This window comes from Eriocheir sinensis, chromosome 5, assembly GCF_024679095.1.
Source record: "Eriocheir sinensis breed Jianghai 21 chromosome 5, ASM2467909v1, whole genome shotgun sequence".
Taxonomy (NCBI): domain Eukaryota; kingdom Metazoa; phylum Arthropoda; class Malacostraca; order Decapoda; family Varunidae; genus Eriocheir; species Eriocheir sinensis.
The window spans coordinates 19399378-19471466 of NC_066513.1; the positions used below are offsets into that span (position 1 = coordinate 19399378).

Genomic DNA, 72089 nt, shown 5'->3' on the forward strand with positions numbered 1-72089 from the left:
AACTGGAGGTGTTTATTCTACCCACAGTGATACACATGTCCGACAATCTTTCCCTTGTTCAATATCAGCTTTGCTTCTTCCTGTCTACACAGCCATAACATTTTGCCAGTTTGTCCAGCACTGAATAATATTTTTCTTTATCTACATGGTAATAAATGATCAGTCTCCTTGTTTACTATCCCTTCTGCATTTTCTTATTGACATCATCATAACATTTTATTAGTGTCCAGCAGTTAATTCTCCATTTTGCTTATTTCATCTACAGTATACAGTTCCAACTCTTGAGTCAGTGCAGCACTTAACATTATTGCTTTGCCTCACAGCTGCTGGCCCCTGTGCTGGTCAAGTTCCTGAGGGACAACCTGGGGTCTGCCTGGAGCCCTGTAGCAGAGGAAGCCTGGCCTCAGGCCTTAAAAGTCATCAATTCAGTCATACTCAGTGTTTACGATGCATGATGCTCCTCCCTCCGTCCCTCTCCCTCTCCCGCCCTCCTTCCTCCATGCACTGATTCCTCTTGGAGCCCACTTCATGCCTAAATGTCTCCATTTCATTACCCCTTAAACTTATGGTCTTCAAGGGCCACTTATTTTCACTTTTCAACACATCACATTGACCAGGACATCCTTACTGAGCCATGGCCTACCATTAATTTTCCTAACACACAAAATCCATCATAGATTTCTTTACACCTTTCCTTACACACAATCCAACTCACTCCCTTATACACTTTTCGTGCACCCTTTGTGCAGTACAAACAAATGCTTTTCTACACAGTATTTGCCACACACCTTACTAAACACCCTCCTATACACAACAAGCAAACACCCTGATATTACACAACACTTGCTTCCTAACACACTCTCATCACATTTACCCATCCTAACACAAGGCCCATTGCCCCCTACCTTGCATCCCCTTGATGCATCTTCCTGTCTGCCACACCTACCTCCATTCACCCTCCCTTATACATACATAGCCTCCCTCACACACACAACACATTCCGTCTAGTGACTGACCCACCCCTGATCACCCTACATCCTTCCGGCACTGTCTTCCTTTCCACCCTCAACATACTCGCACCATCACACTTAGAAGAAAACTCATGCAATGGTATATATTTTAAAGTACCAAAAAAAAAAAAAAAAAGACACTCATACATAATTTCATACATATATAATTTATAGCAAAATATAGTAACTAATATAAAAAAAAATATATATATATTTAGTGAGGTCCTTCAACCATGGGCATTATAATGGTCATTATAAGCACAACTATAAACCTATATGGCTTGCAATTTTATATAATCCCTAGTTTTCTATATTTTCCACATTGTTTTGAAGTTGCCTAAAAAATATCTTAGAGCTCTGCACCATTTTCTCGCCGTGTTATGATTGCCCATCTGTAACACACTGGACTCCAAACCACTCTTGGTGGGCAGCCATAGCAAAGCATGAGGAGGTGCAGGGCTTGATCACTTCATGGGTAACTGTACTATCAATGAGTCTAAAGTCACCAAGGGCTTAGAATGAATATGTTTGATGAAGTAGAATTCACAATGTCTGCCACACCAGCCAGATATTCTTACACTCACTATACACACAGAAAAACTGCAGTGACAAATGCCTCTTCATATTTGCAAAATAAAAAAGATCTAACATTCAAGAAAAATGGAAGGTGCCTTTTCTTCATTATCATTCACATGAGATAGCTATACATAAAAGTAATGGGTCTTGAGTTTTTTTCTTTTGCAAAAGTGCTCTTAGTGAAGTGTTCAAGCAGCTATTGCTGTGGTGGCAAGAATAGTGGCTTCATTGTATCTGGATTTGTGACAAATTGGGAACACTTATTCTTTGTGCTCACTCTGGTGACCAACGGTAAAGCAATCCCACCTCTAAAACAGCCAACACCACTGATACCTCACTCTCCTAGAATGATTTGTCTGTGAGGTGGCAAGACCAGGTTTTATGAGACACTGAGGCACTGTATAACACTTAGGCAGCTACTTTTGAGTCATTTCATATATTCTTAAGCTGTTCCCTTCTTTCTTACAATAATCCTTTTTCTACCTGCTGGAAAACAAGTTTAGTATAAGGGGTGGAGGGAGTAACACGCCTCCTGTTCTCTATTAATCTATTAAGAGTATATTTATAAAGATTAACAGGAGTCACAAATTGCAGAGTTGTATAGTATACTACTGGCTTTTACTTTGAAGTGTTTTAAGGTGTACTTGCTGAGTTTTCTGTGCTTAGAGGCACAAGAGTATATCTTGTAATGTGTTTTACAGTTTAGCTAAAGATGATATTAACATAAGGTATAAGATACAAAACATAAATCAAACATGGCATTATGCCTGTAGCTGTCCTGTTCATGTTTTGTGTAAAACAGAAATTTCTTGATTTTGTGCAACTGATTGCAAAACATTTGTCTCTATTAGGTATATATTGTGTAAAACAGGAATTTCTTGATTTTGTGCAACCGATTCAGAAGCATTTGTCTTTATTATGAATGAAAAAGAAAGGTACCTTTTTGTATGATGCATCAAATTAACTATTGAACTACACATTGTTCTTTAATACCAACTAAAGCACAGTGGCAAACAAAATCTGAAAGATGAGAATTCAAAGGTACTTGCAGTAGCTACTCCAGTTTGCAAATGTAACACGTATTCCAGCCTAAACAATGTTTCAGAGAGTTAAGCACACAAAGGTAACATATAAAACAGTGTTAATCTGAACAAACATACACTGCATCATGAGTACTAAAGCGGAGAATGAATTAGCTTCAACGTGACAGCAGGCTGGGACTTGGACTGAAAAATGCGTGACTGGACCATCCCTTCTCAGCTGGGACCATGCTGTGGTTTATTAACTGTGCAAATGCTGCTTCTTAACTCTGTGAAATGTGGTCTCCCTAACCATGTGTATGTCTATTTTGTCACTGGGTGAAACCATGAGTAGTGAATGTGGTAGAACATCAAATATACAATGTTTAAAAGGACATTGATTTTTTTGCTTCCTCATTGAGGGGGTGCCACGTCTGCACCACCTCGGTCGCACCCAAAACAAAAAGGGACTAGGGGACCTTTCTCCCTTCGTGATGCAGGGGTATACCATAGGCTTTGCTCTGCACCTGTCATAGCAGCAAGCTCACCTGATTTGCATGCACTGAGTGAGACCACCGATGGGTTGGGCTTCCCAGCAGAACCTCAACTTATTTTCTTTTTAGTTATTTTTATAGGAAAGGGAACAAGGTCCCACCCCAACCAACCCAGATCAGGAGTTGGTGTGACTGCTAGCCCGATAGGGCCACAGAACCCCTGAGAGGATCAATACCCCGGTGTCTTTACCTATTTGTATTTACCTATTTGTAGTCTGTCAGGATATAAGTGGAAGAAACTTGACAAAACTGTCCCATTAAATGCCATGATGGTGTCTGCTCAAACTACATTTTCTCTCACTGGTAAAAAAAAAAAAAACTATAGGAAGTCATATTTCTTTTGTTTATTGAAAATCTCTCTCTCTCTCTCTCTCTCTCTCTCTCTCTCTCTCTCTCTCTCTCTCTCTCTCTCTCTCTCTCTCTCTCTCTCTCTCTCTCTCTCTCTCTCTCTCTCTCTCTCTCTCTCATTTGAAACAGCAAATGAAGCAAACATAATGTTGGACCTTATTATAGGAACTTCTCATAAGAAAATAAAGATGTAATACTATCACTACGCAAGAGCTTGTTGGACTTTACTTTAAAAATGTAACAGTGATAGTCTCCCCTCCATGCAAAAAGCCAAATTAGAAGGGCACCAAAGATGATATTTTCCCTGTACAACAAACCTTAAACCTTACGAGAATAGATACCTGCATCTTCCTCACAATCTTCATTTTCCTCATCTTTTCTTAAGAGCCTAGCACTCGCTTAACTTTATGGAAGTCTAAAAAGACTAATTAAATCAACACGTCAGACATCCTTCTTCTCCTATAACTTTTAATTTCGCAGGTGAACCATTTTCTCTTAGTCCTTTCTTTTTCCTTCCTAATTGTATTCTACACCTACACCTACAGGTCAGTACTTTCCACCGTTCCAGGACGTCGCTTTACAAGCATACCAATGTGAACACCAAGAGCACTAACACAAATCTGTGGGAAAACAACCCTTGACACGCCACACCCTCTTTTAAACCTTTACGCAACCACTGTACCCATTCTAAATACTTGGTGGTTGGGATGACAAACACCGGATCCCTTATCGTTTTTTTTTTTTTTTTTTTTGATGAAATGCTCAATCAAATCTTTATCAATTACCGCGGGGTCACCTCAACATACACTTTCCTGATAGTAGGCTACACATTTCGCCACCTCATATTATATCCACACTCTGGTGTTAACACTCATCATCAACAACGGCCTTTAACATTTTTTTTATTTATTTATTATTATTATTATTTTTTTTTTAAGGGGGCTCCCGTGGTCCCGTGGTAGAGTCTCTGCCTTGCGCTTCAGCGGGGTGCTAGGGCGTGGGTTCGAGACCTATCAGTTACCATGGGGGTGGATGGCATTTCGACAGAAACAGAAAGTCTGTCTTGCGGCACCAACGCGGAACAGGTCAAACAAAGAAGCCCGATTTGTTTTGCCTCCAACTCGGTCCCGAGAGCTTGACCTTGATGATTTGTGCACGCAACCTATAGGGTTGTATTCTTAAACATTTCGGTGCTCAAGCACACATATTTGATAAGGCTTTAGTTATGCGAATTTTCAGGGGTTGTTTTATGACTGGTGGTAGTCTGACCCCTTTTCTGCACCATGAGTTAAGCTTATAAAATACCAATCATAAGAGCCCGATTCATCTCCTTTTTGGCCTTTGAAAACAGTTCAAGTGAGAGGCGAAAGCGTCTAACAGTACTGACCAACAAATGAGTCTTGTATTTAAGAATGTATGCATGTTTTATATTTAACTGTAAAATCAATTAATGCAAAGGAGAAGTGAGTATAGGCCTATCTGCCCCGCCCCGCCAAACACACATTGTAAATATATAAATTTATAGATATAAAAAATACAGCGATATATAATACATCGATACATAAATGACTTATGATACAATATTAGTTACACATATACGAGGTGCAAATATGAACAAAAGAAATCTACGTACACGACTTGTAAAAAACTAGATAAATAGACTCACAAGGCAGTGCATGGAACATCACCACCGGGGGGAATAATGTGGACATTAATTGCATGCAGAAAATAAAATTACAGCCAGCCGATCAGCTCACACGAAATAATACCTACCAACAAGATGACTAAAGGTATGGGCATTTAAAGGTAAGTAAAAGGTATGGGCATTTAAAGGTTTGAGATAAGTAAAGGTATGGGCATTTAAAGGTCTGAGATAAGTGGGTATGGGCATTTAAAGGTCTGGGGCGTGTAAAAGTCTGTGCCATTTAAAGGGTTGAGATAGTATAAGAGGGATGTAGTATACTAAGGCTTCCCTTGCAGAGATATGTTTTCTGTGAGGTGTGTATTACAGGACTAACAATGTCAATCTTCACACTGACATTGTTAGTGAATGAAAAGAGCAAACGAGTGTGTGAGTAGCAGACATGGTGTAATCGTAATCTGTAATCGTAATCGATTACAATCGATTACAGTTTTTCAAGTAATCGTAATCGATTACCCTCTTATTTTTTTTAGTAATCGTAATCGAATACATTAAAAATGTAATCGTAATCGTGGTTACTTTTGCGATTACATTATCAAAGTTTTAGTTAATAGTTTCTCGTACAGTAAGTATGTACTCTAAATATCTGTATTAATTCAACCAATTAAATATTTAGTACGGTACATGTGTATGAAATTTGCAAGTTCACCTTTCAGTCCTTAATTCATGTAATCACGATTGTAATCACGATTAATACATCATGTAATCGTAATCGTAATCGATTACACCTAATTTTATTGTAATCGTAATCGTGAAAATATGAAGTAATCGTAATCGTAATCATGTCATTTATGTATCGATGCATTATATATCATTATATATTTATATCTGTAAATTTGTATATTTACAATGTGTGTTTAGGGGGGGGATGGGGGGGGGCAGGTAGCAACTCCCTCCATTGCAGTAATTTATTATACAGTGAAAAATAAAACACAATGATGACGATAATAAGAATAAGAATAAGAATAAGAATAAGAAGAATAAGAATATAAATTATATTAATAAGAATAATAATAACAATAACTAAAACAATAACTGAAACTCCATAAAACAAAAGGACGAGTAATATGATCAACAGTAAGTTAGAAGTCACAATGAATGAAGAAACTGATAGCTATATATAAACAAATAAATCAACTGACCCACATACAGTGACGGTGTATAATGAACGTCCAAAGATAGGATGATGACCTTTGAGAGCGCCGCAGTACTCTGTCAGGAACACACGAACGCGCTACCTCCACACCACCTATTTCTCCTTCCCTTCCTGAGCTCACGCGTTATCGGAGGAGGAGGAAAAGATGCACCAATTACCTCACTATTTACCCTTCCCTGTACGCCGCCCTGCACGGGTCTTCTTCAACGACTGATAAACTTCATCGAGCGCAATATACACAGACAGTTAAAGATAGAAAAAGTATGATTTTTTCATTTGTCAATTTCTTAGAATCAGGAAATACCAAGGAGATACAAGTCTAACAAATCGCTCATTTTTCTTCTCTTATCATTCTGTCTTCATAACTTATCTAATCGACGCGCTGACGTTAAATGATTGATCGCAAGCTTTCCACCTCTCATGATCCTCGACTTCACATTCACTCTTCCTTGCTTATCTGATCTTCCACGTTCTAAGCTCCTCGACTTAATGGTATCCCTTCCCCCTCTCCCTGCTCCGGCACATTCTCGATACCCTCGTCTCTCCCCTATCATCCAGTTCAGCACTCCACGTCTCCCCTCACGTTTTAGCACCCTGTACCTCTCCCCTCACCCTCAGCACCCTACACTCTCTCCTCTCATTTCCCAGAACGCCCGTTTTTCTCCTCATTTTTAAGGTCCCCAGTTTCCCCAGTCTCTCTTCTCCTCCCCAGCCACCCACTTACCCTGTTTCCAATGCCCCATTCCATCCCAGCTTTCCCTCATATTCAAGCTGCCCTTTACTTGACCCTTTGATTCCTTACAGTCACCTTTGATTTTCTCTTTCCTCTCGTCCCTAACAGCTTCCTTCTCTTCCCTTCTCTTTCAGGCACCCTTGATGTTCTTTTCCTTCTCGTCCCTTCCAGCCTCCATTCCATTTCCTTCCCTGTCGGGCACCCTTGATTTTCCCTTCTCTCTCGCCCCTTTCATCCGCTCTTGATCGTGCTTTATGCCTGAGGCTCACACAAAAGGGTGGATCATTGTCCTTTAATATGCTAAGTACCTGTTATGTTAAGGGAAACTATTCAGGACCTCAGTATTGCGCTTCTATAAATAAAAAAAATCATCATTTACTATCAATAAAAAAATAGAAGGGTAGTTTTTGAAAAGAGGCATTAAATCTCCGTTTCCGCTAGTGCTGATAAACATAAAAAAAAGCTGCGTGTGTTGAGAAGGCTGCACAATCAACGCGTCAACCTTATCTATTATCGGGTTGAGATAACAGGAAAAGATGCTCTTGATGCCACAGTGTCACACGCGGGACCAGTTGCTCTGGCACACCTCGTGAGACACAGTGCTCATGGCTCAGCGCTCCTCCTGACCCTGACACCTGAGCTTCAGCAATGCATTCTCTCTGTGGCAACAAAGAGTCCTTCAAGGGGGGTGGGGATGAAGGGCTTTCATGGGAAAAGAAAAGGACAAAGTCGTCATATGACAAACCGAAAATGAAAACAAGAGACTACAGTGTTTGTGACCCTCTCGTCGCCCGGCCAGTTGTGTTTGTCCTCGTGCTCCTTGGCTTAGCCATGACGTGCTACGGACGTCCGGAGTCTCAGGGCGCCTTGGGGCATGGCGACCTTCTTGGGTCACACCGCGCCGCCAGGGAGGTCGGACGCATCGTTGACTCGTCTGACTCAGCCGAAGGTGAGTGACATCTTTCGCCTAGTTGAATCATTGTCTGTGTAGACAGGTCTTGCAGACACCTTGGGTGTTGGGCTCGCATAACGTCACCGCACGGTTCTCGGGTAAACTGTGGTATGACTTGTGGCGGCCGCTAAGTATTTGGCGGACAGGGACAATATTATTATAACCAGTGACATCTCAAGTAATGGACGGCGGACTCTTGATTTTGCGGCGCCCTTGTCATTAAAGCCGCGAATTTTGGAAAATCAACCGCTTTGGTGCGAATCGCCATAACTCCCTTATTTCTGGGGCTACAGAAATGTTTTTGGTATCAATCGACGGCAAAATAAAAGGGCTATATTTTTTAATTAGCGACCGGGCTCAAAAACCGACTCGAAAGGGTAAATAAATGAGTAAATTCTTAAAAAACGACTCTGAAAAAAACAATTTTTGAGTTCCCAACCTTGAAACCAACTCATTATTTGAGAATTTAAAAAAACTTATTTAACAAATAATTTAGGCCTACCAATGTGCTTTTCAATATGATGCATAACATTTCTCTACTCCCAGTAATTTCGTCGCTAGACCTCAAAACGTAAACCCTTTTCAGAGCGATTTTGACGAACTCCAGACACTTTGCCGTTTTTGTCTAGTGTGGCCTTGCTATTGCCTCTAGAAGGCTGTAATTTGGCATGTAGCCCCTCTTGGCAATGTAGTTTGACCAGCTCGAAGGATTTTATGATAGCTCGATTCCAAGTTTGTCGTTGAGCCGTCACAAAATAGCCTGTTTTTCGGCCCTTTTGCCGCGATTTGGACACGTCCTAGTGTTTTGCTTATAACTTTTTTTTGCTTATTTAGTGCTTTCCAGTTTTTTGTTTCTGATTATTAATCTGTATTAATAGAGCTTTCATTAGCCACCAATCACGCCCTCCTAGCTTCAGTAGTTTTTGCTCGAGCTTGACTAGAATTCGCGACGAAAATTCGCCGAATCTGACTCATTTCACGCGCCGAGACGAAAAACCTTCCTGACGCCAAAAAAATAATATATCTGCAAAAAAATCATGTATGAACACTTCAATATGTTGACTATCTTGTCTTCAAGCCATTTTAAGATATCTATTTAAAAAGTTACTATTTTTATATAATCATTTCACTATATAAATCAACCTATATTATCTATTACCCAAAAAGGACGAAATTAGGGCGTATATTGCAACTGAGAAACCAGATGTGGTAGCCATCACAAAAACTTGGGCCAACTCTGCACATCTAGTATCTGAGCTGTCATTTCCCGGGTACGAAAGCTTCCAAAAAAAACGAATGCACAAGAAAGGAGGAGTAATTTGCTACGTAAAAACTACGCTCCCTGCCATAAAAATAGACAAACAGGACGCAGAGAATTACGACTCCGTCTATGTGGAAATAACCGCGAATAATGAGAAACTAACACTTGCGACCGTATACAGGCCTCCAAAACAACAGGCAGCAGACGACACTGCCCTGTACGAAGAGCTTCACTCTTTAACACAAAGCAAAGAAGCAATAATAATTGGGAACTTTAATTGCCCTAACATTGACTGGGGACAATTGACTGGAGATCAAGAGGGTAACAGGCTTATAGAAATGGTGGAGGATTCGTTCCTCACTCAAGTTGTAACTCAACCGACAAGAGAAAACAATCTGCTGGATCTGGTATTAGTAAGCGACCCCGACCTCATTCGCGACTGTGAAGTTGGTGAAAAAATTAATGGTTGCGATCACCACTTAATCCGTTTCAATGTCAACATAAGTCACAAACTCGTAGAAAATCCGTCAGTGATACCAGACTACAAAAAAGCAAATTTCAACCTAGTCCGTGAGCTGCTTCCCTCTGCGACGTGGGACCAAGTTAACCTAACCGACAATACAATCGAGAACGTGTGGAACGACTTCAAAGATAAGCTTTTGGGAGTAGAAAAGGCTACAGTGCTAATTTGGACCGACTATAGTGGAGTGCCTCAAGGGTCAGTGTTGGGACCCATTCTCTTCATCATATATATCAACGACCTCGAATCAGGACTGAAATCCACAATATCGAAATTTGCTGATGACACCAAGGTGGGTGGGAAGGCCCTCACAAAGACCGACTGCGAAATCATTCAGAGAAACCTCAATCACCTTATCAAATGGTCGGAAAAATGGCAAATGTCCTTTAATGTTGACAAATGCAAAGTCATGCACATTGGGTCCAGAAATAGTAACCACACATACGTCATGAATGGGAAACCTCTGCAAGCGATGCAGGAGGAAAAGGATCTTGGAGTCACTATCAGCAGTGACCTGAAACACGCGAATCACTGTAAAAAAGCACACAACAAAGCCAACACTATGCTCGGGTTCATAGCGAGGAACTTCGAGTGTAAAACGCCAGACGTGATGCTATCCTTGTATAATTCCATGGTAAGACCGCACCTCGAGTATGCAGTACAGTTCTGGTCTCCTAATTACAGAAAGGACATTGATTTACTGGAAAGGATTCAACGACGCGCCACGAAGATGATACCAACCTTAAGGGCTCAACCGTACGAGGAACGACTCAAGCGACTCAATCTCTTTACATTGGAGAAAAGACACCTACGAGGGGATATGATTCAAGTCTTCAAGTACCTGAAAAAGTTCAGTAACGTACAGTCGCGATATGAAGTGATGTCGCCGTGTACGTTTATTTTCGATCACCCAAGTATCGTTATATATTTTCAAGAGTACCATTATTTTCCTGCATCTTCATCATAACTTAACTAAATATATTTTAGAAGCTAGAAAAAAAATAGAAAAGAAATATTCAATGATGTCTTACGAAGACTTGTCGAAATATTTTGACACAAAGTGTTTTCGTTCACCAAGGAAAGAGTCAAATGAAGTCCAATTATCGACATATTACTCAAACAGCAAGTAAAATTATCTTTTCACAATCATTGTTGACAACACTAAATCTAACATATGCGCAATATATAGGACATGCATAATTAGTCGATATCCTAAACTAGGATGACGTAATTGATTTAATTTATACTCTCGTATGATGATGACGTCATCGCCCGCGCACCATACCTATTATTCAGCCCTGACTCATTCTTTGCCTTTCGTGGTCAACATAACGATAACAAAAGCTGTCCGTGGACTTCTAATGCATGATAGTGATAAAGGGAAGATGCCCACAGCCTATAACTACTGAGGGATAGTGGGAGATGGAAAAATAAGAATAAATAGCCTCAGAATAGTCGTGTTTTGTAACTCCAAGCTCCTCACTCTTTGCCGCCGATCGCAAACATCATTGACTTTCTTGGTCAATATAACGATGACAAAAGCTTCATGTAGACTTCTAATGCTTGGAGGTGATCAGTGGAACATGTCCACAGCTTATAAGTGCCATAGAATAATCGAGGAAGGTGGGGAAATAAGAAAATATGGCTTTGAAATGGAGGTGGTGGTCGGGCGGGTAGGCTAATCGCAGCGCTGCCAAACATTAGGCTATGGTCGAGTGTTCGTAGAGGCGTCCGGAATTTTGATAGTTTAGATATGGCAACCCTACCTATGAAGGCATTCTTCATTCATCATCGTCACTGAGCAATTTTACTATATATTTCAGTGCCCATGCTTATGATAAGAAGCCACAATAGTGAATAAAAGGTGTTTAATGTGAAACCTTATTATTTGATCGTTTCTTAATCAATAAAACGTAAAGTAATGCCAGCAACTGTCCATTCGCTTCGTGTCATACTGTGCGTGTGTATTAATAACTGCAGAAGACAATTCATGGAATGACCCAGAATATATATATATATATATATATATATATATATATATATATATATATATATATATATATATATATATATATATATATATATCGCCTAAATCTGAACAACGTATAACAACTGTTTTGCAAAGATAAGCACACGACGAGAGCTAAATCATTTCAAGGTTGTCTTCAGTACTTCAGCACTGAAGACAACACATGACATTCGCAGTTGCATTTTTTAAAGCAAATGAATGTATAATTGTAATTCACGTACTACTATGTTATTTTACCGTGTTTTACATCACAACGTATTATAGATTATCATTAAAAGGGAACATTATAACATAAACAATAAATACACATCACTTCCGTTACCTTCAAATGCTCCCGTACGAAACATTTTGAGGGCGGCGACATCACTCCATATCGCGACTGTACATTACTCCAAATTCTTTGAACTGCAAACCAACCTAAAAACTAAAAATAACGGTTTACCCATTCAGTCTAGTCGATGTAACACAGACATCGGAAGGAGTTTCTTTTCAAACCGAGTCATAAGCCACTGGAACAATCTTCCTTCAGAAGTAGTAAATACGAATACCATCAACTCCTTCAAATATAGAATCGACCGTCACTTCGCTGCGTCGGGAGTAAACTGAATATCGAGGTGCTTTCATCTGCTCCTCAATAACGAGGTGCTTTCATCTGCTGTTCAATGTCGAGGTGCTTTCATCTGCTCCCCAGGCCCCATGTGGCTGTCGAGAAGATTACATTACCAAAGCGGGGAACCTCGTAATGAGCCAATAGGGTTTCTGTTCCCTGCATTTCCATGTTTCCATGTTTCCCCTTTAGATGCTTTCGCATGGGGGGGGGGGGGAAGAGAACGGAGGCAGCAGTTGAGTTTTGTGCCGACGGGGAGGGAGGAAACCGTAGATATAGATGATAACTTTATTACATGGTAGTTCTCCCTCCTCCTCCTCCTCCCTATCTCTTCTGCCACATCCACCCACCCTTTTACCACCCCTTCCTCTCGCTCCCCGCCCCTTCCTCCTGTTCCAGCTTCTCTCCCCGGTCCAGGCGCCGTTCCCAGGAAGGTCTTAGTTGTTGGGGACAGTCAAATCAAGCTCATTGACAGGTACTTATGTTCAAAGGACAAGGACAATAGACTTAGAGTTTGCTTTCCCGGGGCAGGTATACAACACATTTCTGACAGGATTGAGGATATTTTAGCGGGGGAAAGTACTCAGCCAATCGTCTTCTGCAGTTTCGGCGGCAATGATATCGGTAAAGTGGAAAGCGAAGAGATATTTAGGCGCTTTAGGGAATCGTTCGCCAAATTGAGAGACTTCGGAGGGGGGGGAGGGGGTGCCGGCCGTTTGTGGTATTTTGCCAAGGAGGGGGTTAGGTGAGGGATGGCTTTCCAGGGCCTTAGCAGTAAACAGCAGGCTGGCGGCTCACTGTAAGCGAAATGGTTGGCTCTTCATTGATAATTGGGACCTCTTTTACGAGAGGGGCACCTTGTATGCCAAGGATGGGGTGCACCTGTCACTCCAGGGGGTAGAGGTTCTCGCAGACTCCCTCGAGCGATCACTTAGCACCCTACAGGATTTTTTAGAGTAGGCAAGGGGGGAGGGCCTAACATCAGTGGCTGTGCACCGCAGACTGGGACTACAGGGCGCAGGAGTAATCGAAAGGATGTAAGAAAGAATGGGCTAACGGCTTATTACACCAACAGTAGGAGTCTCAGGAACAAGATAGATCTACTGAGGGGGAAAGCATGTGTCGAGAAATTCGACATTAGAGCTATCACGGAAACATGGGTGGATACTGCAAACAAAAACTTCATGTCTGAGTATGAAATAGATGGCTATCAGATGTTTCACATAGATAGAAAGGGAAGAAGGGGAGGGGGGGGGGGGGGGCACTTTATGTTAAAGACACACTTAAATGTTCCGCTAACAATTCTGTTCAAACAAATGGCAACTCAGAATCAGTTTGGGTGGACGTCCACAAAGGGAAAGACAAACTAATTCTAGGGGTTCTTTACAGGCCTCCCAACCTTAGCAGGCAGGACACTGATATATTACTACAAGAGGTAGGCAGGGCGAGCAGGAGCAAAAATGTCTGCATAATGGGTGATTTTAACTATAGGAATATAGACTGGGAAGGCGTGGTGGGTGATCTAGAATCTGAGGATTTTTTGAAAGTAATACAAGATAATTTTCTCAAGCAGACAGTGACGGAGCCCACCAGAGGAAATAACATTTTAGACTTAGTCCTGACTAACAACGAGAATATGATCAGCGAGCTAGATGTTGGGGGAGTATTAGGTGGCAGTGATCACAGGGAAATTAGGTTTAAATTAGACTGGGCGGTGACCCATGAACTCAACTCTGCGTTGGTGCCTGACTTTAGAAGAGCTGATTATGAGGGGCTCAGAAGACACCTTGAGGAGGTAAATTGGGGAACCTTAGGGCTAGATGAGGGCCAGATCTCAGGGCTGGAACCGGAAAGACAGGGGAATCATGTAGAAATGACCTACAATAATTTAGTGAGAGTAATTACAGAGTGTCAGAGACAGTATATCCCTTACCAAGCACGTAGGAAGGAAAATAATGACCCCAAATGGATGACCCGCAGGCTCAAACATGAGATTGGCTTGAAGAGAGGAATTTATAGGAAAATAAAGAACGGAGAAATCCACCTCAGGGGTAGGTATGTTGAGCTAGCCAGGTTGGTGAAGAGGAACACCCGCCTAGCAAAAAGAAATTATGAGATTAGGGTAGCCAACGAGGCCAAGAACGATCCCACGGGCTTCTTCAAATTGTACAGAACGAAAACAAGGGACAGAATTGGACCGTTGAAAACAAACACAGGTGAGCTCGTTGAGAATGGAAAAGATATGAGTTAAATGATGAATGACTATTTCCTCTCAGTTTTCACGCAGGAAAATCTAACAACCATTCCGGAGAGAGTTCAGGTATATGAGGGCGAAGAGAACGACAAGTTGAGGGATGTGATCATCACTAGGCAAGTAGTCCAGGATGAGATTGGTAGGCTGAAGAAAAACAAATCGCCGGGCCCGGACGAAGTATTCCCACGGATTCTGAAAGAGTGCAAGGAGGTTCTCAGTGGCCCAATTACCGATATCTTTAAGATGTCGGTAAATTCTGGGTATGTGCCCAATCAATGGAAAGTAGCTAATGTGACGCCGATTTTCAAAAAGGGAGACAAGTCAGCCACCTCAAATTATTGCCCAATTAGCTTAACATCAGTTGTAAGAAAGATGTTGAAATCAATTATAGCCGGGAGCATTAGGGACCATCTAGAGAAGCATAGTTTAATTCATGATTCACAGCATGGGTTCACAAAGGGCAGGTCTTGCCTTACTAATCTGTTGTCCTTCTACACTAAAGTGATCGAGGCGGTTGACAGAGATGAAAACTATGACATTATATTTAGATTTCAGTAAAGTGTTCGACAAAGTTCCTCATCACCAGCTATTACTAAAATTACAGGCTTACGGTGTAGATGGGAAACTGGATCAGGGCGTGGCTCAGTGGTAGGAAGCAGAGAGTGCAAATCAATGGTAGAAAATCTGAATGGGGCAGTGTTACGAGTGGAGTCCCACAGGGGTCGGTGCTGGGTCCTCTGCTTTTTATTATTTACATCAATGATTTAGACACAGGAATTAGTAGTGATGTCAGCAAATTCGCAGATGATACCAAGATCGGTAGAGTAATCCAATCAAACAGGGTAGGCGGTGGCCGAAGTGATAGCGTACTGGACCCACATTCGCCGCGTGATGGACGACGCGGGTTCGAATCCTCACGCTACCACTCGGATTTTTCAGTCACCGCCGAGTGGCTTAAAACTACCCACATGCTGTCCTGAAGACCACCCATCAACCCGGACTCTAGAGAAAGCCGTCCAAGCGAATCAAGAACGAGTTCCGGGGGGCAGCATGAGCCAATGCAAGATGGCGCCACTATAAACACTCGCCTGCGCCAGAACGGGCTGGGCCGACCATCAGGCCCCACCTGGAAGAAACCTTGGGCCGACCATCAGGCCCCACCGGGAAGATGCCTACCGGCGCAATAGGCAACAACGTAAAAAAAAAAAAAAAAAAAAAAAAAAAAAACCCAGGGACGCTAGCGTTCTCCAGGATGAGCTTGACAGACTATATGATTGGGCGGGGAAGTGGCAGATGGAATTCAATGTCGGGAAGTGTAGCATTCTGAGTGTAAGTAGGAATAATCCCTCACACAATTACTCCTTAAATGACACTCTTCTAAGCAGGTCTGGGCGTGAGAGAGACTTAGGAGTGCTAGTGAGCGCTGACCTCCGTCCTAGGGCTCAATGCATTCAGGCTAAAAATCGAGCAAACAGAGTACTTGGGTTCATCTCTAGGAGCGTAAGCAATAGGAGCGCTGAAGTCATCCTCAAACTTTACGTAGCACTAGTTAGACCTCATCTCGATTATGCAGTTCAGTTCTGGTCCCCCTACTATAGAATGAATATCAAGATGTTAGAATCTGTACAGAGGAGGATGACTAAGATGATTCAGGGGGTGAGAAACTTGCCTTATGAAGACAGGCTGAAGCATTTAAATCTACACTCTCTAGAAAGGCGAAGGTTGCGAGGAGACTTGATCGAAGTCTATAAATGGATGAAGGGCTTTAATAAAGGGGATGTCAATAAGATTTTGATAGTAAAAGAGCCAGGTAGGACGCGTAGCAATGGTTTTAAGTTAGACAAATTCAGATTCAATAAAAGACATAGGCAAGAATTGGTTCACCAGTAGAGTGGTAGATGAATGGAACAGGCTTGGGAGCCATGTTGTGGGTGCCAATACCATAGATACATTCAAGAAGAGGTTAGATAAAGCCATGGATGGTGAGGTAAGGTGGGGTTGAGTATACAGGAGCTGCCTTGTATAGGCAAGCCGGCCTCTTGCAGACTCCTTATGTTCCTATGTTCTTATGTTCTTAAGCCTATTTGAAAGGTACAGAAAAGGGTTAGAAGGGAAAAGAGGGTACAAAAGGGAAAGCCGTTGTCGTACAGTATATTACTAGTGGCAAATGATCAGGAAGATAATGATAATGATGATGAAAATAATGATGATGATGGCTAAGGCTAGTCTATTTATTCACCCAAAATGTTGTTTATTTCAACAGGCACCTTCACTGACACCTTCACTGTCACCTCCACTGTCACCTCCACTGTCACCTCCACTGACGCCTCCACTGACACCTCCACTGACACCTCCACTGACACCTCCACTAACCCCTCCACTGACACCTCCACTGACACCTCCACTGACACCTCCACTGATACTTCCACTGACACATCCACTGACACCTCCACTGACACCTCCACTGACACTTCCACTGACACCTCCACTGACACTTCCACTGACACATCCACTGACACCTCCACTGACTCCTCCACTGACACCTCCACTGTCACCTCCACTGACACCTCCACTGACACCTCCACTGTCACGTCCACTGACATCTCCACTGTCACCTCCACTGACAGCTCCACTGTTACCTCCACTGTCACCTCCACTGACACCTCCACTGACGCATTCACTGACACCTCCACTGTCACCTCCACTGACACTTCCACTGACACCTCCAGTGACACATCCACTGACACCTCCACTGACACCTCCACTGACACATCCACTGACATCTCCACTGACACATCAACTGACACCTCCACTGACACCTCCACTGACACATCCACTGACATCTCCACTGACACATCCACTGACACATCCACTGCCAGCTCCACTAACAGCTTCACTGACACCTCCACTGACACCTCCATTGACACCTCCACTGACACTTCCACTGACACATCCACTGTCACATCCACTGTCGCCTCAACTGACACCTCCACTGACACCTCCACAGACACCTCCACTGACACCTCCACTGACACCTCCACTGTCACCTCCACTGACACCTCCACAGACACCTCCACTGACACCTCCACTGACACCTCCACTGTCACATTCACTGACACCTCCACTGACACCTCCATTGACACCTCCACTGTCACCTCCACTGACACCTCCACTGACACCTCCACTGACACCTCCACTGACACCTCCACTCTCACCTCCACTGACACATCCACTGTCACCTCCACTGACACCTCCACTGACACCTCCACTGACACTTCCACTGACATATCCACTGACACCTCCACTGTCACCTCCACTGACACCTCCACTGACACTTCCACTGACACCTCCACTGACACCTCCACTGACACTTCCACTGACACCTCCACTGACACCTCCACTGATACCTCCACTGACACCTCCACTGACACCTCCACTGACACTTCCACTGACACATCCACTGACACCTCCACTGACACCTCCACTGACACTTCCACTGACACATCCACTGACACCTCCACTGACACCTCCACTGACACTTCCACTGACACATCCACTGACACCTCCACTGTCACCTCCACTGACACCTCCACTGACACTTCCACTGACACCTCCACTGACACCTCCACTGACACTTCCACTGACACATCCACTGACACCTCCACTGATACCTCCACTGACACCTCCACTGACACCTCCACTGACACTTCCACTGACACATCCACTGATACCTCCAATGACACCTCCACTGACACTTCCACTGACACCTCCACTGACACCTCCACTGACACTTCCACTGACACATCCACTGACACCGCCACTGTCACCTCCACTGACACCTCCACTGACACCTCCACTAACTCCTCCCCTGTCACCTCCACTGACACCTCCACTGACACCTCCACTGACACCTCCACTGACACATCCACTGACACCTCCACTGACAGCTCCACTGACACCTCCACTGACACATCCACTGACACATCCACTGTCACCTCCACTGACACCTCCACTGACACCTCCACAGACACCTCCACTGACACCTCCACTGACACCTCCACTCTCACCTCCACTGACACCTCCACTGACACCTCCACTGACACCTCCACTGACACATCCACTGACACACCCACTGACACCTCCACTGACAGCTCCACTGACACCTCCACTGACATATCCACTGACACATCCACTGTCACCTCCACTGACACCTCCACTGACACCTCCACAGACACTTCCACTGACACCTCCACTGTCACCTCCACTGACACCTCCACTGACACCTCCACTGACACCTCCACAGTCACTTCTACTGACACCTCCACTGTCACCTCCACTGACACTTCCACTGACACATCCACTGACACCTCCACTCTCACCTCCACTGACACCACTGACACTTCCACTGACACCTCCACTGACACCTCCACTGACACTTCCACTGACATATCCACTGACACATCCACTGACACATCCACTGTCACCTCCACTGACACCTCCACTGACACCTCCACAGACACCTCCACTGACACCTCCACTGACACCTCCACTGTCACCTCCACTGACACCTCCACTGACACCTCCACTGTCACCTCCACTGACACCTCCACTGACACTTCCACTGACACATCCACTGACACCTCCACTGACACCTCCACTGACACTTCCACTGACACCTCTACTGACACCTCCACTGTCACCTCCACTGACACCTCCACTGACACTTCCACTGACACATCCACTGACACCTCCACTGTCACCTCCACTGACACATCCACTGACACCTCCACTGATACCTCCACTGACACCTCCACTGACACTTCCACTGACACTTCCACTGATACCTCCACTGACACCTCCACTGATACCTCCACTGACACCTCCACTGACACCTCCACTCTCACTTCCACTGACACATCCACTGACACCTCCACTGACACCTCCACTGACACCTCCACTGACACCTCCACTGACACCTCCACTGACACCTCCACTGACACTTCCACTGACACCTCCACTGTCACCTCCACTGACACCTCCACTGACACCTCCACTGACACATCCACTGACACCTCCACTGGCACCTCCACTGACACCTCCACTGACACCTCCACTGACACTTCCACTGACACATCCACTGACACATCCACTGTCACCTCCACTGACACCTCCACTGACACCTCCAAAGACACCTCCACTGACACCTCCACTGACACCTCCACTGTCACCTCCACTGACACCTCCACTGACACCTCCACTGACACTTCCACTGACACCTCCACTGACACCTCCACTGACACTTCCACTGACACTTCCACTGACACTTCCACTGACACCTCCACTGACACCTCCACTGACACATCCACTGACTCCTCCACTGTCACCTCCACTGACACCTCCGCTGACACCTCCACTGACACATCCACTGACACCTCCATTGGCACCTCCACTGACAGCTCCACTGACAGCTCCACTGACACCTCCACTGACACCTCCACTGACACATCCACTGACATATCCACTGTCACCTCCACTGACACCTCCACTGACACCTCCACAGACACCTCCACAGACACCTCCACTGACACCTCCACTGTCACCTCCACTGACACCTCCACTGACACCTCCACTGACACCTCCACTGTCACCTCCACTGACACCTCCACTGACACTTCCACTGACACATCCACTGACACCTCCACTGACACCTCCACTGACACTTCCACTGACACATCCACTGACACCTCCACTGTCACCTCCACTGACACCTCCACTGACACTTCCACTGACACTTCCACTGTCACCTCCACTGACACCTCCACTGACACCTCCACTGATACCTCCACTGACACCTCCACTGACTCCTCCACTGACACTTCCACTGACACTTCCACTGATACTTCCACTGACACCTCCACTGACACCACCACTGACACCTCCACTGACACCTCCACTGACACCTCCACTGACACCTCCACTGACATCTCCACTGACACCTCCACTGACACCTCCACTGACACCTCCACTGACACCTCCACTGACACCTCCACTGACACCTCCACTGACACTTCCACTGACACCTCCACTGACACTTCCACTGACATATCCACTGACACATCCACTGACACCTCCACTGATACCTCCACTGACACCTCCACTGACACCTCCACTGACACCTCCACTGACACATCCACTGACACCTCCACTGACACCTCCACTGACACTTCCACTGACACCTCCACTGACACCTCCACTGACACCTCCACTGACACTTCCACTGACACATCCACTGACACGTCCACTGACACCTCCACTGACACCTCCACTGACTCCTCCACTGTCACCTCCACTGACACATCCACTGACACATCCACTGACACATCCACTGGCACCTCCACTGACAGCTCCACTGACACCTCCACTGACACCTCCACTGACACCTCCACTGACACTTCCACTGACACATCCACTGACACATCCACTGTCACCTCCACTGACACCTCCACTGACACCTCCACAGACACCTCCACTGACACCTCCACTGACACCTCCACTGTCACCTCCACTAACACCTCCACTGACACCTCCACTGACACCTCCACTGACACCTCCACTGACACCTCCACTGACAGCTCCACTGACACCTCCACTGACACCTCCACTGACACCTCCACTGACACATCCACTGACATATCCACTGTCACCTCCACTGACACCTCCACTGACACCTCCACAGACACCTCCACTGACACCTCCACTGTCACCTCCACTGACACCTCCACTGACACCTCCACTGACACCTCCACTGTCACCTCCACTGACACCTCCACTGACACTTCCACTGACACATCCACTGACACCTCCACTGACACCTCCACTGACACTTCCACTGACACATCCACTGACACCTCCACTGTCACCTCCACTGACACCTCCACTGACACTTCCACTGACACTTCCACTGACACCTCCACTGTCACCTCCACTGACTCCTCCACTGACTCCTCCACTGACTCCTCCACTGACTCCTCCACTGACTCCTCCACTGACTCCTCCACTGACTCCTCCACTGACTCCTCCACTGACTCCTCCACTGACTCCTCCACTGACACCTCCACTGACACCTCCACTGACACCTCCACTGACACCTCCACTGACACCTCCACTGACACCTCCACTGTCACCTCCACTGACACCTCCACTGACACCTCCACTGACACCTCCACTGACACCTCCACTGACACCTCCACTGACACCTCCACTGACACCTCCACTGACACCTCCACTGACACCTCCACTGACACTTCCACTGACACCTCCACTGACACTTCCACTGACATATCCACTGACATATCCACTGACACCTCCACTGATACCTCCACTGACACCTCCACTGACACCTCCACTGACACCTCCACTGACACATCCACTGACACCTCCACTGACACCTCCACTGACACTTCCACTGACACCTCCACTGACACCTCCACTGACACCTCCACTGACACTTCCACTGACACATCCACTGACACGTCCACTGACACCTCCACTGACACCTCCACTGACACCTCCACTGACTCCTCCACTGTCACCTCCACTGACACATCCACTGACACATCCACTGACACATCCACTGGCACCTCCACTGACAGCTCCACTGACACCTCCACTGACACCTCCACTGACAGCTCCACTGACACCTCCACTGACACCTCCACTGACACTTCCACTGACACATCCACTGACACATCCACTGTCACCTCCACTGACACCTCCACTGACACCTCCACTGACACCTCCACAGACACCTCCACTGACACCTCCACTGACACCTCCACTGTCACCTCCACTGACACCTCCACTGACACTTCCACTGACACCTCCACTGACACCTCCACTGACACCTCCACTGACACTTCCACTGACACTTCCACTGAGACATCCACTGACACCTCCACTGTCACCTCCACTGACACATCCACTGACACCTCCACTGACACCTCCACTGACATCTCCACTGATACCTCCACTGACACCTCCACTGACACTTCCACTGATACCTCCACTGACACCTCCACTGATACCTCCACTGACACCTCCACTGACACCTCCACTCTCACTTCCACTGACACATCCACTGACACCTCCACTGACACCTCCACTGACACTTCCACTGACACATCCACTGACACCTCCACTGACACCTCCACTGACACTTCCACTGACACCTCCACTGACACCTCCACTGACACCTCCACTGACTCCTCCACTGTCACCTCCACTGACACCTCCACTGACACCTCCACTGACACATCCACTGTTACCTCCACTGGCACCTCCACTGACACCTACACTGACACCTCCACTGACACCTCCACTGACACTTCCACTGACACATCCACTGACACATCCCCTGTCACCTTCACTGACACCTCCACTGACACCTCCACAGACACCTCCACTGACACCTCCACTGACACCTCCACTGTCACCTCCACTGACACCTCCACTGACACCTCCACTGACACTTCCACTGACACATCCACTGACACCTCCACTGACACCTCCACTGACACTTCCACTGACACATCCACTGACACCTCCACTGACACCTCCACTGACACTTCCACTGACACCTCCACTGATACTTCCACTGACACCTCCACTGACACTTCCACTGACACATCCACTGACACCTCCACTGTCACCTCCACTGACACCTCCACTGACACTTCCACTGACACATCCACTGACACCTCCACTGTCACCTCCACTGACACCTCCACTGACATCTCCACTGATACCTCCACTGACACCTCCACTGACACTTCCACTGATACCTCCACTGACACCTCCACTGATACCTCCACTGACACCTCCACTGACACCTCCACTCTCACTTCCACTGACACATCCACTGACACCTCCACTGACACTTCCACTGACACATCCATTGACACCTCCACTGACACCTCCACTGACACCTCCACTGACACCTCCACTGACTCCTCCACTGTCACCTCCACTGACACCTCCACTGACACCTCCACTGACACATCCACTGACACCTCCACTGACACCTCCACTGACACCTCCACTGACACCTCCACTGACACCTCCACTGACACTTCCACTGACACATCCACTGACACATCCCCTGTCACCTTCACTGACACCTCCACTGACACCTCCACAGACACCTCCACTGACACCTCCACTGACACCTCCACTGTCACCTCCACTGACACCTCCACTGACACCTCCACTGACACCTCCACTGACACCTCCACTGACACTTCCACTGACACATCCACTGACACCTCCACTGACACCTCCACTGACACTTCCACTGACACCTCCACTGACACCTCCACTGACACCTCCACTGATTCCTCCACTGTCACCTCCACTGACACCTCCACTGACACATCCACTGACACCTCCACTGGCACCTCCACTGACAGCTCCACTGACACCTCCACTGACACCTCCACTGACACTTCCACTGAATCAACTACTGACATCCCTACTGAATCAACCACTGACACCCCCACTGAATCAACAACTGACACTCCCACTGAATCAACAACTGACACTCCCACTGAATCAACCTCTGACACCCCTACTGAATCAACCACTGACACCCCCACTGAATCAACCACTGACACCCCCACTGAATCAACAACTGACACTCCCACTGACACCCCCACTGAATCAACTACTGACATCCCCACTGAATCAACAACTGACACCCCCACTGAATCAACTACTGACATCCCCACTGAATCAACAACTGACACCCCCACTGAATCAACCACTGACGTCCCCACTGAATCAACCACTGACACCCCCACTGAATCAACCACTGACACCCCCACTGAATCAAGCACTGACACCCCCACTGAATCAACCACCTACACCCCCACTGAATCAACCACAGGCATCCCCACTGAATCAACAACTAACACCCCCACTGAATCAACCACTGAGACTCCCACTGAATCAACCACTGACACTCCCACAGAATCAACCACTGACACCCCCACTGAATCAACCACTGACACCCCTACTGAATCAACCACTGACATCCCCACTGAATCAACCACTAACACCCCAACTGAATCAACAACTGATACTCCCACCGAATCAACCACTGACATCCCCACTGAATCAACTACTGACACCCCAACTGAATCAACCACTGACATCACCACCGAATCAACCACTGACACCCAAACTGAATTAACCACTGAAATCCCCACTGAATCAACCACTGACATCCCCACTGACTCAACCACTGACACCCCAACTGAATCAACCACTGACATCCCCACTGAATCAACCACTGACACTCCCACCGAATCAACCAGTGACATCCCCACTGAATCAACCACTGACGGGTCAACTGAATCAACCACTGACACCCCCACTGAATCAACAACTGACACCCCCACTGAATCAACAACTGACTCCCCCACTGAATCAACAACTGACACCCCCACTGAATCAACAAGTGACACCCCCACTGAATCAACAACTGACACTCCCACTGAATCAACAACTGACACCCCCACTGAATCAACCACTGACTCCCCCACTGAATCAACAACTGACACCCCCACTGAATCAACAAGTGACACCCCCACTGAATCAACAACTGACACTCCCACTGAATCAACAACTGACACCCCCACTGAATCAACAAGTGACAACCCCACTGAATCAACAACTGACACCCCCACTGAATCAACAACTGACACCCCCTCTGAATCAACAACTGACACCCCCACTGAATCAACCACTGACACCCCCACTGAATCAACAACTGACACCCCCACTGAATCAACCACTGACATCCCCACTGAATCAACCACTGACACCCAAACTGAATTAACCACTGAAATCCCCACTGAATCAACCACTGACATCCACACTGACTCAACCACTGACACCCCAACTGAATCAACCACTGACACTCCCACTGAATCAACCACTGACACTCCCACCGAATCAACCAGTGACATCCCCACTGAATCAACCACTGACGGGTCAACTGAATCAACCACTGACACCCCCACTGAATCAACAACTGACACCCCCACTGAATCAACAACTGACTCCCCCACTGAATCAACAACTGACACTCCCACTGAATCAACCACTGACACCCCCACTGAATCAACCACTGACACCCCCACTGAATCAACAACTGACACCCCCACTGAATCAACCACTGACACCCCCACTGAATCAACAACTGACACTCCCACTGAATCAACCACTGACACCCCCACTGAATCAACAACTGACACCCCCACTGAATCAACCACTGACACCCCCACTGAATCAACAACTGACACCCCCACTGAATCAACAACTGACTCCCCCACTGAATCAACAACTGACTCCCCCACTGAATCAACAACTGACACTCCCACTGAATCAACAACTGACACCCCCACTGAATCAACCACTGACACCCCCACTGAATCAACAACTGACACTCCCACTGAATCAACCACTGACACATCCACTGAATCAACAACTAACACTCCCACTGAATCAACAACTGACACCCACACTGAATCAACATCTGACACTCCCACTGAATCAACAACTGATACCCCCACTGAATCAACAACTGACACCCCCACTGAATCAACAACTGACACCCCCACTGAATCAACAACTGATACCCCCACTGAATCAACAACTGACACCCCCACTGAATCAACAACTGACACCCCAGCTGAATCAACAACTGACACCCCCACTGAATCAACAACTGACACCCCCACTGAATCAACAACTGACATCCCCACTGAATTAACCACTGACACTCCCACTGAATCAACAACTGACACCCCACTGAATCAACCACTGACACCCCACTGACTCAACCACTGACACCCCACTGAATCACCACTGAATCAACAACTGACACCCCCACTGAATCAACAACTGACACCCCACTGAATCAACAACTGACACAACCACTGAATCAACAACTGACATACCCACTGAATCAACAACTGACACCCCCACTGAATCAACAACGGACACCCTCACTGAATCAACCACTGAAACCCCCACTGAATCAACAACTGACACCCCCACTGAATCAACCACTGACACCCCCACTGAATCAACAACTGACACTCCCACTGAATCAACCACTGACACCCCCACTGAATCAACAACTGACACCCCCACTGAATCAACAACTGACACCCCCACTGAATCAACAACTGACACCCCCACTGAATCAACAACTGACACCCCCACTGAATCAACAACTGACACACCCACTGAATCAACAACTGACACCCCCACTGAATCAACAACTGACACCCCCACTGAATCAACAACTGACATCCCCACTGAATCAACCACTGACACCCCCACTGAATCAACAACTGACACCCCCACTGAATCAACAACTGACACCCCCACTGAATCAACAACTGACACCCCCACTGAATCAACCACTGACACATCCACTGAATCAACAACTAACACTCCCACTGAATCAACAACTGACACCCCCACTGAATCAACAACTGACACCCCCACTGAATCAACAACTGACACCCCCACTGAATCAACCACTGACACCCCCACTGAATCAACAACTGACACTCCCACTGAATCAACCACTGACACCCCCACTGAATCAACAACTGACACTCCCACTGAATCAACCACTGACACCCCCACTGAATCAACAACTGACACCTCCACTGAATCAACAACTGACACCCCCACTGAATCAACCACTGACACAACCACTGAATCAACAACTGACACTCCCACTGAATCAACAACTGACACCCCCACTGAATCAACCACTGACACCCCCACTGAATCAACAACTGACACTCCCACTGAATCAACAACTGACACTCCCACTGAATCAACAACTGACACCCCCACTGAATCAACAACTGACACCCCCACTGAATCAACAACTGACACCCCCACTGAATCAACAACTGACACCCCCACTGAATCAACAACTGACACCCCCACTGAATCAACCACTGACACCCCCACTGAATCAACAACTGACACCCCCACTGAATCAACAACTGACTCCCCCACTGAATCCACCACTGACACCCCACTGAATCAACCACTGACACCCCACTGAATCAACCACTGACACCCACTGAATCAACCACTGACACCCCACTGAATCAACCACTGACATCCACACTGACTCAACCACTGACACCCCAACTGAATCAACAACTGACACTCCCACTGAATCAACCACTGACACTCCCACCGAATCAACCAGTGACATCCCCACTGAATCAACCACTGACGGGTCAACTGAATCAACCACTGACACCCCCACTGAATCAACAACTGACACCCCCACTGAATCAACAACTGACTCCCCCACTGAATCAACAACTGACACTCCCACTGAATCAACAACTGACACCCCCACTGAATCAACAACTGACACCCCCACTGAATCAACAACTGAAACCCGCACTGAATCAACAACTGACACCCCAACTGAATCAACAACTCACACGCCCACTGAATGAACCACTGAATTCCCCACTGAATCAACCACTGACACCCCCACTGAATCAACCACTGACACCCCCACTGAATCAACAACTGACACCCCCACTGAATCAACAACTGACTCCCCCACTGAATCAACAACTGACTCCCCCACTGAATCAACAACTGACACCCACACTGAATCAACAACTGACACCCCACTGAATCAACCACTGACACCCCACTGAATCAACAACTGACACTCCCACTGAATCAACCACTGACACCCCTACTGAATCAACAACTGACACCCCTACTGAATCAACAACTGACTCCCCCACTGAATCAACAACTGACACTCCCACTGAATCAACCACTGATACCCCACTGAATCAACAACTGACACCCCACTGAATCAACAACTGACACCCCACTGAATCAACAACTGACACCCCACTGAATCAACAACTGACACCCCACTGAATCAACAACTGACACCCCACTGAATCAACAACTGACACCCCCACTGAATCAACCACTGACACATCCACTGAATCAACAACTAACACTCCCACTGAATCAACAACTGACACCCCCACTGAATCAACAACTGACACCCTCACTGAATCAACCACTGACACATCCACTGAATCAACAACTAACACTCCCACTGAATCAACAACTGACACCCCCACTGAATCAACAACTGACACCCCCACTGAATCAACAACTGACACCCCCACTGAATCAACCACTGACACAGCCACTGAATCAACAACTAACACTCCCACTGAATCAACAACTGACACGCCCACTGAATCAACAACTGACACCCTCACTGAATCAACCACTGACACATCCACTGAATCAACAACTAACACTCCCACTGAATCAACAACTGACACCCCCACTGAATCAACCACTGACACCCCCACTGAATCAACAACTGACACTCCCACTGAATCAACATCTGACACCCCCACTGAATCAACCACTGACACCCCCACTGAATCAACAACTGACACTCCCACTGAATCAACAACTGACACTCCCACTGAATCAACAACTGACACCCCCACTGAATCAACAACTGACACTTCTACTGAATCAATCACTGACACCCCCACTGAATCAACAACTGACACTCCCACTGAATCAACCACTGACACCCCCACTGAATCAACAACTGACACCTCCACTGAATCAACAACTGACACCCCCACTGAATCAACAACTGACACCCCCACTGAATCAACAACTGACACCCCCACTGAATCAACAACTGACACCCCCACTGAATCAACAACTGACATCCCCACTGAATCAACAACTGACACCCCCACTGAATCAACAACTGACACTCCCACTGAATCAACCACTGACACCCCCACTGAATCAACAACTGACACGCCCACTGAATCAACAACTGACAACCCCACTGAATCAACAACTGACACCCCTACTGAATCAACAACTGACTCCCCCACTGAATCAACAACTGACACTCCCACTGAATCAACCACTGATACCCCCACTGAATCAACCACTGACACCCCCACTGAATCAACAACTGACACTCCCACTGAATCAACCACTGACACCCCCACTGAATCAACAACTGACACCCCCACTGAATCAACCACTGACATCCCCACTGAATCAACAACTGACACCCCCACTGAATCAACCACTGATACCCCCACTGAATCAACAACTGACACCCCCACTGAATCAACAACTGACACTCCCACTGAATCAACAACTGACACCCCCACTGAATCAACAACTGACACCCCCACTGAATCAACAACTGACCCTCCCACTGCATCAACCACTGAGACCCCACTGAATCAACAACTGACACCCCCACTGAATCAACAACTGACACCCCCTCTGAATCAACAACTGACACCCCCACTGAATCAACCACTAACACCCCCACTGAATCAACAACTGACACTCCCACTGAATCAACAACTGACACCCCCACTGAATCAACAACTGACACCCCCACTGAATCAACAACTGACACCCCCACTGAATCAACAACTGACACCCCCACTGAATCAACAACTGATACCCCCACTGAATCAACAACTGACACCCCCACTGAATCAACAACTGACACTCCCACTGAATCAACAACTGAGACCCCCACTGAATCAACAACTGACACTCCCATGGAATCAACCACTGACACTTCCATGGAATCAACCACTGACACCCCAAATGAATCAACCACTGATACTCCCACTGGATCAACCACTGACACCCCCGCTGAATCAACCACTGACACCACCACTGACACCCCCACTGAATCAACCACTGACACCTCCACCGACACAAGCCCCTCTGAGTCCTCCACCCCCTCCACTGAAACAAGCCCCACTGTTTCACCCACCTCATCCACTGACACAAGCTCAAGTGTTACCTCCACTGAAAGAAGCACTGAAACACCCACCAACACCCCCACTGAAACAAGCAAAGAGACAACCACCAGTACTCCCTCCACATCAACGACTCCAACGTCACCACCCGACACTACTACGCCTACTGAAACCACCTCGACGACCTCTACAACCTCGACCTCCCCTGAAACCACCACAACGCCTTCCTGGATCATTGGCTGTAGCGATGAATATCTGGAACTTGCCGACCAAGGTCCCGTCAACCCGGCAGCATCTGGTTGTGACATTGCTAATTTTGAGCGATGTTTGAGAACAACTGATGGAGATCCTCAATGCCAGTGTATGTCGGGATATGAAAAGTCGTCCATGGCTGAGGCTTCGGTTTGCAGAGGTGAGTAAATAGTTTTTCTTTTTTTTTCATTGGTATTGTCCTCTTGAAATTGTGGTTTGTTGTTGTTTAATTATACAGTTAGTTGCTGCTGTTTATTTTGTTGTTGTTGGGTATTAAGGGAGGGATTGTTTACCTTTTTTTTCTTCATAGCTGCGCTACATTTTATTTTTCTACATATCTTATGTGCTCGTTATTAGTAATTTATGCATTGTTTTACATTATATGTGTTTTTTTTCTAAACACACACACACACACACACACACACACACACACACACACACACACACACACACACACACACACACACACACACACACACACACAGAAATTGAGAAGCACAACTCTTCCTTGGTCGTGGAGAATAAACCTTGGGAAAACGATTACTGCGATAATACATCAGATATCTACAAAGCTCTCTTGGAAAGCGTTCAACAACTGGTAAGTTATTTGTGTGTGTGTGTGTGTGTGTGTGTGTGTGTGTGTGTGTGTGTGTGTGTGTACCACCATCACAAGCAACTAACGTGAAATAAGAACAACAACTACTACTACAACAACAACAACCACAACAACAACTACTACTACTACTACTACTACTACTACTACTACTACTACTACTACTACTACTACTACTACTACTACCACCACCACCACTACTACCACCACCACCACTACCACTACTACCACCACCACTACCACCACCACCACTACCACCACCACTACCACTACTACCACCACCACTACCATCACCACCACTACCACTACTACCACCACCACCACCACCACCACTACCACCACCACCACCACCACCACCACCACCACTACCACCACCACTACCACTACCACCACCACCACCACTACTACCAACTACCACTACCACCACTATTGCTATTTCTACTACTACTACTACTACTACTACTACTACTACTACTACTACTACTACTACTACTACTATTATTATTACTACTATTGCTACTACTACTACTACTACTACTACTATTACTACTATTACTGCTATTGCTATTTCTGCTACTACTACTACTATTATTACTACTATTGCTATTTCCACTACTACTACTACTACTACTACTACTTCTACTACTACTGCTACTATTATTACTACTATTGCTATTTCTGCTACTACTACTACTACTACTACTACTCATCGCGATTCTGTACCAGTTTGAGATCGCTGCTACTGAGAGCGGGGTGACATCGTACCAGCGCTTCGAGGACATGGAAGTGTTCCCAACTGATGAACCAGAAAAGTGTGGGACCTCATCGAGGGACAATAACATGAAAGCTGACAACCCTCTCAGCCTCATGCCTAAGAATAGAGCTAAAAGGTAAGGTGGAACGCACAATTTTACGGGGCATGACTTTTTTTTAAGTGTCGCCTGTTGCGCCGGTAGGCTCTCTTGAGGGGCCTCTTGGGCGACTCCAGCCAGCGCCAGATAGAGCTACCATTGGGTCCTGGTGCTGCAGGTAATTAATATAATTGTTATAAGCACTATTAGCTATGAAAATCTTAAGTTACATACATCATGCCCGGGCGGCCGGGCCCCCTATGAGGCCAGGCCCTGGTGCTGAGATATCAGCTCCCCCCCTCTCTTGGGCCCTGACTCCAGCCCGTTAGTTGCGCAGGCCAATTTTATTTATAGTGGCTCCGTGATATGACTTTTGCTTGGCCCATGCTGACCCCCGGTGCTCCTCTTGAACGGAGTGCCTGAAGTTAGGGTTGACAAGATCTCGGCAGCATGTGAGTAATCTTCCCCCACTCGGCGAGGGTTTAAAAAAATCAGCGTATTTCGGTTGGACTCGAACCCAGGGCCACTGGCTCACCACGTCCGCACGCCGACCACTCGGCCACTGCCTAATGGCAGTGTGGCAGTGTCTAATGGCATGTTGGCAGTTTGATCCTCTAACAGCCCTCAACTTTTTCTTCTTGACTATTTATACAATATTATCACCAAGATAAAGAATTGGTATGTTGGATGCAGCTGTTAACTCGTAAAAGTGGTTCATAGGAAGCTCGCAGGGAACGGGGTCTGAAGCACTGATAAGGTTCGAAGGATCTCAAAGGATGGGACGGCTTGTAATATGGGCGACAGACCTGCACCTCTACGATTAGACTGACCAATACAATTGTTTGATATCCATTGTTGTGGAGGAGCCATTAGCGGATATGATTTTCTTAGGAGTAACCTTCCTTTTTTATCATAGAGAAATCACAGCAAACACATAACCAAAAAACACGTGCCTTTCCTTCGTCAGGCAAGCTTCTGATGATGATGAGTTGACGGTGACGGGAAAGGTAGTGATGCGTCGCACGGAGGACTACAACACTGACACGAACGAGGAGATGAAGGACGCCGTGGTGGAGGCAGCCAAGAACCCAAACGTCACGGATGCGCTCGGCCTCAAAGTGAAGCCGGACAGTGTAGCAGTAGAAGGTAAGCGTTTCCAGGGTCGTCCACTTCACCCGCTCCGCTCCCTCTGATCAGCATCTGTTCCACATATCCCGCCTACCCTGTTCCCTTATCTCCAGTTCTCCCTTCAGTCCACCACCACCACCACCTCCGCACTCATTACGGCCCATATTTTCAAACTTTTCGGGAATTTCTCAACCACATTTGGAAAGACTTTTGCAGAGGTTGTGGTTACTTCCATGGGATATTCATGAGACTAGCAATAGTTTGACAAGGGTTCTGCACCGTGAATGTGAAAAAAACACTCATGAGGAACCGACCAATCTCCTTTGTGGTCTTTGGAAATTATTGTTATAAGAGCCGAAAGCGTTCGAGATTATGGGTCTGCTCCTATTCTGTTCCCTCATCTCCAGCTAACCTCCATCCCACCACCACCACCACCACCACCCACTCCGATCCCTGACCACCATTCCACTACCATGCCACTACCACTATCACCACTAATTACAACCCCCTTCAAACTATTAATCAACACCTCTAATAATGCAGTCCACATCCTGCATCATCATCCACTATCCATCCACCATTATCTCACACCCCTTCTGGCGCCAAGGAAGGTACATAGCCCCTTCTTCCCCACAACAATCACTCACAACAACCCTAACAAACAAATTCAACACCCACGAAACATTTTGTACCATCGTTTTCTACTCTGTGTATTTTCGCCTTCCCACGATAACTTTCGAAACTACATTTGAAGCTTTTCTTTTTTTTTTTTTTGGTATTTGTCTTTATGGGATCACTGTGTTTTGAGCTTTTTATACGTCAATGTTTAGAAATAATACAAACACTCGTATTCTCGAAAGCTTCTGGTTCTCATAACGACCATTTTCAAAGGCCACGGAGAAGACTGATCAGCTTTTCGAGGGAGTTTTCCCGTTTACCTTGCAGAGTGCCACAAGGTCATGAAACCGGCCGTGAAAACCTTGCAGAAGAGCCTTCTCGAACATGTATAGTAATGAGTGGAAACGTTTGAGAATACGGACTTAAAAACACACCACTAATGTTTTTTTCTCTCTCTACAGAGGTGGAGCAGAAATTGTGTGGTGTGGACCTGACATGCACTACCAACAGAGCAGTATGTAATTACACACTAGACGCTGAGTTAGGTGTAGAAAAACCTCAGTGCCAATGTCTATCCCAGTATGACGACGTGTCCCCCAATAACAAGACGTTCCCCGGTGAGGTCTGTGCCGGTAAGTCCCTATTAACAGAGACGAGGCGTTACCTGTCTTTCTTACCTGTTCAACATCTCATCTTCCTACTCTTGAGAAGATTATTTATGTCATTCCTTCTTGGTCCTAGTTTCGTCGACTTATAAAATAACCTATACAACATATTTACTCTAGAAGGAGGAGGAGGAGGAGGATAAAAAGCAGGAGGAGGAGGAGGAGGAGGAGGAGAAGGAGGAGGAGAATAACTATGAAAATAATTTCTCATCTCACAGATCGATGTACGCAAGATTTTTGCTCCTATGCTGGCACCTGTCTTCGTAAGGAGGTAGACTACAGCCTCTACTGCAGGTGAGGAGAGAGAGAGAGAGAGAGAGAGAGAGAGAGAGAGAGAGAGAGAGAGAGAGAATAATGATGATAACAACAATAACAACAACAACAATAATAATAATAATAATAATAATAATAATAATAATAATAATAATAATAATAATAATAATAATAATAATAATAATAATAATAATAATAATAACAACAATAATAATGAATCACAAGTCAATAAATGAATGTAGACGATGATACTTTCGAAGTCTACCAGTCATAAATTTATTGAGGAGGAGACTTCAGGCAAGGTGTCCAATCAACGCGTCGTGCCCTGCTTTAGGCAATACAACAATCACACATGACCACATCTTCCCGGCAGCCTCGCTATATCCTATATCAGCACAGTTATCAGTATTTCCGCTCTTTACTCCGCCGGTTTCCAGGAACACTCAGAGACGCGACTGACAGATGATAAGCAGACAAAAGCTGATAACACTCTGATAACACAGCAATTTCTAACCCCCCTAGCCCATTGTTCACGTATCTGCCGTAATATAGGACATGAAGGAACCTATGTGTCTATGGAAAGAATATTGGGTACAGAAACGACAAAACTGATTAATGACTGTTCATGAACGTTTTTTTTTTTTTTTTTTTATCTTCCGCGCCTCGTCAATGCGAACACGCACACATTCACCCAGATGCAAACCCACGGAGGTGCAGCACGCCATAATATAACAAAGATAATGTGAATGATTGCTACATACAGGAAAAAAAAAAAACTTCTTGAAAAAGAGAGATTTCAAACACACACACACACACACACACACACACACACACACACACACACACACACACAATAAAAAGAAAACATCATGGACTGAACGTGAACAAGAATATGGTTGGTGTTTATCGCTGGCCTTGCTTTTCGCTGCGTCCCTCACATCATTGATTCAGTGCCCATAACACCTCCGTTATCGTTAGCAGCCACAAAAGTTAAGAACGTAAGAACATAAGGAGTCTGCAAGGAACCATTCGGCATACACTAAGCATCTCATGTAGCCGCGATTGTTAAGATATTAAAGAACTACAAAGTCTGTAAAGAACCAGTCGATCTTCACAAGGCAGTTCAAGTAAACCTATCCTACCCTAACCTATCCTAACCTAACCTAACCTAGCCTTACCTAATCTAACCTAGCCTTACCTAACCTAACCTATCCTAACCTTACCAATCCTAACCTAACCTAACCTAGCCTTACCTAAGCTAACCTATCCTAACCTTACCTAACGTAACCTAACCTAACCTATCCTCCCCATCTTGTCACCACACTCTTTGGCTTGTGTTCTCAAATGCTTTCGGTTCCCACAATAAATATTCCCAAAGGCCACAAAGGAGATTACTCGGGTTATCATGCGTGTTCTTCAAGTTCATGGCGCAGAGGCCTTGTCAGACTATCACTAGACTCATAAAGCTGCCCATGGAAATACCCACAACCTCTACCAAAGCCTTATCAGCTCCAAATGATACCTCCCATCATCCACCCACACACACCAACACACCACCACCCCCCTCCTCACCCAGCCCCACCCAGCCCACCCCCCTCCCCCCCCCCCGCCCCCCCCTCCTTAACAGAGTATATAACAGTAAACAGATGGACATACCTCCCTCTCCCTCCCCCTCCAGGGTTAAGAACAAAGAACATAAAGAAGGGTAGGGTCTGCAGAAGAAGGGGTAGCCCTGTACAACAAAAACAGCTCCTGTGAACCTACCTAATATCACTGTCCATGAATTAATCTAATCTATTTTTTTTTGTGAATTGTATATTTACTCACCACACCACACAAACTGCTCAGCTGTTCCACATCTACCGCCTGTTAGTAAGTAAGTTTTTTGCCTATGTCCCTGTTGAATCTGAATTTATCCAGTTTAAACCCATTACTACGAGTCCTACCCGTTTCTCTTACCATCAGAACCTTATTAATATCCCCCTTATTAAAGCCCTTCATCCATTTATAAACCTCTATCAAGTCACCTCGCACCTTCGCCTTTCTATAAAATGCATGTTTAATTGTTTTAGTCTTTCCTCGTATGGCAAGTTTCTTAACCCCTGAATCATCTTAGTCATTCTTCTCTGAACCGATTCTAACAATATGATATCCATCCTAGAGTAAGGTGACCAGAACTGAGTCGCATAATCAGATGAGGTTTAAGTAATGCTATATATAGTTTGAGGAAGACTTCGACGCTTCTGTTGTTTACGCTCCTTGAAATGAATCCCAGTACCCTGTTTGTTCGATTTCTACCTCGAATGCAGTTGATGAGACGAAGAGCCTTTGACTCTACCCTATCCAAGAGAGCTGTGTGAGTGGAGCCCCCCCCACACATGTGATGCATACTCCGTACGAAGGCGAACAAGGCCCCTGTATATTGACAGCATCTGTGCGGGGGAGAAGAACTGGCGGAAACGATACAGAACGCCCAACCAATGGGGAGGCCGTGGCTGAGAGGTTAGCGTGCCGGCGCCGTGTCCGGGAGATCCAGGAGGGACGCGGGCTCGAATCCTGGCCGCCACACAGCTGGGATTTTCCAGTCACCGCCGAGTGGCCTAAGACTACCCACATGCTGTCCTGAAGACCACCTATCAAGCCTGACTCTAGATTACCTTTCCAAAGAGAGGCTCAAAGATGAGCTCTGGGGGGTAGTAAGAGTCAAAACAAGATGGCGCCACTATAAAAACTCACCTGCGCCACAACGGGCTGGGCGGACCATCAGGCCCAGACCGGTGAAAAAGCCTAACGGCGCAATAGGCCGCGACGTAAAATAAAAAATCGAGGAAGCTGATTTGGTGAGAGAGGAGATATGGAGTTTCCAGTTGAGATTTTGAGTTAAGGATAGACCGAGGATGTTTAGTGTGGGAGAAGGTGACAGCTGAGTGTTGTCGAAGAATAGAGGATAGGTATTTGGAAGGTTGTGTCGAGTTGATAGGTGAAGAAAGTGAGTTGTTAAGGCGTTGAAGGACACCAGGTTCTTCTTGCCCCAATCGGAAATGCTAGTAAGGTCTGGGTTAAGCGTTCTGCAGCCTCCAGACTGGAATCGTATTGTTCCTCTTGGGTTGGCCTTCTATCAAAAGAAGTTGAGTAATGCAGAGTAGAGTCAGCGGCGTAAGAATGGATCTCTCTCTCTCTCTCTCTCTCTCTCTCTCTCTCTCTCTCTCTCTCTCTCTCTCTCTCTCTCTCTCTCTCTCATTCCGGATTTCCTATACCACTCCGTCATAAACCTTTTTAAGTCACTATTCATCCCTTTCACGTTCATTCACTATGCGTCATTCAGTCAAGCCTCATTTTATCTTTCACCACCCGAACTTTTACCCCCACTTACTCTCACAATCACTGATCAAGACAAGTATTATTTCTTTCCTCAGCATATCTTATCGCAAGCCTCCCCACGCTATCCCTCCTCCCACAATTCAACCCCATTGTATTTATTCGCAACGCTGCGATAACCGAGTCTTGCGAAAAGATGCTAATGTGTAACTCGATGCGAAATGCGGTGCTGCGGAAAGCCACACACACCCCCTGCATGGTTTCTGTTCCTTCTGCATGAGACGCTGAAAATCTCGTGATTTCCTTCGCATAATGTAATGCCCGTGCGTTGCCTGACCATTCACTATTCAGTCATGAGCCGTTTCTTTACTACAGCCAATCTGAATCACTGGCAATCGAGCTCGGCCAAGACTTTCTACTCTAGTTCGTCCCTATGCTATCCAAATCCCTTATGCAAGAGTAAACCAGCCTCTTCATTCTTTCATCCCTTTCACTGGTAAACTTGGAACAGCCTCTCTTCGTCTGTATTTCCTCCTGCCTACGACTTGAACGCTCTCATGAGGGGAGTATCAAGGCACTTCTCCGACTGAAATTGGCCCTCTCTTTTGGCCCGCCTTTTTTGCCCTTTAGCTGCTTCCGTTACTGTAAGAAAAAGGAGTTGGTGTGTGGCAAGGTAAGGCCCAATGCTGGGTATCGCTTGGAGGGGGAGGAGGGGCTTAATGTGATTAAGGGCCATTTTCACAGTCGTTTTGTTTGTTTTGATCGTTACCAATGGCGCCGATCGACGCCATAGTTTTCCACGTGAAACTAGACTGTGGGGTAGTGGCGGCTGCAGAGGAAGCGAGAGGTGTTGAGAGTGTGTGCCAAGGTGCGGGGCTAGGCTAACCCCGCAGCCGCCACTACCCCATTGGCCAGTTTTAAGTGGAAATTCTAAAGCGGCGATCGTCGCCATTGGTAACAATCAAAACAAACAAAACGACTGTGAAAGCGGCCCTAAGGCAACTCATCATCCCCACTGGTGATGTCTAAGAACATTTACTAGACACGAGGTTATCAAACCTTGTATTGTGACATCCGCACCAGTCCTCTCTGTAAGCCTACTTCGAAGTCCCCACCAGCACTCGGTCGATGTCTAGCACTCACATCAGCGCTATATCGAAGTCTGTCATCCACACAAGCAATCTACCGAAGTCTAGTGTCCACACCAGCACCCTGTCGAAGTCTGCCATTCCACACAAACACTCTACCGAAGTCTTATGTCCACAGCAACCCTATTTCGAAGTCTCATCCACACAAGCACTCTACCGAAGCCTCGTGTCCACAGCAGCATTCTATCGAAGTCTAGCATCCACATCAGCTTACAACAGAACTCGTGCACATATAGACAGTTTCTCCCAAAAGTCATCGGCCATTTTATGAACGATCAATAAGAGAATGACGCAATGCAGGAAAGAATGGACGCTGCTGACTGCGCGATGTTATGTTTTCGACCGTTTTCATATTCCTTCATTCTCTTGCCTGACCGTACATCTCCTGCGTGTTCTAACACTGGTCTTTGCTTCTCCTCAGCTGCAATGATTGGCACGTCGGCGACAGCTGCTCCGTCAACATGAGTGGAGGTGAGGTAGACGCTAGTTGTTGTTAATGGGAGAAGATGAAAAACTAAAGAAAGAACTTCATGCCACTTCCCCTAACTGACTTGCATTTTTTCTTTTTCTTGGGGGGGGGGAACTAAATAAAAAAAACTCCATGCTGCCCCCCTTGACTTGCATTTTTCTTTTTTTTCTAATTTTACTTTGCAGTTTCTTCTCAGAGGTAAAGTTTGTGGATAGTGAAGCATTTGTTTTTAGCCAACTTTTTTTTTCTTTCCTTCTTCTTTGACTCTCCAATCTCTCTCCTCTGATTCATTCTCTTCCCTTCTCTTCTCTTCCCTTTTTTTCCCTCCACATAGCTAATTAGATCTCTATTGACTTCCTTTCTATTCCCTTTACCCCTTTTTCCTCCTCCTTTTCTCTCCTTTCTCACTTTAAAAAAAAAATTATCTCATCCTCTTCCAGTTCCTCCTTTCCTCTTCCTCTCTCCTTCCCATCTCCTCTCTTTTCTCTCCTCTGATTCCTTCCCTTTCCTCCTCCTACCTAGATCTTTACTTATTTCTTTCCTATTCCTTTCCCTCCTTTTCCCTCCCTTTCTCTCCTTTCCCACCCCTTTATTTTTTTACCTACTCCTCCTGTTTCTTTTCTCTCTCATTCCCATCTCCTCTCTATTCTCCTTTCCTTCTTCCATTTTTTTTCGGGGGTGAATGGTTGACTGCTTTATTTTCTCTCTTCGTTTTCTTTCCTTCCCTACTTCATTACTTTTTATCTTATCCTCCTCCTGTTCCTCCTTTCCCCTTTCTCTCTCCTTCCCATCTCCTTTCTATTCTCCTTTTCTCCATCCATTTTTTTCCTTCGTGAGTGAATGTCTGATCGCTTTACCTTCTCTCTCTCACAGTGTTGTTGGGAGGAGGAATAACCGTTGGTGTCCTGGCCATCGTTTTCTTCGCCATATTCATCAGCTTCACGAATAAACGACGGGAAAGGTGAGTTAAGGAAGGCGACCACCCTTACAGAGACGCCAGGTGCACACACGCCAGGCAGAGTGTGTCCGCTAATTCGTACGCACTTTGCCAGATATGTACAAACGAGATAAAGTGATGTAGTTAACTAAATGGAGCCTGGTACAATAAAGCATGACTTCTTGACTTACGGTACTGAAATTGTTAATTAAAAAAACGGAAATTCATAAAATGCAGTCACTTGTTTTAGGGAAGAGAGGAGAAAATCTAACTAATAATATGACGAAGTTTCCAAAATAACTACGTGCCGAGGTAATTTACTGTTTACATGATCATAGAAATGGGAAGATAATGACAAACAAACATCTTTAAGAAATCAGATCCTGGGAGACATGAAGACGAGACAAAATTTTGGGCGACAGCCTGGCAGAGCTTCTGCAAACAGCTCGATACTACACATAATTACGATATTACCAAGAATGACAATTTAAAACACTGAAATACACCGAAAAAGCCTTACGAAATGAGGGAAGGACGGAAATCAAATAACGACGCGACGAAATCTTGCGTGACAACCTGGTAGCTTACGTAGATAGATCGCTAATACACAGGATTTTGATACTATCAAGATGGGGAATAAAAAACACAATACGCTAGATAAGCCTTACGAAATGACGGAAAGGTGGGGAGCAAATCACGACGCGACGAATTTTTTGCGTGACAACCTGGTAGCTTACGTAGATAGGTCGCTAATACACAGGATTTCAACACTATCAAGATGGGGAATAAAACAACAATACACCAGGTAAGTCTTAAGAAATTACAGAAAGGCGGGAAGCAAATTACAACACGACGAAATCTTGTGTGACGATCTGACAGAGCTCCTTCAAATACAATGAATTTCGACACCGAATAAACTTTACAAAATGAGGGAAGAGCGGGACTTAAATTACGGTTCGACTAAATCTTGCGTGAGAGCCTAAGATTGGCCCACTAAGACAGGAGGTAAGAGGGACTAATGTGCGTTATCTCCCTTTCAGCAGGAGGGAGAGCGTGAACGTGGAGCGGGACACCTCCACGCCACACAATACGCCCAGGCCCCCGGTGAGTACCAAAACCATAATAAATACACTTTCTCTTCTTTATAAATTTTTGAAGGGTTGTTGTATTGTTAACTCGTGTATAAAATATGTTCAGCCCTTCTTCGTTACCCCTCTTTGGCACAAACACAAAATTCAGGCCCCCGGTGAGTCTCAAAAATATTCTTTATGCAGTTTCTCTTCTTTGTAAATTTTTGAAGGGTTGTTCCATTGTTAACCTGAGTGTATTAAATTTGCCTCGCCCTTCTTCGTAACCTCTCTTTGGCAGTCAGGTGACACACATTTAGGTGACCTTTTCTATTCTTGTTTTTGAAAGATATCCCCAAAAGTATACAATGGACAGATTTTTTTTCTTTTTTTTTCTGATCTCCACGTTAATTGCACAAATATGAATCAGTGTTCCTCGTAAGCGTCTTCCTGCAGCCAACTGACAAACACAAACAATTCTTAACTACTCCTACTCTCGGGACACACACACACACACTGGAGATGAAGAGCGACCACATTCATTCCGGCTGCATTCCTTCCCCTCCCTCCCTCACACACACACACACACACACACACACACACACACTGGAGATGAAGAGCGACCTCATTCATTCCGGCTGCATTCGTAACCCTCACTCCCTCACACACACACACACACACACACACACACACACTGGAGATGAAGAGCGACCACATTCATTCCGGCTGCATTCCTCCCCCTCCCTCCCTCACACACACACACACACACACACACACACACTGGAGATGAAGAGCGACCACATTCATTCCGGCTGCATTCCTCCCCCTCCCTTCCACACACACACACACACACACACACACACACACACTGGAGATGAAGAGCGACCACATTCATTCCGGCTGCATTCCTCCCCCTCCCTCCCGCACACACACACACACACACACACACACACTGGAGATGAAGAGCGACCACATTCATTCCGGCTGCATTCCTCCCCCTCCCTTCCGCACACACACACACACACACACACACACTGGAGATGAAGAGCGACCACATTCATTCCGGCTGCATTCCTCCCCCTCCCTTCCGCACATACACTCTCAGCCCATCACAAGTACGGTCTCGTTCCGCTGATTGAGAACTGATAATAATGTGGTGCTCCCCCGCTTTAACTATATTTTAGTGTCATGTTTTTTTCCACTTACACACAAGTGAATTTGCCTGTGATAAGCAAGTTGCCTTTATCACAGCGTCCCAGTTACAACGTCGCACTTAGGTACTGATTAATATTATTATTTTTTTTTTTGCGGTAAATGAAACAGATCAAATGCAAACAGTGAACAAAAAAAGCTGCCATCACAAATACTTGCAGACGAAGAGAAAAAATACGGATCTTATTTAGTTGTAGTGGTGTCTTGAGCTCCCTTCCTGCAAGAGTGTAAGATGTTGGAAGGAGCAAATAAAAGAACTGTATGATAACGAGCAGTATCAATCTCAGGTGACGGCACTTATCTGCAGGTGGCAGCGCTGACTCAACTTCGTCTCTATACCTGCTACAGTCACACGTATTTCTTAATCCTTCATTCCACGCCTTACATCCGGGTATTTGCAGTCTCGACCCATTCAAATAGTTTTACGCATGTATTCCAAACGGTATTATTACGGTGTACCATTCATTACACGTCCTGCATCCGGGGATTTGCCATTAATAAAAACTAACATGCAGATTCGCCCCATTCAAATATTCTTACGCATGTATTCCAAACGGTATTCTCACAGTGTATTCCAAACCATTCATGACACGTCCTGCATCCGGGGATTTGCCATTAAAAGCTAATATGCGGGTTCGCCCCATTCAAATATTCTTACGCCATAGTTACTGTCACGTGCATTTCCAAACCATTCATTACACGCCTTACATCCCAAGATTTGCCATTATTAAAAACTAACATGCAGATTCGCCCCATTTTAGATAATATTCTTACGCCACAGCGGCTGTCACGTGTATTTTATTTCCCAACGATTCATTCCATATCTTACTTCCGGAGACTTACCCTTTCTAAGAACTGATACGTCACCTCGCCGAATTCAAATATCCTGCGAGATAGAGGACGAAGCTTACATTCTTAGGGATTACCAACGACGTGAGACAAATGATAATCGCTGCCAGGAACTCCATCCCCAAGAAAGGTCGTGGATTAAAGTTCCCTAATGCCTATCATGGGACGAAAAGATAATCTAGAGTGATAAGAAGGTGCCTCGTCCTTCACTTATGGGGTGGGGGGAGGGGTGCTGGGGGGTGACTCTTTCCTCATCCCCTTCCGAAAATCCTACACTCCTGAGTCACATTAATGAAGCAAGTTTCTCCCTTCCATCACAGGCAGGCGAGAATGACAATAGGAGTGATATAGAGAGATACGGTGATAGTGAGATATGTTTTAGTGAGTGATTGGGTGATATATCTTCACTTCCTAAGGTTGATTAGATTCTCTCTCTCTCTCTCTCTCTCTCTCTCTCTCTCTCTCTCTCTCTCTCTCTCTCTCTCTCTCTCTCTCTCTCTCTCTCTCTCTCTCTCTCTCTCTCTCTCTCTCTATCGGCTTTTTTTTCACTTCCCGAGACGGATAAAATTTCTACCTATACACTAACAGGTCACAAAATAGAGGGAAATACAATGGAAAGAGGAGGAAGGGGAGGAAGGAAGAGGGAAGAGGAGGGAGGGGGGGGGAGGGTGACCGGGGAAGAACATAGAAAGAGGAGGGAGGAGGGGGGAGGACGGGGGGGGGGGGGGGGAGACACTCCATGCAGCTTTCCAAATTCTTACCACTTTCTAGAACCCAATACAATTTTTACTCCTACTCTGATTAATTAAGGAACCAAACAAAGCAGGACTCACGGGGGATAGGAGTTGGTTCATCCTTCGCAGTGATAAGTGGAGGAGATGAAGACTTTCCTTAACTTCTCCTCTTTATTCTTCCTTCTACCTCCTTGTTTTTGTTGCTCGAATTCTCCTCCTCCTCCTCTTCATGTTCCATCTTTCAAGGCTTCTTTCTCCATTCCTGAAAAAAAAAAAATAAGCAACTGAGTATATTTCCACGATACCCCCCACCTCTCTCTCTCTCTCTCTCTCTCTCTCTCTCTCTCTCTCTCTCTCTCTCTCTCTCTCTCTCTCTCTCTCTCTCACACACACACACACACACACACACACTGGAACTAACTGCCACTCTTTACAGGCCATAGTCGCACTGCCACGTGACCCGGAGGTACGCATGGAGCAGGACGCGCCCGTGCACTACCCCATGCCCCCCGCGCCCCCGCCCCGCCCCGCCAGACGACCGCCGCCCCCACACCCAAGAGGTCCGGCGAGGTCCAGCAGCCACAGGTTATTAACGCGCTCGGACCCTCATAACGCCTTGAGGGACCCCAGCAGCGACGTGTGGGTCGTGAGCCGAAGCATCCCGCGCCCCCGCCTCTCCATCTAGCCCGCAGGTGATGATGGCAAGGCTACTTTTTCCTATTTTGTAGGTCGTATTAGTTAGCTTTTTTGTGTTTTTTGATTCCCCGCCTACGCCTCTCCCTTCGACTCTCCTCTGACTTATGGCAATCATATTAGTTATCTTTAGTGTGTGTGCGTGTGTGTGTGTCCCCCGTCTCCGCCTCCCTTCCTTGTGACCACGTGACTGATGGCAAGTGTTTTTGTACTTTCTTGTGAAGATCGTACTGGTTAGGTTTTTGTTGTTTTCTGTTTATATTGTTGTTATTGTTGTTCTTATGCCCCAAGACGCAAGGCTGGACTCTAGCGTCGTCAAGGGTGCCTCACATTATCAGGGACCTGAGAACCCTTAGCCTTAGCTGCCCACATGTCGTTATTGTTGTTCTTGTTGCTGTTGTCGTTGCTATCATGCTTCTTAGCAGATAAGTGGTCCTGGTCTCGAGTTTATACTTTTTTTCATTTCTTGGGGACGGTGCACGATTGAATCAGCTCGAGTCTTCCACCATTTACGATGTTATGAGGTTATTTTATGTGAATTTTGTATGTTAATTTTCTGTGAAAATTAAACATTATTTAATTAACTCCTCTTCGTAAAGGATTTTATTTTTTGCATATTGTCACGAAAATGTGTTGAACACGATTTATCGAATAAATTAGGCTAGTAGCTCTTAGGTAACTATGATGTATTTTTAAGCTGTGAGACGAGTGATGTGTTTGTAGTGTAGTGTGATGTTTTATAAGATGGACAAGTACTGTACTATCTACGAGCCCCACACAATGATGTTAAACTCATCCCTACATAGATAACGAGCCTCGGGATGTAGTACGAGTGAATGTCTGATGAGGGAACTCACCCACTGTCGTCTCGATAGAGAAGGCCTGACAGCTCAAAGTACGAGTCATCAAGTAAGGCCGAGTGTGTCCCGCGCACTCCAACTAAAAAAAATTCTTGTGTGTGTTTTAATGCATATCTTTGAGAAAAAACATTATGTGATAAAGAAAGGTTTTCCAACATTAATATCTTATAAACATCATCAAATTAGACATGAAATAGAGGAAAATTGATAAGATATAGTATAAGGAGAGGGAGAAACATTCACACAAAAATATATAAATACATTGACAGTCGTAACTGGGTACTGCTATTAGTTTGATTTGTCACCGTTTCTAAATATCTCTTTTTGCCATTCATAACGCTGTCGTTACAATTACTATATTCAACAAGACAATCCTCCATCCCGATACTAGGCAACTCAGTCACCTGCTATCTGGCAACTACGAGTGTGGGGGCTGCTACAATGCTCTTTCTAAAATCTCCGTTCCTGGAAAGAATTATTTACTCGTATAATGGCCACATGGATTTCAATGTTAACATGGTATATTTTATCGTTATATTTTTAAGAAGATATAATCGTATAATAGCAATGAAATAGTTTACGTTTATGATATATGGCTTCGAAATGTGAGACTGAGATTCACCACTCAGCGGTGGTGCACTCTATAGTACCTCTATGTAACATGTAGTTGTCAGATAGCAGGTGACTGAGTTGCCTATACTGTAATAGTATAGGGATGGCGGATCGGCTTGTTAAATATAGTAATTGTAACGACAACGTTGTGGATGTCCAAAAGAGATATTAAAAAACGGTGACAAATCAAAATAATAGGAGTCTACCCAGTTACGACTGTCAATGTATTTATATAATTTTATGTGTGAATATTTCTCCCTCTCCTTATACAATATCTTATTTATTTTCCTCTATTTTAGGTCTAATTTGATGGTGTTTATAAGATACTGATGTTGGAAAACCTTTATTTATCACAGAAAAAATATATTTAACACAAAAATATGAATTAAAACAAAAAAAATAACATTTTAGTTGGAGAGAGCGGGACACACTCGGCCTTTCTTGGATAACTCACCGGCAAAGAATCCAACAAGCTGTCAGGCCTTCTCTATCGAGACGGCAATGACTCACCGCCTTTGCTGCTCGCGTCAACGTCCTTCTTCCCCATCAGCGGCGTCGTTAACACTGCCAAATCATCGTACCCACGTCATTGTATTTACCGTGATTTTTGACACTTAACCTTGGCAAACTGACATCATTAATTAACCATTTTAACGATAACTATAAACGAATCTAGTTATTGAAGTAGAGGAGACAGTATTAGGGTGGGAAAACGGTAAATAAATAAGGCGGAATTCAACAATCTGGCACCGTCACTGGGGTTGCCGCCTGCCAGATGCTCCTTTGATTTTCTTTATTAACTCTGGCTTGTGCACCACTAACGATTTATATGTAATTTCTTAAACTTTATGTCGAGTTCGGCAGTGATTCCTTTTCTTATTTTTCAGTATGAATTGTGTATGATCTCCAGATGGGTTGTCTGCTGTCTGTTATCTTGTTAGTTTTAGGATATGGATAGATTTATTTTCGCTGCCAACCGTCGCTTAGATGAACAGTGTAATACATCTTGTAAGTTATTTTTATATTTATTGAGAAAGATCATTCGTCTACCTGTATTTTGGCATTGAATAAAGGACTACTTGTTTTTCTTGTGTTTACAAACCTGCCGCGTATTAATATATATATATATATATATATATATATATATATATATATATATATATATATATATATATATATATATATATATATATATATATATATATATATATATATATATATATATATATATATATATATATATATATATATATATATATATATATATATATATATGTATATATATATATATATATATATATATATATATATATATATATATATATATATATCTGTATATATATATATATATATATATATATATATATATATATATATATATATATATATATATATATATATTTTTTTTTACGGTGAGGCGTATTGCGCCGGTGGGCTTCGTCCCGGTGGGGCCTGATGGTCGGCCCAAGGCTTCTTCCTGGTGGGGCCTGATGGTCGGCCCAGCCCGTTCTGGCGCAGGCGAGTGTTTATAGTGGCGCCATCTTGCATTGGCTCATGCTGCCCTCCCGGAGCTCATCTTTAATCCTAGAATCAAGAGTCCGGGTTGATAGGTGGTCTTCTGGACAGCATGTGGGTAGTTTTTAAGCCACTCGGCGGCGGCTGAAAAATCCCAGCTTGGTGGCACCGGGCGATGATTGAACTCGCGTCCTCCTGAACCCGGGGCCGTCACTCTGTCGACTCAGCCACCGCCAGCATATATATATATATATATATATATATATATATATATATATATATATATATATATATATATATATATATATATATATATATATATATCTATATATATATATATATATATATATATATATAATTATATTACACCCTTTCCTGGTTGCGTATAGTGAGTACCTCTTTTTCAAATCGGTAGCGCTCACAATCCTTTGATGAGGCAGGATGAGGCCCACCACAGTGATAACACCGCACAGGGCCAGGGCATTCGTCACCGTGGTTATTCATACCACAGGACACACAAATTCTTGCAATGCCATTTTTCAAGCGCCGACAGGTCTGGGTGACGTGACAATACGCTTGGCAGTGAAAGCACCTTCTGGGGTTGGGGACATAGGGCTTTACATTCAAATTTAGCCAGGCCAGCTTGACAGTCTTGGGCAATACTAGTCGGTTGAAAGTAATAAACAGGGTTGGTGTAGGTGTGAGTACTCGGTCTACCTCTCGTTGAACTCTTCTCACTGATGTTACATCGTAGTGTTTGAGTTCGTTCACCAACTTCTCTGAGTAACGGAGGTCTCGTGAAAAGACAACTCCCCGAGATTGGTTCATGGTGGCATGGGGAGCGCAGGACACTGATGTACCTGGAACAGAAGTAAGTGAGCGGAGCTTTGAGCTCTCCTCTGGTGACGATATTTCAACCAGAAAGCTCCCGTCCCCTTGCGGCATGATCTTGGGCTCACGGCCGCAAGCCTTTACTAGGGAACGGTATACTTAAAAAATGTCGAGGTCGTTTATCGAGCAGCCATCCACAGACTTAACTACAATGTACTTTTCATATGAAACAGGCTCATATATACCAGGCATAACTTCTATTTGTGAGACTGAGGAGTTCCCAGGTTTAAGTGAACTATTCCGTGGACTTTTGTGTCGCACAGACTTGTCTTGGGCAGACCCTCTAGGCCTAGGGGGTAGGGACTTCCCAGAAGCACCACCAGGAGCCGTGAAAGGCTCCAAGGTGGCGATGAGAGAGGACCGTGTGGGAGTTTCCAGCGACAGGCGGACGTCAGGGAGAGAGGCAGGCCGGGGCAAAGATTTACCCATACAAAAAAAAAAAAAAAAAAATTCCTTCACTTCCCCAAACCCCCACCCACCACGGAGCACATGGGGAGGCTGGATCTTGGGACCAGACCGCACCCAACAGCCCCAGGGGTAATGGGGAAGTATACGCAGCCACTGCCAGGCGTTAAACGGCGGCCGAGGGACCGTTGCGGTCGCCCACCCGGCAGTGACCGCTTGACCCTAGCCAACGCATGAGTCGAATGCGATTGATTCAGCAGAACCACACTGAGCCACCCGCCTTACCCCAACCCGCCCACCAAAGGAGCGTGTTGCCCGCCGAGGGGAACTACACCCCGCCCCGCGGTGAACTGAACTCCCAGATGAGAGGGCACGAGGAGTATATGGGACGTCACGCACGGCAAACACGTGGGGAGACAATAGCCCTGCCCTAGGTGGTAAAAGGGCGCGCGCAGCAACATCACCAGTAGGCCTCCTCTACCGGTGATGAGGGGGGAGCACTTGGTCCACGAGGTCAGCGGACATCGAGCCCTATCAAGGTAGTTAAGCCACCATGATAAGTGGTGCCGCCGACCTCGCTTGTAGCTCCGTCACCACGACAAGGTGACTCCCCTTCGACGGGGACAGTAAGTTAGAAGTCACAATGAATGAAGAAACTGATAGCTACATATAAACAAATAAATCAACTGACCCACATACAGTGACGGTGTATAATGAACGTCCAAAGATAGGATGATGACCTTTGAGAGCGCCGCAGTACTCTGTCAAGAACACACGAACGCGCTACATCCACACCACCTCTTCCTCCTTCCCTTCCTGAGCTCACGCGTTATCGGAGAAGGAGGAAAAGATGCACCAATTACCTCACTATTTACCCTTCCCTGTACGCCGCCCTGCACGGGACTTCTTAAACGACTGATAAACTTCATCGAGCGCATATACACAGACAGATAAAGATAGAAAAAGCTAGAGAGAGATTGAGAAGACGATGATGTAAGGAGATGATCTTCAAGTATGTTTTTTTTACACGTCAGTTTCTTAGAATCAGGAAATACCAAGGAGATACAAGCCTAACCGATCGTTACTTTTTCTTCTCTTTACATTATGTTTTCCTGACTTATCTAATCGACGCGCTGACGTCAAGTAATTGATCGCAAGCTTTCCTTCTCTTATGATCCTCGACTTCACATTCACTCTTCCTTGCTTATGTGATCCTCCACGTTCTAAAGTCATCCTGGACTTAATAGTAACTTGTGGGCTTGTGTCTTCATCTTGCCCCACGTAACCCTCATAATGCACCATCACCAACACTCCTTCCTCATTGTCCAACATCACAGTTCATCTACTCCCTCTTTATCATTATTATCATTATTATAAGCCACCTTCAGGGTGCAGATAAAACAAGTTGAACCACACTAAATACCAAAAGGTACTGAAGAAAAGCAAAGGTAACGAATAGTTAAGAAATTGGCCAGTCAAAGCCAAAAGGAGGAAAAATAGAATTACTGTTTTAAAAAGACACTCACACGAGACTTAAATGTAGAATTGTCTGTACAAAGGACAATCTCATTGGGAAACTGATTCCATAAACTTGTCAACGACGGAAGAAAACATCGTGAAAATTGTGTCGTAGAAAAATTCATAGGATTAAAAGCAAGATCGTTTTGACTAAGAGCAAACCTCGTGACCCGGGCAGGAGTAAAAGGATCAGGCAAAGCATTGTGTAAGGGATGCCGATTATTCTTAAAAAACTTTAAATAAAATGCTTTGGGCACCAACTTGACGCCGATGATCAAGATCAAGAACAAGTGCCGGAGAAATGAATTTAATTGAATTGATAGCTGTGTCAAGTAACTTGGAATGGCAATTGGCAGCAGACATCCAAACAGGAGCACAATACTCAAAGTGGGGCAAAATGAATCCATAAAAAGTTTTGATTACAGTTGAGTCACAAGCAAATATTTTGAAGCACTTACGAAGCAAGCCTGTCTTATGTTCAATAGTGGAAGACATGGAACGGATGTGCTTCTCAAATGTCAGTTTAGAATCAAGAGAGACTCCCAACAAACGAATATCAGAAACATCCTTAATCTGTTCACCAAAAATATGCAAACAAGGATGAGATGGATTGAAGGTACGGGATCTACTGATGGTAATGGAATGCGTTTTATTAGCATCAAGCTTCATGCCCCAAAGTTGACACCAAGCGGTGATCATTGCCAAGTCCCTATTCAGCAACTTCACCTCTGTTGCTAGGAGAGTGAACAGAGGAGTATAGAGTTGTATCATCAGCATATGAAATAAGCTTATTTTCGAGGTTAATGTCCAAGCCAGAAAAATATATATTTTTAAATAAAGGTCCAAGGACACTGCCCTGAGGAACACCAGAAACAACAGGCCGAGAAGCAGAGCAGACACCATCAACAACCACACACTGTAATCGACTAGTTATAAATTCTTTAAAAATACTATGAAGACTTCCACCAATAACAAGGAGTTGTAGTTTATATATTAGAGCCCGTTGAACTACATCAAAAGCAGGACTAAAATCGATAGCAACAACTCGAGACTCAAGCCCACGATTCAGAGAAGACTGCAGGTCATGAGGCAGAGTCAAGAGAGCGTCACATGTTCCCAAACCCTTACGGAATCCGAACTGAGAATCAGATAACTGATAGAATTTATCACAGAATATGGAAAGCAGTTTAGCCAAAAAGCTCTCAAAGGTCTTAGAGAGGATAGAATTAATAGAAATTGGGCGGTACTCAGTAAGAAAAGCTGAAGTTGAGTCTCCCTTCGAGACGGGGGTGATGTTGGCCTTGCGCCAACACGAAGGAAAACTACCAGGCTTCAGCAGCAACCTAAATACGTACTACAGCAAGTTTCGGTGCTAAGAAAGTAGCAATCTTCTTAAAGAATAGAAGAAAAAAACATCTGGGTCCGTCCCACCACATATATCAAGATCTAGAAGGTACTTTTTCAGTTCACTGGATCTAAATGCAACTGAGCTAAGTTTTGGAAAGGGGAAACAAGTCAAAGGTAGAGATAATTCATCGTCACACTGTTTGTTAACAAAAATATCAGAAAGTAAATTAACATTTCTCAAAGGATCAAAGGACATTGAACCATCAGACTCGCGTAATGGAGGCATGCTAGAATCGACACCAAACAAGGAGGATTTAAAAGAAGCCCACCATTTGTGTGGTTGAGTAGTTCCTGCAAGAACCTTCTGTATATGAGAATTATGAGCAGCTTCAGCTGCATTATAGATTCTCTGAGCATCAGCTTTAAGAGCAACATAATTATCCCATAGCAACTGGTCTCAATTCTGTCTCCACAGGTGATAAGCAGCCTCCTTATCATCATAGGCCCGCTGACAGTCATCATCAAACCAGGCTTTATCTCTCATACGAGATTTGATTATCTTAGATGGAACTCTTCTGCGTAAATATCTAATAGACAAGTATTAAAAGCAGAGACTGGGTCATTGGATCGAAAAATAGTATGCCAATGAATATTATCCATTTCAGAACCAACATTGTCCCAACTGACTCAGCTTCCCCTGGCCTCCCTTATCCCAACCCCCTCCCCCCGAGCCGGTACATTCCCCATTCCCTTATCTCTCCCCTGTCTTCCAGTTCAGCACTCCACGTCTCCCCTCACGTTTTAGCACCCTGTACCTCTCCCCTCACCCTCAGAACCCCACACTCTCTCCTCTCATTTCCCAGAACGCCCGTTTTTCTCCTCATTTTTAAGGTCCCCAGTTTCCCCAGTCTCTCTTCTCCTCCCCAGCCACCCACTTACCCTGTTTCCAATGCCCCATTCCATCCCAGCTTTCCCTCATATTCAAGCTGCCCTTTACTTGACCCTATGTTTCCTTGCAGTCACTCTTGATTTTCTTTTCCCTCTCTTCCCTCCCGGCTTCCTTCTCTTCCCTTCTCTTTCAGGCACCCTTGATGTTCTCTTCCCTCCCGGCTTCCTTCTCTTCCCTTCTCTTTCAGGCACCCTTGATGTTCTCTTCCCTCCCAGCTTCCTTCTCTTCCCTTCTCTTTCAGGCACCCTTGATGTTCTCTTCCCTCCCAGCTTCCTTCTCTTCCCTTCTCTTTCAGGCACCCTTGATGTTCTCTTCCCTCCCAGCTTCCTTCTCTTCCCTTCTCTTTCAGGCACCCTTGATGTTCTCTTCCCTCCCAGCTTCCTTCTCTTCCCTTCTCTTTCAGGCACCCTTGATGTTCTCTTCCCTCCCAGCTTCCATCTCTTCCCTACTCTTACAGGCACCCTTGATGTTCTCTTCCTCCGGCTTCCTTCTCTTCCCTTCTCTTTCAGGCACCCTTGATGTTCTCTTCCCTCTCTTCCCTCCCAGCTTCCTTCTCTTCCCTTCTCTTTCAGGCACCCTTGATGTTCTCTTCCCTCTCTTCCCTCCCAGCTTCCTTCTCTTCCCTTCTCTTTCAGGCACCCTTGATGTTCTCTTCCCTCCCAGCTTCCTTCTCTTCCCTTCTCTTTCAGGCACCCTTGATGTTCTCTTCCCTCTCTTCCCTCCCAGCTTCCTTCTCTTCCCTTCTCTTTCAGGCACCCTTGATGTTCTCTTCCCTCTCGTCCCTTCCAGCCTCCCTTCCACTCTCTTCCCTTTCCGGTACCCTTGATTTTCTTTTCCTCCCAGCCTCCTTCTCTTCCCTTCTTTCAGGCACCCTTGATTTTCCTTCTTTCGTCCTTTTCATCCCTTCTCTTTCAGGCACCCTTGATGTGGATCATTGTCCTTTAAATATGCCAAACACCTATGCTGGCGAGATGCAGAGAAAGAGTGCATTAGGATAATATGCTCTCGACACCACCTCTCCTGAAGACGCAAATGCTGTTGGGTTAAGGGAAACTATTCAGGACCTCAGTAATGCGCTTCTAGTATACAAAAATATCATCATTCAATATATTATCAATAAAGATAATGGTAAGGCAGTTTCTGAAAAGAGGCATCAAATCCCCGTCTATGCGTCTGTTAATATATAAAAAAAAACCGGTTTTTGTTCAAAGGCAAGAAAATGAACGCGTCAACCTTATCTTTTATCTGTTACGTATTATCCATTATAATCCGAGTTGACTGAACAGGAAAAGATGCACTTGATGCCACAGTGTCGCACGCGGGACCAGTTGCTCTGGCACACCTCGTGAGACACAGTGCTCATGGCTCAGCGCTCCTCCTGACCCTGACACCTGAGCTTCAGCAATGCATTCTCTCTGTGGCAACAAAGAGTCCTTCAAGGGGGGTTGGGATGAAGGGCTTTCATGGGAAAAGAAAAGGACAAAGTCGTCATATGACAAACCGAAAATGAAAACAAGAGACTACAGTGTTTGTGACCCTCTCGTCGCCCGGCCAGTTGTGTTTGTCCTCGTGCTCCTTGGCTTAGCCATGACGTGCTACGGACGTCCACAGCCTCAGGGCGCCTTGGGGCATGGCTACCTTCTTGGGTCGCACCGCGCCGCCAGGGAGGTCGGACGCATCGTTGACTCGCCTGACTCAGCCAAAGGTGAGTGAGAACTCTCGCTTAGTTGAATCATGGTCTGTGTAGACAGGTCTTGCAGGCACCTCGCGCGTTGGGCTCGCACAACGTCACCGCACGGTTCTCGGGTTAACTGTGGTATGACGTGTGGCGGCCTCCAAGTATTCTGGAGGACAGGGACCATACTATTATAATTATGATAGTCTTCTACCTCTTAAATTCCGCCGCAATGTTGCCTCTCTTTCTATCTTCTATCGATATTTCCATGCTCATCCCTATACTGTCCAAACCCCTTATGCAAGAGTTAACCAGCATCTTCACTCTTTCATCCCTCACGCTGGTAAACTCTGAAACAACCCTCCTTCATCTGTATTTCCTCCTGCCTACGACTTGAACTCTTTCAAGAGGAGGTATATCACACCCTCTCTCCCGTATTTGATCTTGCTGTTTCTTTTTGGGCAGCAGTAGTTTTTTTTTTTTTTATTGTTTTCTTTTTTGTGTGTGCCCTTGAGCTGCCTCCTTTGTTGTAAAAAAAAAAAAAAAGTATTCATGCTTACCGTTACCTGGGCCGAGCAATAAATTTACATGACACTTTTTTTTTTTACAAAGCTTTCGAAACCAACACTACATATATGAGGTAAACCAGTGCGTGATGGCGTGTTGCGTGTCCGAGAGCCTGGCTGACTGGAAGCCCTGTTGACACAAGCCTTGGGTGGAACCTGTGACTGATTTTGTGTACGAACCGCTCCGTCTAGGTCTAGAGAACGTGGGGCAGGTCTTGGGAACGTGGGCCAGGTCTTGGGAACGTGGGGTAGGTCTTGGGAACGTGGGGCAGGTCTTAGGAACGTGGGGTAGGTCTTGGGAACGTGGGGTAGGTCTTGTGAACGTGGGGCAGGTCTTGGGAACGTGGGGTAGGTCTTGGGAACGTGAGGCAGGTCTTGGGAACGTGGGGTAGGTCTGGGAAAGTGGGGCAGGTCTTAGGAACGTGGGGTAGGTCTTGGGAACGTGGGGTATGTCTTGGAAACGTGGGGTAGGTCTTGGGAACGTGGGGTAGGTCTTGGGAACGTGGGACAGGTCTTGGGAGCATGGGGAAGGTTTTGTGAACTTGGAGCAGGTTTTGAGAACGTGGGGCAGGTCTTGGGAACGTGGGACAGGTTTTGGGAACGTGGGGCAGGTCTTGGGAACGTGGGGCAAGTCTTGGGAACGTGGGCAGGTCTTGAGAACGAGGGACAGGTCTTGAGAACGAGGGACAGGTCTTGGGAACGTGGGGCAGGTCTTGGGAACGTGGAGTAGGTCTTGAGAACGTGGGGCAGGTCTTGGGAACGTGGGGCATTTCTTGGGAACGTGGGGCAGGTCTTGGGAACGTGGGGCAGGTCTCTAGAACGTTAGGCAGGTCTTGGGAACGTGGGGTAGGTCTTGGGAACGTGGGGCAGGTCTTGGGAACGTGGGGTAGGTCTTGGGAACGTTGGGCAAGTCTTGGGAACGTGGGCAGGTCTTGGGAACGTGGGGCAGGTCTTGGGAACGTGGGGCAGGTCTTGGGAACGTGGGGCAGGACTTAGGAACGTGGAGTTATTGAGTGGCACCCAAGGAATTGTAGATGTCAGGGCAGACAAAGTACCAGCTCGCAAAACTAAATTAGGGCAACTGCTGGAGCAGGATGGATTACACTAACATGACAGTGGAGAAGTACGTTAGGAAAGGCCTTTGTACTCCAGTAGACTTGTGATGGTTAAAAATAATGTTGGAGTTAAGGATGGTGCCTTGGTAAAGCTCCGGTTTTATAAGGAATTTAAATATGGAATTCATTACTGCCTGTGACAACAAAAGAAGTATTGTTTTCAACGTTACTCATACTTTTTATTAATCTGTCTAGCTCGAGGACCATGCAACCTAGATTGATGAAATTTGTTACGTACAATCGTACATGTATATAAAGCTAACTTGGATCCCTACTTAGAATTAATGCTATTGGCGCGAAAATCAAAGCCACACAGGCCAAGCAGTTTTGATCTTGGGGCATTTTTCGACAGCCCGAGTAGATTGCCTTAGTGAGAGTTGTGTGTGTGTGTGTGTGTGTGTGTGTGTGTGTGTGTGTGTGTGTGCAAAAGGGGGAGGAATGGGAGCAAAATAATGGGGAAGAATTTGTCATTTGTGTAATAGAAAGATTTTACGGCTAGAAAAGTAAACGTCAATTAAATAGCCTTTGCATCTCGCACTGTCCTCTGTCATTCCTCGTTTCCTTCCTTACTTCCCTCCTTAACATCTACTTCGTGTTTCTTTTCTTCCTTTCTTTCTTCTTCCAAGATCTCTCCTTTTTTCTCTGCTTTATTCCCTCCTCATATTTCAAATTCTCTAATTTCCATCTTCTCACTCTTCCTTCACTTAATTCTTCTTTATTTTTTCCTTATATCTGAAAAGCCTTGATCACTTCTATTATCTTCTGTTTTCTTCTCCTGCCTTCTTCACCCTACTCTTATTTCACTCCTTAATTTTTTTTTCCTATTTTTCATCGTCTTCTTTTCGCAACACCCACTCTCCTCCTTCTTCTCTCTTTATTAACTCTCTCCTACTCCTTCTCCTCTCCCTCCTTCTACTCCTCCACCTCCCCTTCATGTACTTTCCAATGAGGATAGCGTACTGAACCGTAAAAGGGGAAGGACGCAGGATACATCGATGGAAACTTTATAACATGGAAGTTTTTATAAGTCTAGCTGATTATTTAGGAAGAGAAAAGGGTAGGAAGAAAAAAGATAGGAAAAGAAATGCCATTGTAACACAGAAAATTACTAGTGGCCAATGATGAGGCCGATGAAAATGAAAATGATGATGATAATGAAGATAATGATGTAATATGTAGGGATGTACCGATGTATCGGTATCGGTGGTATCGGCACATTTTAAGAGTATTGGTATCGGTATCGGTATCGGCTGATTTTCTGCCGATACTACCGATACTTGAAGGAGTTTTGGACGTCGCATGTCACGCGTTGCAAAGTGTAATTATCTAGTATCATGATACTACATAGTTTGGAATTTCCCGCGATTTAATTTTCATCACTTTAAACGATAAGATTTATATTACTTTGAAAACAAGTATAAAATACTTCGCATACAGTATAGCCTTTGGTACCGCGGACGCGTACAATACAGGTTTAGTACTAGTAGCTTCGGCGCGGGATTGTCGGAGCCCCTCCACTCGCGTCATTTGCTTCAATTACTTGCCTCAGTCGGTCAGACGGTCGCGCTGCCAGGGTCTGGGGATTTCTTCACAGTCTTCTGCCTAATTGTACGGCAATAAAGGTAAAGATAACCTAGCAGAGTCAACTAGACCTCACGAGGCGCTTCCTCCCTCGCCCCTTGTCGAAACACATGGGGGAGGTGTTAACACTTCATTTCTATGGTGGAACAACGAGTATGTAGTGGCTTTTTCTTTTCTTAACATTTGATATTGCCCTTAAGCTGCTGCAATTGTTGTATGAAAAAAAAATCAGTGCACAGGTATCGGTATCGGTATCGGTCAAAATTTTGGTATCGGTACATCTCTAGTAATATGTTCCTGCATTTATTCACTCAAAATTATCTGTATTTCCACAGAAATAACAAAACAAATATGAACAAACAACTCAAATACATCAACATGACACTGAAACAAACATAAAGTTAATGGACCAAACATCTACTTCAAATAAGCAAAACAAAACAAAAACTAACCCATCTACATCACCTAAAACGAGAAATAATGCAAACACATTTTTATCCATTGACACAGGCGACTCTGAACTACACAGTTCATCGGGAGACAGAAGCCTCACGGAAACCGAGGATTTATCCACTGAAAAAAGCCCCAGAGTAAGCTCCGCCTCATCCACTGAAATAAGCCCGACTGTAACGTCCACCTCATCCACAGAAACAAGCCCCACTGTAACGTCCACCTCATCCACTGAAACAAGCCCTACTGTAAAGTCCACCTCATCCACTGAAACAAGCCCCACTGTAACGTCCACCTCATCCACTGAAACAAGCCCCACTGTAACGTCCACCTCATCCACTGAAACAAGCCCCACTGTAACGTCCACTTCATCCACTGAAACAAGTCCCACTGTAACGTCCACCTCATCCACTGAAACAAACCCCACTGTAACGTCCACCTCATCCACTGAAACAAGCCCCACTGTAACGTCCACTTCATCCACTGAAACAAGTCCCACTGTAACGTCCACCTCATCCACTGAAACAAGCCCCACTGTAACGTCCACTTCATCCACTGAAACAAGTCCCACTGTAACGTCCACCTCATCCACTGAAACAAGCCCCACTGTAACGTCCACCTCATCCACAGAAACAAACCCCACTGTAACGTCCACCTCATCCACTGAAACAAGCCCCACTGTAACGTCCACTTCATCCACTGAAACAAGTCCCACTATAACCTCCACCTCATCTTCTGAAACAAGTCCCACTATAACCTCCACCTCATCCACTGAAACAAGTCCCACTATAACCTCCACCTCATCCACTGAAACAAGCCCCACTGTAACCTCCACCTCATCCACTGAAACAAGTCCCACTATAACCTCCACCTCATCCACTGAAACAAGTCCCACTATAACCTCCACCTCATCCACTGAAACAAGTCCCACTATAACCTCCACCTCATCCACTGAAACAAGTCCCACTATAACCTCCACCTCATCCACTGAAACAAGTCCCACTATAACCTCCACCTCATCCACTGAAACAAGTCCCACTATAACCTCCACCTCATCCACTGAAACAAGTCCCACTATAACCTCCACCTCATCCACTGAAACAAGTCCCACTATAACCTCCACCTCATCCACTGAAACAAGTCCCACTATAACCTCCACCTCATCCACTGAAACAAGTCCCACTATAACCTCCACCTCATCCACTGAAACAAGTCCCACTATAACCTCCACCTCATCCACTGAAACAAGTCCCACTATAACCTCCACCTCATCCACTGAAACAAGTCCCACTATAACCTCCACCTCATCCACTGAAACAAGTCCCACTATAACCTCCACCTCATCCACTGAAACAAGTCCCACTATAACCTCCACCTCATCCACTGAAACAAGTCCCACTATAACCTCCACCTCATCCACTGAAACAAGTCCCACTATAACCTCCACCTCATCCACTGAAACAAGTCCCACTATAACCTCCACCTCATCCACTGAAACAAGTCCCACTATAACCTCCACCTCATCCACTGAAACAAGTCCCACTATAACCTCCACCTCATCCACTGAAACAAGTCCCACTATAACCTCCACCTCATCCACTGAAACAAGTCCCACTATAACCTCCACCTCATCCACTGAAACAAGTCCCACTATAACCTCCACCTCATCCACTGAAACAAGTCCCACTATAACCTCCACCTCATCCACTGAAACAAGTCCCACTATAACCTCCACCTCATCCACTGAAACAAGTCCCACTATAACCTCCACCTCATCCACTGAAACAAGTCCCACTATAACCTCCACCTCATCCACTGAAACAAGTCCCACTATAACCTCCACCTCATCCACTGAAACAAGTCCCACTATAACCTCCACCTCATCCACTGAAACAAGTCCCACTATAACCTCCACCTCATCCACTGAAACAAGTCCCACTATAACCTCCACCTCATCCACTGAAACAAGTCCCACTATAACCTCCACCTCATCCACTGAAACAAGTCCCACTATAACCTCCACCTCATCCACTGAAACAAGTCCCACTATAACCTCCACCTCATCCACTGAAACAAGTCCCACTATAACCTCCACCTCATCCACTGAAACAAGTCCCACTATAACCTCCACCTCATCCACTGAAACAAGTCCCACTATAACCTCCACCTCATCCACTGAAACAAGTCCCACTATAACCTCCACCTCATCCACTGAAACAAGTCCCACTATAACCTCCACCTCATCCACTGAAACAAGTCCCACTATAACCTCCACCTCATCCACTGAAACAAGTCCCACTATAACCTCCACCTCATCCACTGAAACAAGTCCCACTATAACCTCCACCTCATCCACTGAAACAAGTCCCACTATAACCTCCACCTCATCCACTGAAACAAGTCCCACTATAACCTCCACCTCATCCACTGAAACAAGTCCCACTATAACCTCCACCTCATCCACTGAAACAAGTCCCACTATAACCTCCACCTCATCCACTGAAACAAGTCCCACTATAACCTCCACCTCATCCACTGAAACAAGTCCCACTATAACCTCCACCTCATCCACTGAAACAAGTCCCACTATAACCTCCACCTCATCCACTGAAACAAGTCCCACTATAACCTCCACCTCATCCACTGAAACAAGTCCCACTATAACCTCCACCTCATCCACTGAAACAAGTCCCACTATAACCTCCACCTCATCCACTGAAACAAGTCCCACTATAACCTCCACCTCATCCACTGAAACAAGTCCCACTATAACCTCCACCTCATCCACTGAAACAAGTCCCACTATAACCTCCACCTCATCCACTGAAACAAGTCCCACTATAACCTCCACCTCATCCACTGAAACAAGTCCCACTATAACCTCCACCTCATCCACTGAAACAAGTCCCACTATAACCTCCACCTCATCCACTGAAACAAGTCCCACTATAACCTCCACCTCATCCACTGAAACAAGTCCCACTATAACCTCCACCTCATCCACTGAAACAAGTCCCACTATAACCTCCACCTCATCCACTGAAACAAGTCCCACTATAACCTCCACCTCATCCACTGAAACAAGTCCCACTATAACCTCCACCTCATCCACTGAAACAAGTCCCACTATAACCTCCACCTCATCCACTGAAACAAGTCCCACTATAACCTCCACCTCATCCACTGAAACAAGTCCCACTATAACCTCCACCTCATCCACTGAAACAAGTCCCACTATAACCTCCACCTCATCCACTGAAACAAGTCCCACTATAACCTCCACCTCATCCACTGAAACAAGTCCCACTATAACCTCCACCTCATCCACTGAAACAAGTCCCACTATAACCTCCACCTCATCCACTGAAACAAGTCCCACTATAACCTCCACCTCATCCACTGAAACAAGTCCCACTATAACCTCCACCTCATCCACTGAAACAAGTCCCACTATAACCTCCACCTCATCCACTGAAACAAGTCCCACTATAACCTCCACCTCATCCACTGAAACAAGTCCCACTATAACCTCCACCTCATCCACTGAAACAAGTCCCACTATAACCTCCACCTCATCCACTGAAACAAGTCCCACTATAACCTCCACCTCATCCACTGAAACAAGTCCCACTATAACCTCCACCTCATCCACTGAAACAAGTCCCACTATAACCTCCACCTCATCCACTGAAACAAGTCCCACTATAACCTCCACCTCATCCACTGAAACAAGTCCCACTATAACCTCCACCTCATCCACTGAAACAAGTCCCACTATAACCTCCACCTCATCCACTGAAACAAGTCCCACTATAACCTCCACCTCATCCACTGAAACAAGTCCCACTATAACCTCCACCTCATCCACTGAAACAAGTCCCACTATAACCTCCACCTCATCCACTGAAACAAGTCCCACTATAACCTCCACCTCATCCACTGAAACAAGTCCCACTATAACCTCCACCTCATCCACTGAAACAAGTCCCACTATAACCTCCACCTCATCCACTGAAACAAGTCCCACTATAACCTCCACCTCATCCACTGAAACAAGTCCCACTATAACCTCCACCTCATCCACTGAAACAAGTCCCACTATAACCTCCACCTCATCCACTGAAACAAGTCCCACTATAACCTCCACCTCATCCACTGAAACAAGTCCCACTATAACCTCCACCTCATCCACTGAAACAAGTCCCACTATAACCTCCACCTCATCCACTGAAACAAGTCCCACTATAACCTCCACCTCATCCACTGAAACAAGTCCCACTATAACCTCCACCTCATCCACTGAAACAAGTCCCACTATAACCTCCACCTCATCCACTGAAACAAGTCCCACTATAACCTCCACCTCATCCACTGAAACAAGTCCCACTATAACCTCCACCTCATCCACTGAAACAAGTCCCACTATAACCTCCACCTCATCCACTGAAACAAGTCCCACTATAACCTCCACCTCATCCACTGAAACAAGTCCCACTATAACCTCCACCTCATCCACTGAAACAAGTCCCACTATAACCTCCACCTCATCCACTGAAACAAGTCCCACTATAACCTCCACCTCATCCACTGAAACAAGTCCCACTATAACCTCCACCTCATCCACTGAAACAAGTCCCACTATAACCTCCACCTCATCCACTGAAACAAGTCCCACTATAACCTCCACCTCATCCACTGAAACAAGTCCCACTATAACCTCCACCTCATCCACTGAAACAAGTCCCACTATAACCTCCACCTCATCCACTGAAACAAGTCCCACTATAACCTCCACCTCATCCACTGAAACAAGTCCCACTATAACCTCCACCTCATCCACTGAAACAAGTCCCACTATAACCTCCACCTCATCCACTGAAACAAGTCCCACTATAACCTCCACCTCATCCACTGAAACAAGTCCCACTATAACCTCCACCTCATCCACTGAAACAAGTCCCACTATAACCTCCACCTCATCCACTGAAACAAGTCCCACTATAACCTCCACCTCATCCACTGAAACAAGTCCCACTATAACCTCCACCTCATCCACTGAAACAAGTCCCACTATAACCTCCACCTCATCCACTGAAACAAGTCCCACTATAACCTCCACCTCATCCACTGAAACAAGTCCCACTATAACCTCCACCTCATCCACTGAAACAAGTCCCACTATAACCTCCACCTCATCCACTGAAACAAGTCCCACTATAACCTCCACCTCATCCACTGAAACAAGTCCCACTATAACCTCCACCTCATCCACTGAAACAAGTCCCACTATAACCTCCACCTCATCCACTGAAACAAGTCCCACTATAACCTCCACCTCATCCACTGAAACAAGTCCCACTATAACCTCCACCTCATCCACTGAAACAAGTCCCACTATAACCTCCACCTCATCCACTGAAACAAGTCCCACTATAACCTCCACCTCATCCACTGAAACAAGTCCCACTATAACCTCCACCTCATCCACTGAAACAAGTCCCACTATAACCTCCACCTCATCCACTGAAACAAGTCCCACTATAACCTCCACCTCATCCACTGAAACAAGTCCCACTATAACCTCCACCTCATCCACTGAAACAAGTCCCACTATAACCTCCACCTCATCCACTGAAACAAGTCCCACTATAACCTCCACCTCATCCACTGAAACAAGTCCCACTATAACCTCCACCTCATCCACTGAAACAAGTCCCACTATAACCTCCACCTCATCCACTGAAACAAGTCCCACTATAACCTCCACCTCATCCACTGAAACAAGTCCCACTATAACCTCCACCTCATCCACTGAAACAAGTCCCACTATAACCTCCACCTCATCCACTGAAACAAGTCCCACTATAACCTCCACCTCATCCACTGAAACAAGTCCCACTATAACCTCCACCTCATCCACTGAAACAAGTCCCACTATAACCTCCACCTCATCCACTGAAACAAGTCCCACTATAACCTCCACCTCATCCACTGAAACAAGTCCCACTATAACCTCCACCTCATCCACTGAAACAAGTCCCACTATAACCTCCACCTCATCCACTGAAACAAGTCCCACTATAACCTCCACCTCATCCACTGAAACAAGTCCCACTATAACCTCCACCTCATCCACTGAAACAAGTCCCACTATAACCTCCACCTCATCCACTGAAACAAGTCCCACTATAACCTCCACCTCATCCACTGAAACAAGTCCCACTATAACCTCCACCTCATCCACTGAAACAAGTCCCACTATAACCTCCACCTCATCCACTGAAACAAGTCCCACTATAACCTCCACCTCATCCACTGAAACAAGTCCCACTATAACCTCCACCTCATCCACTGAAACAAGTCCCACTATAACCTCCACCTCATCCACTGAAACAAGTCCCACTATAACCTCCACCTCATCCACTGAAACAAGTCCCACTATAACCTCCACCTCATCCACTGAAACAAGTCCCACTATAACCTCCACCTCATCCACTGAAACAAGTCCCACTATAACCTCCACCTCATCCACTGAAACAAGTCCCACTATAACCTCCACCTCATCCACTGAAACAAGTCCCACTATAACCTCCACCTCATCCACTGAAACAAGTCCCACTATAACCTCCACCTCATCCACTGAAACAAGTCCCACTATAACCTCCACCTCATCCACTGAAACAAGTCCCACTATAACCTCCACCTCATCCACTGAAACAAGTCCCACTATAACCTCCACCTCATCCACTGAAACAAGTCCCACTATAACCTCCACCTCATCCACTGAAACAAGTCCCACTATAACCTCCACCTCATCCACTGAAACAAGTCCCACTATAACCTCCACCTCATCCACTGAAACAAGTCCCACTATAACCTCCACCTCATCCACTGAAACAAGTCCCACTATAACCTCCACCTCATCCACTGAAACAAGTCCCACTATAACCTCCACCTCATCCACTGAAACAAGTCCCACTATAACCTCCACCTCATCCACTGAAACAAGTCCCACTATAACCTCCACCTCATCCACTGAAACAAGTCCCACTATAACCTCCACCTCATCCACTGAAACAAGTCCCACTATAACCTCCACCTCATCCACTGAAACAAGTCCCACTATAACCTCCACCTCATCCACTGAAACAAGTCCCACTATAACCTCCACCTCATCCACTGAAACAAGTCCCACTATAACCTCCACCTCATCCACTGAAACAAGTCCCACTATAACCTCCACCTCATCCACTGAAACAAGTCCCACTATAACCTCCACCTCATCCACTGAAACAAGTCCCACTATAACCTCCACCTCATCCACTGAAACAAGTCCCACTATAACCTCCACCTCATCCACTGAAACAAGTCCCACTATAACCTCCACCTCATCCACTGAAACAAGTCCCACTATAACCTCCACCTCATCCACTGAAACAAGTCCCACTATAACCTCCACCTCATCCACTGAAACAAGTCCCACTATAACCTCCACCTCATCCACTGAAACAAGTCCCACTATAACCTCCACCTCATCCACTGAAACAAGTCCCACTATAACCTCCACCTCATCCACTGAAACAAGTCCCACTATAACCTCCACCTCATCCACTGAAACAAGTCCCACTATAACCTCCACCTCATCCACTGAAACAAGTCCCACTATAACCTCCACCTCATCCACTGAAACAAGTCCCACTATAACCTCCACCTCATCCACTGAAACAAGTCCCACTATAACCTCCACCTCATCCACTGAAACAAGTCCCACTATAACCTCCACCTCATCCACTGAAACAAGTCCCACTATAACCTCCACCTCATCCACTGAAACAAGTCCCACTATAACCACCACATCAACTGAAACAAGTCCCACTATAACCTCCACCTCATCCACTGAAACAAGTCCCACTATAACTTCCACCTCATCCACTGAAACAAGTCCCACTATAACCTCCACCTCATCCACTGAAACAAGTCCCACTATAACCTCCACCTCATCCACTGAAACAAGTCCCACTATAACCTCCACCTCATCCACTGAAACAAGTCCCACTATAACCTCCACCTCATCCACTGAAACAAGTCCCACTATAACCTCCACCTCATCCACTGAAACAAGTCCCACTATAACCTCCACCTCATCCACTGAAACAAGTCCCACTATAACCTCCACCTCATCCACTGAAACAAGTCCCACTATAACCTCCACCTCATCCACTGAAACAAGTCCCACTATAACCTCCACCTCATCCACTGAAACAAGTCCCACTATAACCTCCACCTCATCCACTGAAACAAGTCCCACTATAACCTCCACCTCATCCACTGAAACAAGTCCCACTATAACCTCCACCTCATCCACTGAAACAAGTCCCACTATAACCTCCACCTCATCCACTGAAACAAGTCCCACTATAACCTCCACCTCATCCACTGAAACAAGTCCCACTATAACCTCCACCTCATCCACTGAAACAAGTCCCACTATAACCTCCACCTCATCCACTGAAACAAGTCCCACTATAACCTCCACCTCATCCACTGAAACAAGTCCCACTATAACCTCCACCTCATCCACTGAAACAAGTCCCACTATAACCTCCACCTCATCCACTGAAACAAGTCCCACTATAACCTCCACCTCATCCACTGAAACAAGTCCCACTATAACCTCCACCTCATCCACTGAAACAAGTCCCACTATAACCTCCACCTCATCCACTGAAACAAGTCCCACTATAACCTCCACCTCATCCACTGAAACAAGTCCCACTATAACCTCCACCTCATCCACTGAAACAAGTCCCACTATAACCTCCACCTCATCCACTGAAACAAGTCCCACTATAACCTCCACCTCATCCACTGAAACAAGTCCCACTATAACCTCCACCTCATCCACTGAAACAAGTCCCACTATAACCTCCACCTCATCCACTGAAACAAGTCCCACTATAACCTCCACCTCATCCACTGAAACAAGTCCCACTATAACCTCCACCTCATCCACTGAAACAAGTCCCACTATAACCTCCACCTCATCCACTGAAACAAGTCCCACTATAACCTCCACCTCATCCACTGAAACAAGTCCCACTATAACCTCCACCTCATCCACTGAAACAAGTCCCACTATAACCTCCACCTCATCCACTGAAACAAGTCCCACTATAACCTCCACCTCATCCACTGAAACAAGTCCCACTATAACCTCCACCTCATCCACTGAAACAAGTCCCACTATAACCTCCACCTCATCCACTGAAACAAGTCCCACTATAACCTCCACCTCATCCACTGAAACAAGTCCCACTATAACCTCCACCTCATCCACTGAAACAAGTCCCACTATAACCTCCACCTCATCCACTGAAACAAGTCCCACTATAACCTCCACCTCATCCACTGAAACAAGTCCCACTATAACCTCCACCTCATCCACTGAAACAAGTCCCACTATAACCTCCACCTCATCCACTGAAACAAGTCCCACAGCAACCTCCACCTCATCCACTGAAACAAGTCCCACTATAACCTCCACCTCATCCACTGAAACAAGTCCCACTATAACCTCCACCTCATCCACTGAAACAAGTCCCACTATAACCTCCACCTCATCCACTGAAACAAGTCCCACTATAACCTCCACCTCATCCACTGAAACAAGTCCCACTATAACCTCCACCTCATCCACTGAAACAAGTCCCACTATAACCTCCACCTCATCCACTGAAACAAGTCCCACTATAACCTCCACCTCATCCACTGAAACAAGTCCCACTATAACCTCCACCTCATCCACTGAAACAAGTCCCACTATAACCTCCACCTCATCCACTGAAACAAGTCCCACTATAACCTCCACCTCATCCACTGAAACAAGTCCCACTATAACCTCCACCTCATCCACTGAAACAAGTCCCACTATAACCTCCACCTCATCCACTGAAACAAGTCCCACTATAACCTCCACCTCATCCACTGAAACAAGTCCCACTATAACCTCCACCTCATCCACTGAAACAAGTCCCACTATAACCTCCACCTCATCCACTGAAACAAGTCCCACTATAACCTCCACCTCATCCACTGAAACAAGTCCCACTATAACCTCCACCTCATCCACTGAAACAAGTCCCACTATAACCTCCACCTCATCCACTGAAACAAGTCCCACTATAACCTCCACCTCATCCACTGAAACAAGTCCCACTATAACCTCCACCTCATCCACTGAAACAAGTCCCACTATAACCTCCACCTCATCCACTGAAACAAGTCCCACTATAACCTCCACCTCATCCACTGAAACAAGTCCCACTATAACCTCCACCTCATCCACTGAAACAAGTCCCACTATAACCTCCACCTCATCCACTGAAACAAGTCCCACTATAACCTCCACCTCATCCACTGAAACAAGTCCCACTATAACCTCCACCTCATCCACTGAAACAAGTCCCACTAACCTCCACCTCATCCACTGAAACAAGTCCCACTATAACCTCCACCTCATCCACTGAAACAAGTCCCACTATAACCTCCACCTCATCCACTGAAACAAGTCCCACTATAACCTCCACCTCATCCACTGAAACAAGTCCCACTATAACCTCCACCTCATCCACTGAAACAAGTCCCACTATAACCTCCACCTCATCCACTGAAACAAGTCCCACTATAACCTCCACCTCATCCACTGAAACAAGTCCCACTATAACCTCCACCTCATCCACTGAAACAAGTCCCACTATAACCTCCACCTCATCCACTGAAACAAGTCCCACTATAACCTCCACCTCATCCACTGAAACAAGTCCCACTATAACCTCCACCTCATCCACTGAAACAAGTCCCACTATAACCTCCACCTCATCCACTGAAACAAGTCCCACTATAACCTCCACCTCATCCACTGAAACAAGTCCCACTATAACCTCCACCTCATCCACTGAAACAAGTCCCACTATAACCTCCACCTCATCCACTGAAACAAGTCCCACTATAACCTCCACCTCATCCACTGAAACAAGTCCCACTATAACCTCCACCTCATCCACTGAAACAAGTCCCACTATAACCTCCACCTCATCCACTGAAACAAGTCCCACTATAACCTCCACCTCATCCACTGAAACAAGTCCCACTATAACCTCCACCTCATCCACTGAAACAAGTCCCACTATAACCTCCACCTCATCCACTGAAACAAGTCCCACTAACCTCCACCTCATCCACTGAAACAAGTCCCACTATAACCTCCACCTCATCCACTGAAACAAGTCCCACTATAACCTCCACCTCATCCACTGAAACAAGTCCCACTATAACCTCCACCTCATCCACTGAAACAAGTCCCACTATAACCTCCACCTCATCCACTGAAACAAGTCCCACTATAACCTCCACCTCATCCACTGAAACAAGTCCCACTATAACCTCCACCTCATCCACTGAAACAAGTCCCACTATAACCTCCACCTCATCCACTGAAACAAGTCCCACTATAACCTCCACCTCATCCACTGAAACAAGTCCCACTATAACCTCCACCTCATCCACTGAAACAAGTCCCACTATAACCTCCACCTCATCCACTGAAACAAGTCCCACTATAACCTCCACCTCATCCACTGAAACAAGTCCCACTATAACCTCCACCTCATCCACTGAAACAAGTCCCACTATAACCTCCACCTCATCCACTGAAACAAGTCCCACTATAACCTCCACCTCATCCACTGAAACAAGTCCCACTATAACCTCCACCTCATCCACTGAAACAAGTCCCACTATAACCTCCACCTCATCCACTGAAACAAGTCCCACTATAACCTCCACCTCATCCACTGAAACAAGTCCCACTATAACCTCCACCTCATCCACTGAAACAAGTCCCACTATAACCTCCACCTCATCCACTGAAACAAGTCCCACTATAACCTCCACCTCATCCACTGAAACAAGTCCCACTATAACCTCCACCTCATCCACTGAAACAAGTCCCACTATAACCTCCACCTCATCCACTGAAACAAGTCCCACTATAACCTCCACCTCATCCACTGAAACAAGTCCCACTATAACCTCCACCTCATCCACTGAAACAAGTCCCACTATAACCTCCACCTCATCCACTGAAACAAGTCCCACTATAACCTCCACCTCATCCACTGAAACAAGTCCCACTATAACCTCCACCTCATCCACTGAAACAAGTCCCACTATAACCTCCACCTCATCCACTGAAACAAGTCCCACTATAACCTCCACCTCATCCACTGAAACAAGTCCCACTATAACCTCCACCTCATCCACTGAAACAAGTCCCACTATAACCTCCACCTCATCCACTGAAACAAGTCCCACTATAACCTCCACCTCATCCACTGAAACAAGTCCCACTATAACCTCCACCTCATCCACTGAAACAAGTCCCACTATAACCTCCACCTCATCCACTGAAACAAGTCCCACTATAACCTCCACCTCATCCACTGAAACAAGTCCCACTATAACCTCCACCTCATCCACTGAAACAAGTCCCACTATAACCTCCACCTCATCCACTGAAACAAGTCCCACTATAACCTCCACCTCATCCACTGAAACAAGTCCCACTATAACCTCCACCTCATCCACTGAAACAAGTCCCACTATAACCTCCACCTCATCCACTGAAACAAGTCCCACTATAACCTCCACCTCATCCACTGAAACAAGTCCCACTATAACCTCCACCTCATCCACTGAAACAAGTCCCACTATAACCTCCACCTCATCCACTGAAACAAGTCCCACTATAACCTCCACCTCATCCACTGAAACAAGTCCCACTATAACCTCCACCTCATCCACTGAAACAAGTCCCACTATAACCTCCACCTCATCCACTGAAACAAGTCCCACTATAACCTCCACCTCATCCACTGAAACAAGTCCCACTATAACCTCCACCTCATCCACTGAAACAAGTCCCACTATAACCTCCACCTCATCCACTGAAACAAGTCCCACTATAACCTCCACCTCATCCACTGAAACAAGTCCCACTATAACCTCCACCTCATCCACTGAAACAAGTCCCACTATAACCTCCACCTCATCCACTGAAACAAGTCCCACTATAACCTCCACCTCATCCAC

At 45.8% G+C, this 72089-nt stretch overlaps 4 protein-coding genes across 7 annotated transcripts in view; 3 read left to right on the forward strand and 1 right to left on the reverse strand.

Annotated features, from left to right (window-relative positions):
• Positions 1 to 3000, forward strand: part of LOC126984857 (globin-like) — a 60163-nt gene extending 57163 nt beyond the window's left edge. For all 4 annotated transcript variants that reach the window (XM_050839123.1, XM_050839101.1, XM_050839112.1 and 1 more), the window contains one exon: positions 324 to 3000. In XM_050839123.1, coding sequence (XP_050695080.1) covers positions 324 to 455 — 132 coding nt within the window. In that variant the 3' untranslated portion in view covers positions 456 to 3000. The remainder of the gene's footprint in view (positions 1 to 323) is intronic.
• A 13952-nt stretch (positions 3001 to 16952) lies between these two features.
• LOC126983005 (uncharacterized) lies at positions 16953 to 29473 on the reverse strand. The gene is made up of 6 exons (XM_050835412.1): positions 29331 to 29473; positions 23178 to 24332; positions 22398 to 23021; positions 21834 to 22361; positions 21486 to 21581; positions 16953 to 21317 (listed from the first exon to the last, which is right to left on the reverse strand). Exons 2-6 carry the CDS (start codon positions 24243 to 24245, stop codon positions 16953 to 16955), a joined length of 6681 nt encoding a protein of 2226 aa, XP_050691369.1. The 5' UTR covers positions 24246 to 24332; positions 29331 to 29473.
• A 657-nt stretch (positions 29474 to 30130) lies between these two features.
• LOC126984863 (serine-rich adhesin for platelets-like) lies at positions 30131 to 48012 on the forward strand. Its single transcript, XM_050839135.1, has 11 exons — positions 30131 to 31041; positions 31367 to 31479; positions 32221 to 32384; positions 33313 to 33491; positions 34553 to 34723; positions 34975 to 35050; positions 39917 to 39966; positions 40838 to 40925; positions 41942 to 42005; positions 45200 to 45455; positions 46263 to 48012. Exons 1-10 carry the CDS (start codon positions 30423 to 30425, stop codon positions 45446 to 45448), a joined length of 1773 nt encoding a protein of 590 aa, XP_050695092.1. The 5' UTR covers positions 30131 to 30422; the 3' UTR covers positions 45449 to 45455; positions 46263 to 48012.
• A 6819-nt stretch (positions 48013 to 54831) lies between these two features.
• Positions 54832 to 59247, forward strand: LOC126983009 (uncharacterized). Its single transcript, XM_050835424.1, has 3 exons — positions 54832 to 55258; positions 59001 to 59152; positions 59218 to 59247. Exons 1-3 carry the CDS (start codon positions 54958 to 54960, stop codon positions 59245 to 59247), a joined length of 483 nt encoding a protein of 160 aa, XP_050691381.1. The 5' UTR covers positions 54832 to 54957.
• The last annotated feature ends 12842 nt before the right edge of the window (positions 59248 to 72089 follow it).

Excerpts from the sequence above, each read along its gene's own strand:
- LOC126983009 (XM_050835424.1), top strand. The coding sequence starts at position 54,958 with ATGCATTCTCTCTGTGGCAACAAAGAGTCCTTCAAGGGGGGTTGGGAT. Across the intron at positions 55,259-59,000 it reads CTCGCCTGACTCAGCCAAAG|GCGACTCTGAACTACACAGT; the intron begins GTGAGTGAGAAC and ends CCATTGACACAG. Across the intron at positions 59,153-59,217 it reads CCACAGAAACAAGCCCCACT|CCCCACTGTAACGTCCACCT; the intron begins GTAACGTCCACC and ends CACTGAAACAAG.
- LOC126983005 (XM_050835412.1), bottom strand. The coding sequence starts at position 24,245 with ATGTCAGTAGTTGATTCAGTGGAAGTGTCAGTGGAGGTGTCAGTGGAG. Across the intron at positions 21,582-21,833 it reads CAGTGGAGGTGTCAGTGGAG|GTGTCAGTGGATGTGTCAGT; the intron begins GTGTCAGTGGAG and ends GTGTCAGTGGAG. Across the intron at positions 21,318-21,485 it reads CAGTGGAGGTGTCAGTGGAG|GTGTCAGTGGAGGTGTCAGT; the intron begins GTGACAGTGGAG and ends GTGTCAGTGGAG.
- LOC126984863 (XM_050839135.1), top strand. The coding sequence starts at position 30,423 with ATGGAATCAACCACTGACACTTCCATGGAATCAACCACTGACACCCCA. Across the intron at positions 31,480-32,220 it reads TGGAAAGCGTTCAACAACTG|TTTGAGATCGCTGCTACTGA; the intron begins GTAAGTTATTTG and ends ATTCTGTACCAG. Across the intron at positions 42,006-45,199 it reads ACAATACGCCCAGGCCCCCG|GCCATAGTCGCACTGCCACG; the intron begins GTGAGTACCAAA and ends CACTCTTTACAG.